This window comes from Dasypus novemcinctus, chromosome X (assembly GCF_030445035.2).
Source record: "Dasypus novemcinctus isolate mDasNov1 chromosome X, mDasNov1.1.hap2, whole genome shotgun sequence".
Taxonomy (NCBI): Eukaryota; Metazoa; Chordata; class Mammalia; order Cingulata; family Dasypodidae; genus Dasypus; species Dasypus novemcinctus.
The window spans coordinates 89,312,190-89,384,278 of record NC_080704.1 but is presented as its reverse complement, the minus strand read 5'-3'; the positions used below and the strand labels follow the sequence as shown (position 1 = coordinate 89,384,278).

The 72,089-nt window shown below is 37.9% G+C and overlaps 1 long non-coding RNA gene and 2 pseudogenes across 2 annotated transcripts; all 3 read right to left on the bottom strand.

The window, feature by feature from the left end:
• Positions 1-21,741: 21,741 nt before the first annotated feature.
• LOC131277227 (uncharacterized) lies at positions 21,742-27,755 on the bottom strand. 2 transcript variants are annotated; one of them, XR_009184414.1, is made up of 3 exons: positions 27,717-27,755; positions 25,030-25,106; positions 21,742-21,807 (listed from the first exon to the last, which is right to left on the bottom strand). It is a non-coding gene; the product is annotated as an uncharacterized lncRNA (long non-coding RNA). The 2 variants fall into 2 exon arrangements; XR_009184413.1 differs by lacking the exon at positions 27,717-27,755 and adding an exon at positions 27,282-27,356.
• Positions 27,756-53,662: 25,907 nt separating this feature from the next.
• LOC101430277 (M-phase phosphoprotein 9-like) lies at positions 53,663-59,140 on the bottom strand (annotated as a pseudogene).
• Positions 59,141-64,525: 5,385 nt separating this feature from the next.
• On the bottom strand, positions 64,526-68,895 carry LOC101430704 (protein phosphatase Slingshot homolog 1 pseudogene; annotated as a pseudogene).
• Between the last annotated feature and the right edge of the window lie 3,194 nt (positions 68,896-72,089).

Below are 72,089 nucleotides of genomic sequence, written 5' to 3'. Positions count from 1 at the left end.
GCAGGGAACAGTCTGGTGAGGGAGCACCATATGCCGGGCAGGCCAGGAAAGTGTAGTTTTGGGAAGCCAATAAAAAATCTTTGTGATCTCTTTCCTTAGCCTCACCCCAGGGTCCTCAGGAACTGACCTGTGTCCCCGTTGAGTGTCCCTGGCCCTATTTTGGCTAGAAAATACTGAATTAGGAAAGTCCCCTCCAGGGTGACCTCCTGACAGAATTTGCCCTCCAGGCAAAAGAAGCTAAAGGTAATGCAAGGAGAATTAAAAACAAACAAACATAGAGGCAAAACAAAAACAAACAGAACAGACCAAGATGCCCATAGATGGAACCAAAGAAAGGAGGCCTTCTGGGAGTGAAACAAATTGCACAGTGCAAAAGTAAAAAGTGTACCACGTAACAAGGGCAAGGATCAAATTAAGAGATGAGAAAATCTAAGCAGTTAAAACACGAGCTATTCTAAAGTTGTAGAATAAGTTGGGCAAATCATCCAAGAAGCCTTAACACAAGGCCAATCAATAATAAAACCCTAAGCAATACAGAGAAACTGACCTTCAGAGTAAACTCATCTAGATAATGAGATGCCTAGACAGCAGCAAAAAAATCAAACCATAATAAAAAAAGAGGAAGACATGGCCCAGTCAAAGGAACAAATTAAAAATTGTAAAGTAAAGAAATATAATAGAACTTATAGGAATGCAAGGCACAATGGAGAGAATAAAAATATACTTAGAGGCATTAAAAAGCAGTGTGGCAGTTTGAATCTTTTGTCAACTCTAAAAGATCGTGTTCTTAGAGCTAATCCATTCCTGTGCATGTAAATCTATTGTAGGTGGGAACTTTTGATTAAATTACTTCAGTTAAGGGGCTTTGATTAGATAGCATGACCCAGGGTAGGTCTTAATCATTTCACCAGAGTCTTCAAACATGATTGAATAAAAATCCACACACATAGAATCCAGAAGTTGGGAGAGAAGACCCTGGGAAACAGAAGCTGAAAGGAAGCCCCTTTAGCCAGAATCTGAGAGCAATGGGGCCCAGAGGAGAAGGGAGAGGCAGGCAGATGCTGCCATGTGCCTGAGCATTTACTGCTATGTGCCTGATTATATACGGCTACAACTCAAGGGGAAAAGATCTCATAATGCCTGGATTTGGAAAGTTTCAGAGCCTTGAATCTGTAGGCTTTTAACCTAATAAATTCCCAATGTAAATCAACCCATTTCTTGTTAATTGCTCCCCAGTAACTTTTAGGAAACTAATAAAGCAGATTTGGAAAGAAGAAAGAATCAGGAAACTTGAACATAGTGCATTTGAAATCTTACAGAGAGAAGAACAGATAGAGAAAAGAGTGAAAATTTGAGTGGGGTCTCAGGGAATTGAATGACAGAATAAAGGGCACAAACATACATGTGATGGTTGTCCCAGAACAAGAAGAGCAGGGTAAAGGGGCAGAAAGAATATCTGAGGAAATAATGACTGCCAGAAACTGAGAGAGTTCATCAACAAGAGACTTGCCCTACAAGAAATACATTCAATACCATTAGATATTAAAGGATTAAACTCTCCAGTCAAAAGACACAGATTGGCAGAATGGATAAAAAAGTATAATCCACCTATATGTTATCTACAAGAGACTCACCTTAGAGCTAAAGTCACAAATAGTTTGGAAGTAAAAGGCTGGAAAAAATATTCCTTGCAAAGAGTGACCCCAAAAAAATATGCTGGGGTAGCTGTACTAATAGCAGACAAAATAGACTTTAAATTTAAAACTGTTATAAGGGTCAAAGAGGGACAGTATATATTAATAAATGGGGCAATTCATCAAGAAGAAGTAACAACCATTAAGTATTTTTCACCTAACCAAAGTGCCCCAAAATATATGAGGCAAACACTGGCAAAATTGAAGGGAGAAATAGATGTGTCTACAATAACAGCTGGAGAACTAAGTATAACACTTTCACTGTTAAACAGATCATCTAGACAGAGGATCAATAAGTTAAAAGAGAACTTGAATAATATGAGAAATGAACTAGACCTAACAGATAGATACAGAACAATGTAATCCCAAACAGCAGATATATATTCTTCTCAAATGCTGAGAAATCCTTTTCAGAATAGACTAGATGCTGGGTCACAAAACAAGTCTCAACAAAATTAAAAAGACTAAAATTATATAATACACTTTCTGTGGTCATAATGGAATGAAGCTGGAAATCAGTAACAAGTGGAAAACTGGAAAATTCACAAATAAATGGACATTAAATGACTCAATCTTAAGTTTTAAACAATTAGTGAGTAGAAGACATCGCAAGAAAAATCAGTAAATATCTTGAGAAGAATGAAAATTAGAACAAAACATACTAAAACAGGGAAGCGTACTTGGCCCAGTGGTTAGGGTGTCTGTCTACCACATGGGAGGTCTGTGGTTCAAACCGCGGGCCTCCTTCACCCGTGTGGAGCTGGCCCATGTGCAGTGCTATGTACACAAGGACTGCTATACCATGCAGGGGTATCCCCCGCATAGGGGAGCCCCACGCACAAGGAGTGCACCCCATAAGGAGAGCCGCCCAGTGCAGCCTGCCCAAGAACAGCGTCACACACACGGAGAGCTGACACAAGATGATGCAACAAAAAGAAACACAGATTCCCATGCTGCTGACAACAGAAGCGGACAAAGAAGAACACGCAGCAAATAGACACAGAGAACAGACAACTGGGGCAGGGTGGGGGGGAGGGAGAGAAATAAATAAATAAATAAATGTTTAAAAAAAGAAAAACCAACCAAAACTTACGGGAGGCAGTGAAAGCAGTGTTGAGAAACAGATTTATAGCTCTAAATGTCTACTTAAAAAAATACAAAAGATTTAAAATCAGTGACCTAACTTCAAACTCGGAGGAACTAGAAAAAGAGCAGCAAACTAAACCCAAAGCACGCAGAAGGAATTCCATTTTACTATTAATGGAATCTGACAATATATTAAGCTTCATGTTTGAAGAGGTTTTGGACCAGAGAAAGGTTCAAATATGGCAGGGGAGGAACACTCGTGTGGGGTGTTATTGATAAGGGGCACATGGTTGGGAGGGAGTTCTCCAGTGCAGGTATATAGGGTACATAAAAATGTTTGGATATTTTCATACTTACAGTTAAAAATGACAACTAAAGGAGTGCTGAGTTTCTAGCCAGGGGAGCTCTATCACATTCTCCAGCAGAACAGCAATAATCCCCCAAGTGCAAGGGCAAAGACCAATGAAGCACGATGGTCCAACAATGACCCCTCGATACCGATGACCATGCTTATGAGCCTGTGCACTTGAAATATGAACTAGACCTAGAGCTGCAGGGTGCCTAAGAGTTACCTCCTGAGAGTCTCAATTTTGCTCAAATTTGGCCACTCTCTAAGCCAAACTCAGCATGAAAATGCATTACCTTACCCCCAGAGTGGGACATGACTCCCGGGCATGAGTCTCCCTGGTGCTGAGGGATTACTGCCAAGCACCAGTTGATGATGTAACTAGAAAAAGACCTTGAATAAAAGGGTCAAGTCAGACCAGCAGAATATCACAGGCTACATGTAATATCAAGTATTAAAAAATTGCTTTTTGACTTTGAACAAAAGTGGGAAATGGAAAGGAAAAATGAGTTTATACAGCTAGGAGTCTCCAAAAAAGAATCAGAAAGTTATCAGAGGGGTTGCACTTACAGAAGCCTCAGCAGGGTCCCGGAGACAGTCAAAGTAGATACAACCCCAGGTACTGGTGTTCCTGAGGGCTACAGAGACCTACAGGTTTTATGGTCCTGGCAGATGGCTCTGGATTCAGTTCCATGTCAGTTGGCCCTACATTGGAGTTTGTGTTCCTGAGTGTGATGGAGTTGGACTAAAATGTGACATTTCTATGCATGCCTCTTCTGTTACTTTTACCAGACCTGTAATTGGCACTGGGGTTGGTGTATACTCAGGAGACCTGAAGCTCTGGACTGTCCATGTGACAGCCAGGCCCTGAGCTCAGCAGACTTGCAACTCCTACCCTCTGGTTTATTGGACTTACCCCGGCCAGCGAACAGGGAGGGGAAGAAGGTCAACCTCCACATCAGGGAGCCAAGAGTGGCTATAACTGCAAGCAGTAGAATTGCATCTATCATCCATGTGGAATCTAAGCCCCCTCTCGATAGAGAGGTGGAGTGCACATAATCATCTCAGGGTCCACAGGATGGAGGAACAGTGTATGGATTAGAGTTGACTTACTGATATTCTTCTTGGAACTATTGTGATTAGTAATGGAAGAAATTGTAGTATTGATGTGGAGAAAGTGGCCATGGTAGCTGCTGAGGTTAGAGAGAGGGAATAAGAGATATGATGTGGGGGAATTTTCAGGACTTGGGTTTTTCCTGGATAGTACTGGAGAGACAGATGCTGTACATTTAATGTTCTGCCATGGCTGACTCGGTGGACTGGGGGAAAGTGTAAACTACAGTGTAAAACATTATCCATGTAGGGCAGCAGTGCTCCAAAATATATTCACCAAATGCAATGAATGTCCCGTGATGATGAAAGAGGTTGTTGATGTGGGAGGAGTGGCGTGAGGGTGGTGGGGGATATATGGGGACCTCATATATTTTGAAAAAAAAAAATAAAGAGAGAAAAAAATTTAAAAACTCAAAAAAAAAAGAAAGGACAAAAAAGTAAGAGCAGAAATAAATGAAATTGAAACAGAGAACAATAGAGAGAATTAACAACCCAAAAGTTGGTTATTTGAGAGAATCAATAAAATTGTGAAGAACTTAGCTTAATCTTTATTGTAAAGAGAAAGAAGATTCAAATAATTAAATGAGAAATCAGAGAGGGGCATTATTACTGACTCTACAAAAATAAAAGTGATCATAAAAGGATACTATGAACAACTGTATGAAAGCAAATTAGACAACTTAGATGAAATGGAAAAATTACTAGAAAAACGCATACAACCTACCCAGATTCTAGAAGAAACTGAAGACCTCAACAGACCAATTACAAGTCAAAATTTTGAATCAGTCACCAAAAATCTCCTAACAAATAAAGACCTGGACTAGATAGCTTCACGGGTGAATTCTATGAATCATTGCAAGAAGAATTAATACCAATTTTACTCAAAACTCTTCCAAAAAGTCGAAGAAGAGCAAACATTGTCTCACTCATTCTACAAAGCCAACATCACACTAATTTCAAAGCCTGAAAAGATACAAGCAGGAAAATTACAGACCAATTTCTCTAATGAATATAGATGCAAAAATCCCCAACAAAATGCTTGAACCCAACAGCACAATAAAAGAATTTATACACCACGACTAAGTTAGGTTTATCCAAGGTTTTCAAGAGTGTTTCAACATAAGAAAATTAAAATAAAACAAGACATCAGCAAATTGAAGGGGAAAATGCCTGATCATCTCAATTGAAACAGAAAAGGCATTTGCCAAATCCAGCATCCTTTCTTGATAAAATATTTGAAAATAGCAAAAGAAGGCACCTTCCTAAATATAAGGGGCATATATGAAAATCTTACAGCTGACACTGTATTATATGGTGAAAGACTCAAAGTTTTCCCTCTTACATCTGGTACAAGACAAGGATGCCCACTGTCACCGATGTTGTTCAACATTGTGCTAGAAGTTTTAGGTATGGCATTTAGGCAAGAAAATGAAATAAAAGGCTTCCAAATTGAAAAAGAAGAAATAAAAGTTACACGAATTGCAGGTGGCATGATCCTATATATACTGAAAGCCCCCAAAATCTACAACAAATCTCCTAGAGCTAATAAATGAGTTCAGCAAAGTGGTGGGAACAAAAATCTACAACAAATCTACTAGGGCTAATAAATGAGTTCAGCAAAGTGGTGGGAACAAGAAAAACTTGCAAAATTCACTAGGTTTTTTTTTACACTAGTACTTATCAACCTTAGTAGCAAATCAAGAAAAAATTAAATTTCCAATGGAAACTAAAAGAATCAAATGCATAGTAACAAATTTAACCATGGAAGTAAAGGACCCGTATACTGAAAATGAAACAAAACATACAAACAAAAAACATTGTTCAAAGAAGTCAAAGAAGACCTAAATAATGGAAAGACATCCTATGTCCGTGGATTGGGATACAAAATATTGCCAAGATGTCATTTCTCACCAAATTAGTTTCCAGATTCAGCATAATCCTAATTAAATATCTAACAATCTACTTTGCAACAATGGAAAAGCCAATTAATGAATTTATTTGGAAGGGTAAGGTGCTCCAAATAGCCAAAACATCTTGAAAAAGGAGAACAAAGTTGGAGGACATTAATTCCTGAAACTTCCTGATTTTGGTATATTAAAATCTACAATATTCAAAAGAGTTATCGTCCAACAGTTACCAATGTAACTTACTGACAACAGTTAACAGTAATATTGCAATACATTTGCAGCAATGGCAAACAAGATATTATATCAAGTTTAAAAGACAACCATAGAGGGATATATGGGGGTATGGGATTTTCCCTTTTGGAGTAATGTTCTAAAATTGACTGAGATGATAAAGCAACATTCTGTTACGAAAATGAGTGCCACTGAGTGTACACTTTGAATGGATTGTACAAAGCCTAGGACCATATAACAGGGAATCCAGTGATGAAAGATGGACTATAGCTAAAAGAACCAATATGAGGGAAGTGGCCTTAACCCAACAGATAGGACATTCGCCTACCACATGGGAGGTCCGCGGTTCAAACCGCGGGCCTCCTTGACCCATGTGGGGTTGGCTCATGCGCAGTGCTGATGTTGCATGAGGAGAGCCATGCCACACAGGGGTGTCCTCCACGTAGGGGAGACCCATGCACAAGGAGTGCACCCTGTAAGGAGCCGCCCAGCGCAAAACAAAGTTCAGCCTGCCCAGGAGTGGTGGCCGCACACATGGAGAGCTGATGCAGCAAGATGATGCAACAAGAATAGACATAGATTCCTGGTGCCGCTGACAATACAACAATGGAAGCGGACATGGAAGAACACGGAGAGAAGAGACACAGAAAGCAGACAACTGGGCCAGGGGTTGGGGGGAAGGGAGAGAAATAAATAAAAAATAAATCTTAAAAAAAAAAAAGAACCAAATGAGAATGTTCTCTCATGAACTATAGCAAATATGCAATACTAATACAGGGTGTTAAAATTGGGTGAGTTGGGGGAAAAATACACCAAAGGTAATATTATAGACCATAGTTAACAGTAATATTTTGACAGTGCTCCTTCATAGTTTGTAAAAACTGTTTCACAACAATGCAAAGTGTTGATGGTTGGGTAATGTCTGGGAGCTTTGATGACATGCATGCTTGTTTTGTAAGTTCACAACTTCTACTTTACATTTATTGTTTATTTATGAATGATATACATCAATAACATTTTATTTAAAAATACAGCATGGTACTGACATAAATATAGGTACTTTTCTGTAACCTACAGCTTCTCAGATAATAGTGAAAAAAATTAGACATTGTGGGAACATACAGAAGAAATTGTTAATATACTTAAAGAGATCTTACAGTGATGAAAGGCACAATGCAAAACATTTTTAAAAGATTTTGTTGCTTATTTTTTATTTTATTATTATTTTTGTTGGCTGTTTTGGGGGAGGTTTTGGGTTGCAGAGGGGTTGAAGCTATGGTAGGGGATGATCACTGGTCCACGATGTTGGTGGTGGTAGGATATGTGTGTGGGGTTGCACCTGAGTCATGATTCTCTGGAGTGTTTCTGTGTTCATGTGGTCATAAGGTGTTGTCTCAGTGGGTAAGGACCCACAGAATAACCAATGGACTATTGAATTCCCATCCTGATGAGTCCTGCTACATTCTCTCATAGAGTGAGGAGAATCTCTGCAGTACATGGGCAGTGCCTAAGAAGAGAGGGCTGACAAATGCACCAGGCCCTTGATATTGATGCTTTTACTTTTGAACCTTGTTCTTATGATATCAAAACCTGGTCTGGTAATATATATTGCCTAAGTGTTACCTTCTTCTGAGGGCCTCCTTGTTGCTCAAATGTGGCCTCTCTCTAAGCCAAGCTTAACATGAAAATTCACTGCCAGACTCCCTGGCATTGAGGGATTAATACCAAGTGCCAACTAATGATGCATTTGGAGAAATACTTAGACCAAAGGGGTAAATATTAAATGAAAATGAGTTTTTATGGGTAAGAGATTTCAAAGTGAGTTGGGAGGTCATTCCAGAGGTTATACTTATGCACATCTCAGGAGGAACTCACTGTCTGCCATAGTAAACAGTGCCTCAAATAGGGGTACCCTTGGGGGCTCTAGAGACATCCAGACACTATAGATATGGCAGACAACACCAGGAAATTGGTACCCCATCAGTGGGACTTACCTTGGAATATATGATAACTCATTTTTCCCAGTGTATCAGAATTGCCCAGTTGAAATGAACTGAGAGTTCAGAAATAGTCCCTCACATCTATGGACAACTGCTATTTTACAAGGCTGCCAAGTCCACTCAACTAAAGCAGAATAGTCTCTTCAATAAATGGTCCTGGGAGAACTGGATATCTATATGCAAAAGAGTGAAAGAAGACTTTATACAAATGTTCACTCAGAATGGATCAAATAACTCAATATAAGAACCAGGATCATGAAACTCCTAGAAGAAAATATAGGGAAGCATCTTCAAGACCATCTGGTAGGCAATGATTTTGTAGACTTTACATTCAAAGCACATGCGCCAGAGAAGCAGATGTGGCTCAAGCAATTGGGTTCCTTTCTATCATATAGGAGGTCCAAGGTTTGATACCCAGGGCCTCCTGGTGAAGGCACACTGGCCCGTGTTGAGCTGGCCTATGTGGAGTGCTGGCCTTTGTGGAGTGCTGCCCCTCGCAGGAGTCCTGGCCCATGCGGAGAGCAGGCGCATCAAGATGACGCAACAAAAAGAGACACAGGATAGAGAATAAGAGATGGGTGTATGGCATATGACTATATATCAGTAAAACTGCTTTAAAACAGAAGCGTTGACTGAGACAGCTTTGCCAAAATATTTATTACCATTCTAACAGTGTCAGTAGCTGGTGTTTAAGGGGAAAAAAAGTAGTTAATAGAAGGAATGGGTTCCTGTGTTCTATGACTGTTGGTATAAGGCAATGATCCCCAAGACTTTTAAGTATGAGAACCCCTTTTTTCATATAATAAACTGTATTTTTTAAAGAGGTTTTAGATTACAGAAAAACAGAAAAGTTACATTAAAAGTATAAGGGATTCCAGGAAGACCCAATATCGCGACAAAATAGGAAGCTATAATAATCTGCTTGTCCCACAGGGCAACTAATAATCAGCCAGAATCTGTCCAGATCAACTGTTTTGGTGACTCTAGAGATCAGAAGAACATAGTGCACCATCCAGGGAAGAACAGGCATAGGAGACTGACGATTCCTGAGTAGAGTCCTCCAAGTTGCAGAGGTGGTTGCTCAACCCCCCTGGCAAGGCTGGCCACCTTAGGACACACTCCCTGGTTGAAAGAAGATGCTCGCTCTCCAAAATCAGGGAGGGTAAGTGGTCTGGCACCAACTACAACTGTTAATTGGTTAAATTAAACTACCTGGATTTCAATCCTGAGCACAGCTGAGGTTTAATCCTGCCCAAGCCACCAAGAAGCCAACAACACTGGTGCTGTCTCTACTCCCAGCAGGAGAGGAAGCAGGGATGACTGAAAAACATACTGGTCCCCTGGGACAGTAGGGTTCAGATACAGCAGGCCCAGTTTGGAAAGTCACTGTCAGGCCTTCACACCCGGCAGGAGTGGAATTTGGGTGCAGTTTGAACACTTTCTTGGGGAAGAGAAGGCAGATACACACTAGGCTCAAAGTCTCCTAGACTGAGGGGAAGTATGCACTCTCTCACAGGCAGTATGAGCAGATTCACCGAGCCCTATCTGAAAGGCTGCTGCACATTGGGCCCCAAGGTAACCCTGGACAGAAAGGAAGCATACACTCTCTCATGAGTAGGGCAGGCAGATTCAGCCCATCTACCTTAAAAGGGCCACTGTACACTAGGATCCAATGCCCACTGGAAGAAGGGGAAGTTCACACTTTCTCTGCAGGCAATGCTGGCAAATTCACCTTGCCCATCTTGAATAGCTGCTGCACTCTCATCCCCAAGATGCCCCAGGAAGTAGTGGAACCAAGAGCCATCTGATCACTCTCTCTCAAGTCAGTACAGGCAGAATCACCTCACCCACTGGGGGTGAGGAGTGAGCAGCACAGGGGGTGTTAGCTGATCAGAGAATTCAGATCTCAGGGGCTGGGAGCTGTGTAACAGTTTCATCATGGGTAGGCTGTCAACCTCAGCCTCAGCCAATGCCCCCACCAGGAGCTAAGTCAGCTGAGAAAGGCACAGAAATTCCTTAGGGCGGCAGGGAACAACTAGATAAAGAGTGCTAACTTCTGGGTACTTTAGGAAAGCCTAGATTGGGGGAGACATCAAATAGAAGATTGAAGACCTTTAGGGTCTCTTCTCAAGAGCACACTGGAATTGATCTACACTCCCTTCATGGGATCCTTGAGCTTGTTATATCTGGGAAACAAGAGCTGGGAAGGTTGCCTCCAGGGGGGCACTTCTACTAAAATTAGCCCTCTAGGAACTAGCAGTGAGAGAAGAGAAAAGAAGTATTAAAACTAGATAGAGGCAAATAAAAAACAGCATACTAACATTTAAGGAGGAGGAACAGATGGAGCTTCAGCAAAAAGCCAACCAATAAGAAAGCCATAGGCTAAAGAGAGAAACTAAACACAGAATAAACACACGAAAAAGGAGATGCCAAGAAACCAATAAAAGATTACAAGCCAGGAAAGAAACAGGAAGATATGGCTCAGCTAAAGGAAAAAATTACACCTTCAGACGAAGCCCAGAATGTGAGACAAGTAATCACAGATATCCAAACAAATCTCCTTAATAAATTCAATGAGATGGCTAAAGGCATTAAGGATATTAAGAAGATACTGGTTGAACACGAAGAAAAATTTTAAATTTTGCAAAGAAAAGTAACAGATCTTATGGGAACAAAAGGCACACTGGAAAAGAATAAAGATATATGGGCTGAAATGTTTGCTTTATTACTATGTACATATAAAATTGATTTGTTTAGAAAATACATGGGAGGCATGTAACAGCCAATTTGAACTGGCTGAGGACAGAATACATGAGTTGGAAGACAGAACATCTGAATTTTAAAAGACAGGAGAACAGAAAAAGAGAAAAGAATGGAAAAAATGATACAGAGTGTCAGGGAATTGAATGATAACATGACATGCACAAATATACCATTATAGGTGTCCCAGAAGGAGAAAAGAATGGAAAAGGGGCAGAAAAACATATTTGAGGGAATAATGATTGAGAATTTCCCAACTTTTATGAAAGACATAAATATCAATATCCAAGGTCAACCTACCCCAAACAGAATAAATCTGAATGGATCTACTCTGAGACACCTAGTATTCAGAATACTGAATGCCAGAGATAAAGAAAATTCTGAGAACAGCAAGAGAAAAACAATTCATTGCAGACAAGGAACACTCAATAAGACTAAGTACCAATTTTTCATCAGAAATCATGGAGGTGAAAAGGCATTGGAATAATAAAGGCCCTGAAAGAGAAAAACTGCCAGCCAAAATTCTTTACATAGAAAACCATATTTCAAAACTCATGGTGAGTTTAAAGTCTTTAAAGATAAACAAAACCTAAGAGAGTATATCACCAAGAGGCCATATTTATAAGAGCTACCAAACAGTGTGCTGAAATCTGAAAGGAAAAGACAGGGCAGAGAGGCCTGGAGAAGAGTGGAGAAATGAGAATTATTAGCAAGGGTAACAAAAATGGTAAAAATACAGATAACAATAAGATAGGTTAATGGAAAGTCAAAAGATATAATGTAGGATGTAAGACATGCCTTTACAATAATAATATTAAATGCTAATGGATTGAATTCACAATCAAAATACACAGAATGGCAGGATGGAAAAAAAAATCAGCCATCTATAATGCTATCTACAAGAGACTCACCTTATATGCAAGGACACTAATAGACTGAAAGTAAAATGTGGGAAAAATATATTCCATGCAAACAGTAATTTTAAAAAGAGCTGGGGTAGCAATATTAACATAAGACAAAATAGACTTTAAGTACAAAACTCCTATAAGAGAAGAAGAAGGACATTATATAGTAATAAAAGGAGCAATTCACCAAGAAGATATAACAAAATAAATACTGATGTACCTAACCAGGGTGCCCCAAAGTAAATAAGGCACACCCTTCCAAAACTGAAGAGATAAAGTGATATCTCTAAAATAATATTTGTAGCCTTCGACACAACACTTTCATCTTTGGAAAGAACAAGTGGATAAAGGAACAATAAGGAATCAGAGAACTTGAAAAATATGATGAAATAACTAGACCTCACAGAAATATATAGAACATTGCACCCCAAAAGAGCTCATGAATCTTTCTCCAGGGTAGACCATAAGTTAGTTCACAAAACAAGTCTCAATAAATTGAAAAGACTGAAGTTATACAAAGTATTATCTCTGATCATAGTGGAATGAAGTTGGAAATCAACAACAGGTGGAGAAAACTCACAAATATATGGAGGTTAAACAACACACTCAATCAGTGGGTCAAAGAAGAAATTGCAAGAGAAATCAGTAAATATCTCGAGATGAATGGAACTGAGAACACAACATATCAAACCTATGGAAGGCAGTGAAGGCTGTGCTCAGAGGGAAATGTGTAGCCCAATTCCTGGCACTTCTTTTATGATTCCATAAAATGTTAAGTTATGAAGTATAGTGTATAATTTCTTGCTCAAATCAAAATGTATATACCAGTATCTAAATTTTATACTCCCAAATTTCCATGAAAATGGCTGAAAGACTATGAAAAGAATCCTGTGCAATCATTAGAAAATCAAGAATGTGATAACTATGTATCAGAAAGAAATTTTGAGGAATTTCTGCTGGATATAAAATACTTGAGGCTGGACTGCAGGAAACATTAAGGAATTCCTTTGAGCTTCCCTTTTTGATAAAGAAAAGCCATATAAGTAAGTAGAGAAGGCAATTAAAACATCAGCAGTAAAAGACTTGAAGAGACATCTCTTCAATGAAGATATTCAAAGGACCAGAGAGCAATGAAAAGATGCTCAATATCATCTGCCATTAGGGAAATACAAATCAAAACCACAAGGAGATACAATTTCACACCCATTAGAATGGCTGCTATTAAAAAAAATGGAAAATAACAACTGTGGGACAGGTTGTGGAGAAATAGATCACAATGTAAAATGGGACAGCTGCTGTGGAAGGCAGATTGGCAGTTTCTCAGAAAGCCAAAGTACAGAACTACCATATGACCCGACAATCCCACTACTACCTATACACCCATAAGAACTGAAAGCAGGGACTCAAACAGATAATTGCAAATTGATGTTCGCAGTAGCATTATTCACAATTGTCAAAAGATGGAAGCAACCCTAGTGTCCATTAACCCATGAATGGATAAATAAAATGTGGCATGTACATATAATGGAATATTATTCAGCTATCTATAAAAATGAATGAAGTCTTGATATATACAACATGGATTAAACTTGAAGACATCTTGCTCACTGAAATAAGCCAAATACAAAAGGACAAATATTGCATGATCTCACTGATTTGAAATAATTAGAAATGAGAGCTCAAAGAGTCAGATCTATATTATAGATTCCCAGGGGACAGGGTGGGGATAGGGAATGGGAAGTTAGGGCTTAAAATATACAGGATTCCTATTTGAAATGTGCGAAGTGTTTTGGTAATAGATGGTGGTGTGAGGGTATCACAACACTGTGAACTCAACAGCACTGAAATATATGTGTGTGTATATGTGTTTGTGTGCATATGTGTGTATGAATGTATCTAAAAGGGGAAATGCTAGATTGTATATATGTTACCAGAGTAAAAGTTAGGGAAAAAATCCATGGAACTACACTACACAGTGAACCCTAAGTTAAACCATGGACTCTAGTTAATAGTACAATGATAATCAATTGGAAGAAATGTTCCACACCAATGCAAGATATTAATAATAGGGTAGTATATGGGAGTCTTATATTTTATGTATGATTGTTCTGTAAACCCTCAAATTATCTAACAAAGAAAAAATTTTAGTAGCTTATAGAAATAAAAGGCTAGGAAAAAAAGAAGTGGAAGAGACCTTGCCAAGGACTGGATTTCCCATCTTGAAAAAATAAAATTTCTCTTGGAGATAAAATAACAATATATTTATATTTTCAAACAGATACTCTGTAATGTTATATAAAAGGAGATGAAAGTAATAGATTATTACCTATTTTGGAATTGAGGGACAGGGGAGATTGGATAGATGAGGTACAGAAATGGGAGAAAAACTTCAATTTAAAAAAAATGCATTAGATTACATGAATTTTGCATAAAATTATAAGGGATTCCCATATGCTCCACATCCTCCCCCTCCTATGCTTTCCCAAATTAACACCATCTTTCATTAATGTGGTGCATTTGTTACAATTGATGAACACATATTGGAGCACTGCTACTAACTGTGGACTAGAGTTTACATTATAGTTTATCCTCTGCCCTGTATAATTTTATAGGTCATGACAAAGTGTATAAATGTCCTGTATCCATCATTGCAACGTCATGCAAAACATTCCAATGTCCTGAAAATGCCCCCATGTTACACCTATTCTTCCCTCTCCCTCCCCTCAGAGCTTCTGGTAGCCACTGTCTTTATATCAATGACAGAAGTTCTTCCATTGATAGAATAATAACGCCTATAACCAAATAATATTAAGTCTACTTTAGTCCATTGTTCATTCCCCAATCTTGAGAATTTTGGGATGGTGATTCTCACTCTGGAACTATTTTTTTGGGGAAACTTTTCATTTTATATACACACACACACACCGATTTAAATACCACCTATATACAGATTACTCCCAAGTTTAGATCTCCAGGATAAACCTCTCCTTTGAACTCCTCTGCCTGCTTTACATTTGCAACTGATATCTCTCAGGAATGTCAAAATTAACAGTTCTATAACTGAACTAATGATTTCCTCTAATACACATACTCACACACACACACGACATAAACGTTCCCCCCTTCTTCATTACAATTGAGCAAATGGCATCAACATTTTTTAAACCAGAAGGCAGGATTTAATTCTTATCCATCACCACACTGTTCTCTTCTTTTTCAATGTCCCAAACCTATCTCAGGGATATACCAAAGTGTAAAGCACCTCCCAGGTCTCCCCTCTCTGGGCATGATGCAAATTCCAGACCTTTCCTTTTTCCTTTCTGTATCTAAACTTACCTGTGCTCCATCTCCTTTGGACTTTGAAGCTTTTAGTCTCTGATAAATTAATTCATGCTGAGCAGTTGCTGGATGTAATGGGTTATCCCATTTAGGGGGTTTTAGGGGGTATTAAAACAGGATAACCTAAGAATCCATTGTATTGGAAGTTCTGGTGTATGGAAGAACAGTAATATTTACTGGAATTAGCATATTTTTGACAAACTTCAAATTATACTGTATCTCATCTAAGTAATATAATATAATAAAAAGAGAGAGACTAGATTGAAAGGATTGATATCTAGATTCTAATATTGACTCTAATACTGTGTGAAACTTTTGAAAATTACTTCACTACTTTGAGCCTTAGTCTACTTCTGCACAAGATGAAAGGGTTGGACTAGCTCTCTAAGATCCTTCTGCATCTCTAACTTTCTATGTCTGGTTCTACATAGAAATAAGTTCAGTTATACTGAGGACACTACACAAAATGAACTGGATTGATTTGGAACTATTTTAACATTTATCTTAAACACAGTGTTCTGTTTTGTTTTAATATGTAGAGTTATCAGTGAAGAGTCCCCTTGATTCTTACAATATACGCGTCTTTATCACAAATATCCAGAAAAACAGTGCTACTTTTCTGTAGCTTCTCTAATGCAAACTATCAAATAGCATTCATCATTCTTTTTCCATATCAGCAGCAGCCAACAATTTACCTTCTAATAACTTATTCAGACCAAGAAGTTGATTTGAGCTCTATTCTGTAATTCAAGAAAAAAAAGAATCATTATAACTTACTGAAAAATATTTTCTAATTCTCGTTAAGAACACTCTCAAAATTAATTTTGTTTAAATGAAAATTCTACTGTAAATCAGTTAACCAGTTTGAACTGGAACCATCACCATCAATTTTCTAAAATGAATGATTCAAATTATCACAGTATTCTCTGAACCAAATGTGAACCAAAATGACATTTCCTTGGGCTCAAATGCTCAAATCAGTTTCTATTTACTCTTCTATTAGAGCTGTACAATAGTTGATCTCTCATCCACTAAAATAGCATTAAATTTTATTTAGAAGAATAAATTAAAAAGAGCACATCTTTTAATACCAACAACCTAAATCATATTTGCAATTATAAATTCAGTCATTATTTGTTTGTACATTGATTTCTTCAGCAATAATGAGGTCCTTATTGTGGCATCATTGCTTCTGTCATATTACTTGGAAAGGTAAATAAAAACGGTGGCATAATTATAGTTAGCACAGGGTAATCTATAATGATTTGCATTTATTTACGTCTAAAATTATGTAATAAATACTTAAATGTCCACTGATAAATCACTACTGATTTCTCAATATCACTCATCAGGCTCTCAAATCCATACAGCTCTTACAGCTCTGAGCCATTGCCTTCTTAAATGTGCCCCTGCTACTTAGGATAGAGTCAACTAATGGGATGTTACTAAAATATCCTTGGAATGCTTATTTGATTAGTACATGAATACATTTTTAGTCCATGAATACATGCCATGGAGTAAACAATAAATACATTATTTAGCGATATAAAATTGTTTTCCAGTTAGCATTTAAAGTAGAGTTCCTGATTTAACAAACAGGTATATCTCTGGAGTAGAAATAATTATTAACGGTTATTTCTGTGTCTTTGATCTTTTCTATCCAGCTATCTAGGATTATTTTCCCTTTCTCTTGGCCTATCAAATCTTTTAAGTCTAAAACAGGGTTCTTAACCTATTTTGTTCCATGCACTCCTTCGCCAGTCAGGTAAAAACATGGACCCCTTCTCCGAATATATTGGCAGACAGTCTTATGACACTCAACTAGCGTCAGGTCTAACAACCACCATGATTTTGAGGTGTGGATGAACATAAGTGATTTTTGAGATATGAAACTACTGTAATGTGATATGAAATGAATAGTACTGCAATTTATTGCATACATTCATAAGTGATGGAAATGCTAGATTTCAGTTAGAGGTCAGAGGAAATAAAGATAATAAGTTGATTTTTTTTCATTCCAAGCTCACAGACTCCCTGAAATATTTCCACGAGCCCCTTGGGTGTCAGTAGACCCCTGGTTAAGAACCCTTGCTCTAAAATATTTTAAGTTAATGAATCCTTGAGTGTTCTAGTCAATACTGATCTCTTCTATTTAGAACAAGTGCTGCAAAGTTAACAATGTTCTTTAATTACTTAATATGCTCTGATTTGATTTCTACAACTGAGTTGTAAGTTGAGGACAGGATTTATGCCTTACATTTCTTTTGTATCCAGAGTTGTAAGAAAATAGAAGATAGCCAAAAAATGTACACTAATTGATCTATTTTATTCAACAAAGGTATCCCTTGACTATAAGGTCAGTAGTACAAGGACATTATAGGGAGAACTCTTCTCCAAAGAAAATTTCCTAAAGAGTAATAAAACCAAAGTTCTGCTTCATGCAGGAGAAACTACTACTTGAAATAAAATTTTGCATTTTCTGTGCAGTTTTTGATCTCAATTTTCCCATTAGTACATGCTTCAAAATAGTTCCTTCTCTATTCCATTTTAGAGAAGGCTAATATTTTTTAAGTTCCTACTACATTTCTTTCAATTACTGAAATGCTTCATATATAATTAAAAAAAATTAGAATGGAATTTATTTATTCATAATATTTAACTACGTGGTATTGTAAAGTTGTCTCTTTTAGCTGTTCGCAATGAAAATCTTTCTTTTGTTGGGGGTGGGTGGGTAGCAGTCTGACATTATTTATGCATTCCAAAAAGAAAGACTATGTTTGTAAACTGGTCTCTTCCTCTGAACATAATCCCCTTTGATTTTATTAGATTCAGCTGAGATGACTTTGATTAAATTATGTTAAGATTAGGGCTTGATTCTACCATGTCAGTAGGGTATAACTCAGGTTAAGTTCCCACCTGCTTGGTGGGCTATATAAACGGACACTCACTCAAAAAGATAAACAGAAGATACATAAGAAAAGAGAAGGAGCTCCACAGATGACAAAGCAGAGCAATTTGTCATGACATAGAAGAGGAGTGAACTTGGTCATTTTGGTCCTGCCATGGAACAGAAAAGAGAAGGCTCAAACTGCTAAAGCCCGGGGAAGAGAGATGAGCCCTATGCCACCCTGTAGCTGAGAGAGAGGAAAGCTGAACCCTGACAGAGATCAGCAACCGTCTTGCCTCAACATGATGCAACTGACTTTGGTGTGAAAAGAACCTTGAGTTGGACTCTTTAGGGTCTTGTTACTAAGCTTTTACCCCAAATCAGTACCCTTTATAAAAGCCAACAGGTTTTTGGTACTTAACATCAGCACTCCTTTTGGCTGACTAATACAGAATTTGGTACCAGGAGAGTGAGGTTGATACCCCAGTGCTCTGAGAGCTATGTTTGCAATAGGTCAGGGAGAATGAGGTCGACATCCCACTACTCTGAGATGGTTTAGCCTGTCCCCTATAGATTAGGGAAGGCAAGATCTCCAACTCACTGTTCTGAGAGGGTTTGGCTGTATGCTAGAGATTAGGGAGAATGTTGCTGCCACCTCACTGTACTAAGGGGGTTGAGACTCTACCCCAGAGATTGGGGAACGAGTGGCCATCACCCTAATGTTTTGGAGAGAGAGGTCTGGAGCTGTCCCCACCCAGATGCTTGATGATGGTGGAACCAAGAAAACAGTCACTGGGCAAGCCTATAGAAAGGGGGGGCCCCATGAGGCCCCAGGAGAAGAAACCATCATCTTAAGAATGACTTTCAGACTTTGAAATCTAATGGAGTATGTTCTGCAGGTTTTCCGAATGGTTGGGGATCAGTGACTCATGTTTCCCTCCCAAATTCTCCTTATGGTAATGAAAATGTTTATCCTATGCCTGTCCCTTTGTACACTGGAAGCAGATAAATTGTTTTGTATGTTTCACCAGTCTACAGTCACAGGGGACTTTGCCCCAAGAAAAACTGTATTTCTATAATTGATTCATTGTGATGTGATTTTTGTACTTAGCATTGTTACTGATTTAAGGTTTTTTTTTTACTACTGTAATGTCTTTTTGGAATTCAGAGGGTGTGTAGCAGTTTGATATTATTTATGAATTCTGGTTCTTTGCATCAGCACCCCTTTTGACTGACTAATAGAGGGGGATACATTTCTCTTAAAAATATTCTAACAAATAGAATGAGAGTAGAGAATGGAAAGCTGAGAGTTAATCTGTGCAGAATTGGTAAGAAGGTTATTTGTAAATCTTTGAAAATGAAAAGAAGCGGTGAAATCACATCATAGTGTTTGAAACTAGCAATGCTATTACATGGGTATGAGGGTGGTTGAAAAGCAAAATCTAAGGACATGTATATTACTAGAAGGAAAGCTGAAAATGTAACACGGAGCTGATAAAGTGAAATCTCATGTGAAATATGAATATGGGTAATATTACATATATTAAGGGTGTTTTTACAAAATATAAAAGCAAATTAATTAGAGAGATGGAAACAGAATAGCAGCTATGTGTGGCATGGGAAGAGAGAGAGAGATAGGTGATGAGTTTGTTTTTGTTTATGATTATTATTATTGGAATAATGAAAATGCTCTAATAATGACTGAAGTAATGAATGCACAATTATGTGACTATGTAAAATTCTACTGTCCATATATACTTTGGATGCATTTACGCTTTATTAATATGTATAAAAATGGATGTTAAAAAAGTGAAAAAAATTATTATAACAAGAAAAGGAAATCCAAATAATATATGGCATTTAATAACCATGCAAATGTAGTATCATTAAGAAACTAATTTGCAATTATACCATTCATAAAAATTAATTAGAGTTATAAAATCAGGAACAATTTTTCTGGTACAAAATTTGATTACTCTTTATCATTATCAGCCCAAAGAAACCTAAGGCTCATAAAATACTGCTTGCCATTACTAATCTTTTTGGGATGATTCATGCTATACTCAATTACTGACTAGTATTAAAAGCATCTTATATGTTTAAGTATAAAGACAGCTGTTTAAATTAAGGAGACAGTTTTCAACTTTACATATATTCACTTAAGGACAAAGATTGTTTTAACCAACTGATTTTGGTTGTTGAAAATAATCTAAGAGTTTCTCTTCTCTTCTAAGAGATAAATCTGGTTTAAATCTCTCCATATTTCTCCCAGTCACTGAAATATAAATGGATATAAAGACAAATCTTTGAATAATAGGAAGAGCTCTAATCTAAAATTTTATAATAAAGCCTAATCAGTGTTACATATGTACTAAGTTTCAACTATATTCAAGGAATTCCATATGCCTAAATATAGAGGTAGATAATAAGTTAAATCTTACCAGGGGCCAGGTTGGGGATAAGGGTAAGAGTCTATTATTACTTCATGGGTGCAGTGTTTCTGTTTGAGTTGATGAAAAATTGGACCAATGGATGCTGGTGATGGTAGAACAATACTGTCAATGTAAATAATACACCACTGAATTGTATATTTGAAACTGGCTGACATAGGAAACTTTGGTTTGTATATATGTTACTACAGTAAAAAAGATTTTTTTAAAGTCATATGAATAACTAGATTAACTCCTCCTAAAGAAGCTTATAAACGAATTAAAGAAATTATTTTAATTATTATTAAAAGGTAATAATTTATATGGTAATCAAAATTTTACCATAGGATGCCAAAGTGTACCACTCTCTTTGATACCAAATGTTTAGATGGAACCTTGTAAGAAGTTGATATGCTCGTAGTAAGTGTCAACATGTGGTATGAGAATATTATTGCACTCATGAACTTGGGATGGGCCCTCTTTGCATAACATGACTATTAAAATTTCATCTTCTTATACTATACCCTACAAATTCCAATATACCTTACACTGGGTCTTAAGTATAGAAAATAGGTTGATCTTGAGTTTCCTTTGTCAAGCATCTTAAAAATATCTAAGAGTTGAACTGTGGATGAATATGGGAATTAGTAATAAAGAAAATTAGAGAAAAACTATTAAGAAAAAAAGAAAAGAGAAAGGAATGATAATGGAAAAATACTACTGGTTTAAATAAAAGGAGAAAACAAGAGAAATAGTTAATGGATAATGTGCTTGTCAAATATATATTCATAATCTTTTTCTCTCCAAAGTTGAACCATTTATTAAAACTATGAGTTATTTTTAATGCAATTGTCAAAGGAAATTTTCAAAATGATCCTTCTACCCTGTTCATAAATACATCATAAATAATTGGCCATTTGAAGGTTGAAATGAAGAATGAAGGGCTTCAAGTCACACCCATACTTAAGATGTATGGTCTTAAGTAAAATACCCCTTTTTTCCTCCAATTTATAAATTTGTTTCTCTCTGAACTTTGCAACTTACCTTCAGTTAGTGAAGCTTTAGTTAGATAGACATGAAATATTAATTTATTTTCCCCAAGAATTAAATCTGAAAAAAGAGGAAATGGAAAGTTATTAATTTTGGGTAATCAGGATCATGGCCTAGTACTGATTAAACTTTACTTAAGAAGTGACTTAGAATTTGGTCAGTTGGATTCAGGTACCACAGAAACACTGTTTTGTTTCTAGGTTACTGAGAGATAAAACGTCTGGAATAGTTTGTGAAATACAATTTTCAACCATTTTTGGGGATGAATGTGAAATCTGAGATGTTATGGTCAAAGTTATTAACTCAATGAAAAGTTCTATGAAGCACTAAAAATTATATGAATAAGTTACTATCATCTAGGGTCAAGACTGCCTATGGGATGTGCTTCTCACTGTTCTTTTTTTTCAGTTTTTTTCTCTTTCCAGTCTTGTAACAATCTGACTAAATGAATATCCTTTCATTCTAGCTTTTTGGTGAGCCAAACAATATATACGTGTATTTTCCTCTGTATCTTCACACACCTTACCCAATGCCCACTTTGGAAAATAATTATATGTGTGCAAATATCTACTTTCAGTATACCTCAGCTACAACAGACCAACAATTGTCTTTAAAATTGCAAGATTCAGAGGAGAGGAAGGCATATAGCACAGACCAGTTCTGTCCAAATCAAATGGACAATTAATATGATATTCATTGCAGACTTTTATTTGATACACTGATCTTATCCTGTACATAGTCTTTCATTACGACTGAATAAAAGCATAACAAAAGCCATTCTGGATTAGACCAGTAGGCTATTCAGCTCAGTATTCTGTTCCTGATAAAGTCAGTTATACAGTATTGAGTACCCAGTAGGCAACTAATTAATGTTTCCTTGAACTGCTCTTGAAAGAGGCAGGCATACCTGATTTCTAAGTAAGGAATTAATCCCGCCAAAAGCTGGCGCTTCTTTAAAAGTAAACTATAATCCATATGGTGTAACAGTGCTCCAAAATACATTCACCAAATGCAATGTATGCCACAATGATGAAGAGGTTGTTGATGTGGGAGAAGTGGGGGGATGAGGTGTGGGGTATACGGGAAGCTCTTATATTTTTTAATGTAACATTTTTTGTGATGCGTGTATCTTTTCAAAAAAGACAAAAAATTAAAAATTTAAAAAGACCATGTAAATTTACATGTAAATTCAATTACTTTTGCAAATCTTTGTTTTCAGTATAAAAAATATGTAACATATAAAATAGTATTTCTTTTATCTTAAAATATCTATTTCTACACTATGTGTACTTTTACTTGTAGAACATACCTTAGAAAACTCTTACAAATGTACACAGTGAAATACAAGGCTGTTTATTGGAGCATTGCTAGTAACTGAAAAAAAAAGGGAAGCAAACTAAATGTCCATCAAGAGGGGAATGGATAAATAAAAGGTGTCATAATTATATGACAGATTATTGCATATATAAATGTAGATTTACCCACATGTGTAGAATTAAAAAATAATGGTTGAGTAAAAAGTATAGAACACAGACATACACTAAGTATAATATTCATGTGAAATTAAAAGCACGTGGAACACTTTCATATTGTTCATGAATGCATATTCATACATAAAAAATGATGCATAGAAAACTCATAAAAGTAGTTATCTCCAGGAAGAAGAGAAAATGAGACTAGTAAGGGAGGTCAAAGGAGACTTCAATTTCATCTATATTACTTTATATATTTTATTTTTAAAACGATCTCAATGAAACTTGACAAATATGACAAAAACTGTTGTAAATTCTCAGAGGAAGTGAAAATATAAATGTTCAATACATTATTACTTATATTTTCTGTGTTTTAATAATTTTGGGTGAAGAGTGTTTTATTAAAAGCACAGCAATTCATGCAATATTGTGAGAATATGCTGTTAAAACTGTTAAAAATTACATATTTCAAATATTGAGTAAGCTGAGGCATTCACAGAAAGATCACTCTTAGTTGCTCACATTCCTAAGAACAAATCCATATTAATTCTACCCATACACTTCAAAATTTTATACATTTTGATTCACTCTTTTACTTTTCTAGACACAAAAACATTTAATAGTTTATTCTGATCAAAGCCCTACTGGCACTTGTTTCAGCTGTCTTTATCCAGTCCCTTTCTAGCCATTCTATCTTTCCTGAGGAATAGTGAACAGAAATGTTAAAATTTTTCCAGATATTAAGGTAGTATTTTGTTAGTACGATTTTTCCCTTTTGTTTCAAATATAATTCCTGATGAGTTTTACCTCTTTGTTGGATTTTTTTTTTTTTTGCTACAGAGGCCATTACTTTAGCCACAAATTCTAAATTTCTGAAAGCCTCTATTCTAAGCATTCTAGGATTACATGCTCAATCTCATTTAATACTCATAATAAACCTGTGAAATGATGAAATTAAAACCCAGAAAAGTTAAATAACTAGTCCTAAGTGATCAGATATTAAGTACAGGAGCCAGATATTCAAACCTAAATGTGAATGACTCCAAATGCCCTGTTCTTGCCTCCAAAGTGAGACATTATGTAATAATTTTAAAAATTCCTTTCCTGGATGCTAATTTTACAATTAGGTAAAGTCGTTCAAAACCTAGGGACTTTATTGTTGCATTTTTGTTGCTATGGTTATTCCTAAAAAAGTGAAGTCTGAGAGATGTTTTTGATGTTGTTGTTTTTTGTTTGTTTAAAATAAAGCCAGTGTTAGATGACTCTCGGTCTAGAGCAGTTCTTAACTGATGGCCATTCTTTCCTTCACTGGACAGATGGCAAAGTCTGGAGACATTTTAGTTGGATGGGGTGCTAATTCTATCAGGCAGATAGAAGTCAGAGATGCTTCTAAACATCCTACAAAGGCATAGGCCAGTTGCCCACAACAAAGAACTGTCCAGCCCAAAATGTCTATAGTGCCGTTTGAGGAACCTTCATATAGACATAAGAAATATGGTCCCTGCTATATACAATTTTGAAAAAAATAATATTCAAAAATAGAATGTATATACTAATATAGAGAGAACTTGAGAAATTTACTATGTACACTAAACTCTGTTCTTGATAATTAGCAGATAATATAACAAGAACCATGTGAATGACTTTGACAGAAATATTACTTGAGACTCCATAATCAATCAAGGATGAAAAATGGTTAAGAAAATTTTTAAAAAGTAGTATCTGGAACTAAATGTGTATGTTCCTAGGCCAGTAATATGAGATATGAGCTGCAAAATAACAATCTTTTAAGAATGTTATTTTTTTTTACCTTGCCTCACCTGCCCTTTTGACAAAAGTCTTTTATTTTTGCTTCTTCTTCCCTTAACAGTTTTCTTCAAACAGCTCCTGGAGAGTAGGATAATTGAGATAAGGAAAAGGTTTGTTATAAATGAGTTTATCTATGAATACCAATGCCTACAATAAAAAAATCCCTGAATCACTGCAAAGTGAATAATTATCTCTAATAATAGCAAACCCTTTCTTCTTTCTCACCATAATTCTCTTTAAGAATCAATCAACTCAGATAATGAAAAAATATTTCACTTCGATAATTCAAGTTTTGAAAAGTTTTCCCAGGGAAGGGAAATTTAAAATCTTGAGAGCTCTGTTAAAATAAAAGGTTTTTAGAGAAATGCTCTGATAACTATATATTATAATCCCCAAATTTCACTTTTCTTATTTAAATGATGAAATCTTAGAAATTATCACTTGTACAAACAAAACGTATGTGGATGCATTTTCCCCAACTATTCAAGATATTTTTTCACTTTTTCTATTCTTTTGATTCCTTGTTTCAGTCTCTCATCTTGTCTCTTTATGTTCATTTTGCACTAGCTAATTATAAATAGGATAATTATTTAGGTCACCTCTGGTAACCACTCAATCAATTCCTCTTGTCTTTAAATAAACTTCTTTTACTCAGTCCATTTTCTCTTTGCATCTGCTAATAAAGAGTTTTACCTCTTCTGTAGCTCTACTCTCTTTTACATGTCACTTAGAAAAGACTGAGCTAGGCTACTTTGCAAATCAAATATAAAACAGAATAATGAAAACAGCAAGGTGTTCTTTGCCTGTCTATGGAAAGAAGTTTTCCCATTAAGAGCAGGAAAGACCCACATTTTATACAACTCTCATATTTCTAGGAAACAAACTTTTTCTTCACATAAAAACCAAAAGATGGCCAAACAGCTCGAATAATTCCTCATCTTGCTCTTAGGCTAACTGGGCACCTGAGCTATAAAAGCAATATGCAGAATTGTGTTTGTAGTTCTTATTTGTTATCAGGAAGGGGTATAAAAGGGACTGTAAAGGAAATGCTCAAATTCTTCTTCTCAAATTGGGTGGAGATAGGTCAGACATGTTTGCTGTATTGGTTTTCTTTATTTTTTACCCATATTTTATAAATATTTTGTAGGTATTCAATAATTAATAAAATAATTACATTAAGTCATTCCTTTCAATGTTTTCTCTGTAATAAAACAAGTTTATGGTTTTTACCAGATTTCAATATCTTGCTTTCAACATCAATTATAAATGCATATACATATAAATAGTTCTACTAATATGACTATTAATATTTCTAAATCCATTTTGAAATAGGAGAGCCAAGAAAAAATATGAAGGCATTTTCTGAAAAGTAGTTCAGAGCTCATAAAAATGAAAACAACTTCTTAATCTTCCGAGTGGTTAGTAAACCAAAGGTTTAAGCTATGTATTTGATTTTTACTTAAGATGGACATCAAGAGCAAACTCCCTAGCTGACAAGCTATCTTCAGACCTTAATTTGACTAAACAAATGATCCTCTCCTAAGGATTTCTCTAGTAAGAATTTCTGCAATATGCAAAAAACACTTTAAACCATATTTTAAAAGTTATTTTTATAAATTACCTATATATAATTCTCAGAAACTCTATGTAAAATTTGGAAATCTTTAGTTTTAGTGGATTGCTCTGGTCTATATGGGGATTTATTTAACGAGCTGTGTTAGGAAATACTAAGCATCTAATTAAGAGTTATTTCTGAGATCTTTACAAAAATAATTTTATCTTTTGAGCAAGAAAAAGTTAAAAAAGAGTGAAATACAATTACTTATCTAATATGAAAAGTAATGAAACAATGGGTATCTGGAGAAAATCTGCCAACCATGTCCTACTCTATCAAACATGTATAGTGAGATAAAACAAAAAAACCAAAAACCTGTTTACAGTTTTAGCTTTTAGAAGTGGTTTCCTGATTGTACTTTTCCAGATTCTTGTATTCATAAAATTTATCCAACATTAATGGCTTGTAGATAGGTAACAATCTGAAACCCAACAATCAAAACAATAGTAAAAGGATAGCTTTTTGAATCATTTGTGCTTCAATTGAAAATAATCCTAATGATAAAAATCAAATTATCCAATTATATACTCTCTAACATTGAAATTTTTAAAATGAGGAAAAATTTTAAGCCAAATGTCTTGAATTACTCAGCAAGAGAATAAAACTATTATACTAGTTACATTATTCCAAAGTAATACCTCTGAACTCTTCGTTGGAATATCCAGGAGTGTTGAATTGAAATGCTGCTACACCAACGCCAAAGATCCCCTTCCTTCCCTTAAATCTAGAGACAGCGTCTAATAAATTAACTTTGAACATTTTAATAAGTGACAACACACCAACCATTAGATAAACCTCCGCTCTCCGGACGATTACAGAGAGGTTTCATAGTAATTTTCAAATCTTACACCATCTGTTGTAAAAAAAAAAATTAGTACGTATATTCTACAGCAACTTTACCTCTGAAGTACAGCCTTACTTTTATTACCCTTCCTTTCTAGCCTAAAACTTGAAGGATCATGATCCTTTTTAAAACCTCAAGCGAACCTCCCAATTCAAAATTACCAACCCCGCTAGCCCCTTAGGCCCGTATAAGACTGTAATTTTTAGAAAGTACTTTAAAAACCCTATACCTTTCTCCTTCATTCGTCAGATTTAAGCTCTGAGAAAAAGAGGTGAAGGGCCAGGGAGAGCGTGAAATCTGAAGGAAGAGGTAGAACGGAAGGTTAAGAAAAGCTCAAAGTACCACAAAAGAAAGAACTAGAAGCTTGGCTGAAGGAGGAAAACCGTTAGGCGCTAGGGTTAGTCTAAGGTGCACGAGTACACGAGGGGGAGGGGCGTAATCTCTAGCCCTGGAGCTCCCCAACGCCCCGAAGCTACTTGAACCCACCCTAATCACCTCGCCTCTGGGCAGCCATTTTGACCCCTCCCCAGTACCGCCCCTCAGGAGCCAGACTGGGATCCACCCACCCACTGGTGAGGGTAGAGAAACAGGAAGTGAAATTCCAAACTGCCGCTCAAGGTAAGTGCGGGAGTTTGAGCGCCCTCGCTTCAAACCAGACCCACTGCCAGGGGCTGTAGAGTCTGGAAAAGTCGTGGGACTATGTCGAATATGGAGAGTATCCTTTCCAGGCTCAGAAACTAAGGGTTTAGGAAAGGGGAGGGGCGGAGACCGGAGAACTTGGGGTGCCTTGTGATGACCTTTTTGCTCCAATTGTGGAGGGGTCGGGGCACTGGTACTGAGGTGGATTGGTAGGCTCTGGCAGTTTGTGTGTGTGTATGTGTTTTCCTGGTAGCCACCGCCATTCTAAAATCAGGTGAGGTGGCAGTGCATTGGGATGGGTCAGGGGAATCCTCAGACTGGTTTGAGATGTCTTAAGAGCGAACCACGCCTTGTTGAGGGTTGCTGTCATCTGTCTTTTTCAGAAATTGATCCTCCTCTCTGAAATCGAGGGGAAATGGTGTGGGAAGAGACGCAATAGGAGTTTGCTAAGGTTTGGGGGCAGACTTGAAGTTTTTAAAAAAAATGTAATACAAGGGCAAATAGATTTGTTGAACTACATTTCTTCCTTTTTCTGCATGGAGGTGACCGGTAATGAGGTAAAGTGCATAATACCCATCTCTCAAAACTAAGATGAGTGCTTATTTGTTAATACTCTGATTTAACACATGAGGAAACTCATGTAGTTCCCTAGAGCTATAAAATTCATCGTTTGCCCCTTCAATCAGAAATGAAGTCAGGATGTGAAGCACTGAATTGGGGAAGGATGAAATTATTTTTCATAACTGAAATACTGTCACATAATCTCCATGTCGCAGTAATTCCTCCGTCTGCCAGGAGTTGGCATGTTAAGAGTAGCTTTGTATTCTGCCACTGAATGAAATTTGGCAAAATGACAAAATGTGGGTAATAGTAATTGTTTCATAGCTCCTGTTAAAGCTTTTTGGCTTCATTAGTTTGTAAGCCTGAAATACAGAAAGACATTTGGTGAGAGGATTAAATTATATAAACCATGCTGAGGAAATTGACATTATATCATATGCTGGACTGCCCAAAATAAGCTAAGAACAAAATGTGAACTCTTGAGGAGTTGCAGAGAGAGGTCATTCATGAACAGAGTGACTTAACAGCCCATTATCACTGCAGTTCAAAGGGTAACATAAGGAAGTATAATAGTGTTGTTTTTTTTTTAATTTTAAGCAGCATCACAAGGCAAGCACTGGATTATAAAACGATCAAGCTCTTAAGTAACTTAAATTTACAATTTAGGGCAAAAGCCATATAGCTTCTATTATGCAAAGTTTACTTATCTGTAGAACAAATGGAGTGACCAGCTAACTTTACAAAGCTATTGTGAAGATGTTTATTGAAATTTAACAGCATACGTTTTGAGCAAACTGTTAAGTATAAGAAAATAGAGTACAAATTGCTATCTCCTTTTCCAGAACATTTGGATGGAATACTTTTTTCCCCCAATCTATTAATACAAGTTATTTTTATTCTACCTAAGCCCACCCTGTGTGATTTCTCACAAAACATAATTAGTTATTAGTTTTCTTTCACTGAAATGTATGCCTGACTATAATTAGAGTTAATTACATCAATTATCAATAATTTATACATAAAATTCAACTATTGCCTTCAACCTATCAAAGGAATTAGGGAGGTTTAATTTGATACATACAATCTGGCAGCGATTACTCTCTGGTTCATTTATGTAGAATCCAGACCTATTCTTTGGAGTATAGAAGAGGAAAATGACATGCATTCAGAGCTATCTTTCATAAATAAATATCTTGAACAGGAACTTGAATAAAACTTATTTGTCACCTTTCTAAAATGCAAAAATCTCATTGTAATAGTATATTAGAAGACTAAATGTGCTAATAAAATTCAGTTATCATGGTAATTTTGACTTTTGTCTTTTCCTTTTTTTCTTTCCTCTATTATTTCTTTTATTAGAGAAGTTTTGGGTTTTGCAGAACAATCACGCATAAAACACAGGATTTCCATATACCACCCTGTTATTAACACCTTCCATTGGTGTGGTACATGTGTTACAATTGATGAAAGCATATTTTTATATTTTTACTATTAACTATAATCCATGGCTCTACTTAGGGTCCACTATATAGTGTAATTTCATGGATTTAAAGAAAATTCTATTATCGTATATATAACCTAACATTTCCCCTTTTAGCCTCATTCAGATCCATATTTCTATGCTGTTAATTACAGACACAATGTTGTCCTACTGTCAACAACATCTATTACCAAAACATTTACATCATTCCAAGGAACCTGTACATTTTAAAACATAACTCCCTATTCCCTATCCTTATCCCATCTCCTGGTAACCAGTATTCTAGATTCTTACTAGGAGTTTTCTTATTTTAATTGTTTCAGATCAGTGAGATTGTACAAAACTTTTTGTGCCTGGCTTATTTCACTCAACATGAAGTTTTCAAAGTTCATTCATATTGCATGTATCAGAATTTCATTTCTTCTTTATGGCTGCATAATAGTCCATTGTACTTATATACCACATTTTGTTTATCATTCATTGTTGGTTGATGGACACTTGGGTTGTGCCCATCATTTGGTACTGGTGAATAATGCCACTATGAACATCAGTGTGCAAGTATCTGTTCAAGTCTTTTGGGTGTATACCTGGAAGTAGGATTGCCTGGTCAGGAGGTAATTCTGTACTTAAGTATCTGAGGAAACGCCAAACAGTAGCTGTACCGTTTAACATTGCCACCAGCAATAAATGAGTGTTCCTATTTCTTAGCATTTTTTCCAGCACTTCTGATTTTCTATTTTTTTTAAATTGTAGCCATTCTACTGGTGGTGAAATGGTAACTAGAAGCTTTGATTTGCATTTCCCTGATGGCTAATGATGTTGAACATCTTTTCATATACTATCTGTATATCCTTTTTGGAGAGATGTCTATTTATGTCTTTGTCCTATTTTTGTTTTAGTTGGGTGGTTTGGCTTTTTATTGTTAAGTTGAAGAATTTCCTTGTATATTCTGCATAGTAAACCTTTATCACATATGTAGTTTCCAAGTATTTTCTCCCATTGTCATTTTACTTTCATGATAAAGTACTTTGAAGTGCAAAAGTTTTTCAATTTTGATAAAATCTCATTTAGCTATTTTTCTTTTGAGTTTGCCCTTTGCAAGTAGTTTAAGAAATCCTTGCCTAAAACAAGGGCCTGGAGTTGCTGCACTACATATTTTTCCAAGAGTGTGATAGTTCTGGCTCTTGTATTTAGGACTTTTTTGGAGGAATGAGCAATCTTTTCTTTCCTCAAAGTCATTTGGATTATACATAGTAATATATTTTTATTTCTTTTTTTTATTTGAGAAGTTGTGAGTTAACAAAACTATCATGCATACCATACAAGATGCCCATATTTCACCCCACCACCACCATCTTGCATTCTTACAACACATTTGTTACCAGTGATGAAAGAACATAATCACCATATTACTGCTATGTATAGTCCATAACTTATTTTTGTTGTATTCTCCCACAAACCATTCTATTATTAACACCATGTATTAGTATGTATATTTGTTATAGTTAATGAGAGAATGTTCTCATAATTCTGTTTACCACAGTCCATCATTCATCATAGGGTTCACTGTGTTATACAGTCCCCTGACTTTTGTACACTCAGTGCCTCTCAGTTTCATTAGAGTTGTATGGTCATCAGCTCAGTCCATTTCAGGACGTTTTCATTATTCTAAAAGGAGAAAAAATTCCATACCCCCTTATACTCCCTCCCATTACTGGCCCTAAGCATTGATATAGTACTTTCTTTGCCATGGATCTAAAAATATTACAATATTACTGTTAAGTTTAGTCTGTACATCAGATATATTTTCCCATTTATCTCCATGATCTAAACAACTTGTAATAGACAAACATTCTTGTATTTGTACTATTAACCACAGTCATCATTCACCACCAAAATCACCATTATCAAGTCCCTAGATTGGCCTCTCGCTTTCTTTAAACTGACATTAACTTCCATAGATGACCCCTTTCAGCCACAATCACTTTTTTAAACAAATCAGTTTTATTGATATATATGAATAAAGCATATAATTCATCCAAAGTGTACAATCAGTGAAATTTGGTATAATCACATAGTTGTGCATTCATCACTTCATTATTAGAGCATTTTCCTTATTTCAATAATAATAATAAATGAAAAAAGGACAAATGAGAAAAGTCTTCATCTCTCAGTCTCTCTACAGCTTTCCTGCTGTACATACCTGCTGTTTCTGCCTATTCTTGCACAATTATTTACTTATTTAGCAGTTTTATTGAGATACATTCACTTATCATACAATTTATCCAAAGTGTGTAATCAACGGCTTTTAGTATAATCACAATGTTGTGCGCTTATCATGATGAAATATTTTAGAATAATTTCATTGTTCCAAACAGAAAAACTCCACACTCCTTAGCAGTCCTTCCCCAGCCCTACATAACCACGGATCTAATTTCATCTTTACAGATTGATTTATATTTACATTTCTGTTTTAGTTGTTAAAAAGTCCTTTATTGTAAAATTGTAAAATAAATAGAAGGACAGATGAAAAGAAATGATAAATTTTAGCCGGCGGACTTGGCCCAGTGGTTAGGGTGTCCGTCTACCACATGGGAGGTCTGCGGTTCAAACCCCGGGCCTCCTTGACCCGTGTGGGGCTGGCCCACGCACAGCGCTGATGCGCGCAAGAAGTGCTGTGCCACATGGGTGTACCTCGCGTAGGGGAGCCCCACGCGCAAGGAGTGTGCACCGTAAGGAGAGCCACCCAGCGGGAAAGAAAATTCCTGCCCAGGAATGGCACCGCCCACACGGAGAGCTGACACAAGATGATGCCACAAAAAGAAACACAGAGTCCCATGCCACTGACAACAGAAGCAGACAAAGAAGATACAGCAAATAGACACAGAACAGACAACCAGATGGGGGGAAGGGAGAGAAATAAATAAATAAATCTTTAAAAATAAAAAAATAATAAAAAAATAAAGATTTATTAAAAAAAAAGAAATGATAAATTTTAAAAGAGAAAGCAAGACCAGGTTATATTTCATATAATCAGTTATAAAAAATAGCATGGCAACAAACCTATATAAATGTAAATAATCAAGTATAATAGAAATATAATTCTAAATTTTATATTACAGCTGTAACTGTTGGACATAATAATCTCTAAGAATGAAATAAATTATTGGTTTAGATACTTTCTATTTAGGCCATAATTCTTTCTAGATAATCAAATTCATATTTGGGAACTCTTCACATCTTATTGGAATGAATTACAGCAGATATCAGATTGCCAACTCATTATTTTATGAGGCAGAAAAATTCAGAATCTTGTTCAACACTAGTCATGCTAAATCATTGATCCTGACAGATAATTTTAATTAAAAGGTATGAATAAGAAAGGGTTGAAGAAAGATGAAGTATCCAAAAGTATATCTCTTCTCCAGCCCTCCTCAATTAAAAGCATGTGTTTACTTTGTATGAAAAAAATTACAGAATACTGATCACAGGAACAATTTTCTAGTTGCACTGAGTATTTTTCATATGCTGTAATGTTATTTTACATTTATCTGGTCTACTCCAGCTCTTTTTTGGTTACTATTCGCATGGCATACCTTTTTCCAACATTTCACTTTAAACCTGGTTGTGTCCTTACATCTAAAGTGGGTCTTTTGTAGAAAACATATAGATGGCTCATATTTTTTATTCATTCTATCAGTCTATGTCTTTTGATTGGAGAGTTCAATCTAGTAACACTTAGGTTTATTAATGTAAAGGAGTGGCTTTCTTCATCCATTTTGTCCTTTGGCTCTCTTTTGTCATATCGTTCTATTGTCTGTCTTCTTATCCTTTAGTTAACCCTTCTCAATAATTCATTTCTAAATGTTTCTACAAATTTCTTGCCTTTGTTTTTTTTTTCCTTTCAGGCTGCAGCACCACCTTTAGTATCTGTTCCAAATCTGGTCTTGTGATAACATATTCTATCAGTTCTTGTTTGTTTGTGAAGACTTTGAACTCCTCTTCATTTTTGAAGGACAGCTTTGCCAGATACAGAATTCTGGGCTGGCAGTTTCTTTTTTCAGTACCTTAAATACATCATACCACTTTCTTCTCTCCTCCATGGTTTCTGGTGCAAGGTCAATACTTAATCTTATCAAGTTTCTCTTGTGTGTGATGCTTTGTTTCTCTCTTGCTGCTTTCAGAATCTTCTCTTTATCTCTGATAGTTATCAATCTGTATAATAGGTGTCTTGGGATAGGTCTATTTGGATTTATTCTGTTTGGGGTGTGTTGTCTTTGGATATTGATATTTATACCTTTCATAAGTGTTGGGAAGTTTTCAGTCGTTATTTCCTCAAATATTCTTTCTATCCCTTTTCTATTCTCTTCTCCTTCTGAGATACCAAGAATTCGAATGTTTGTATGTTTCGCATGGTCATTCAATTCCCTGAGACTATGTTCCATTTTTTCCATTCTCTTCTCTTTCTTTTGTCCTGTCTTTTCCAGTTTAGATGTTCTGTCTTTGAAATCACTAATTCTGTCTTCAAGCAATTCAAATGTACTTGTATGTACCTCTAGTGTATTTTTAATCTCATCCATTGTGTCCTTCATTCCAATCATGTCTGTTACTTTACTTTGCAGGCTTTCAAATTGTTCTTTGTGCTCTCCTAGGTTTCTTCTTAATACCCTTTATTTCTTTAGTCATATTTTCTTTAAATTCTTTGAACTGATTTAGGAGAGCTGTGTGATTATCACTGATTGTCTTAAATCCCTTATCTCTTCAGGATATTTGGTTTGTTCTTTTGGCTGGGCCATCTCTTCCTGTTTCCTAGTATGGCTTGTAATTTTTTGCTGCTGTCTAGGCATCTGGATATGTTGGTGAATTTACTCTGATGGATGATTTCTCTCTCTTGCCTTTTGTTTTTATTTCCACAGCTCTTCTTTGATATATTTGGTTCAACTTATTCTCAGTCTTTAAAGTTGTCCAGCTTACATTTTGAAAATTGGGCTAGGGACTGTTTAGTGGGGCGCAGATTTTCTCCCAGGTGTTGGATACAGAAAGCAGTTTTTGTTCATGCCATTTCCATATCGGCCAGCAGATGGTGCTAGTCAGCACACCTTTCCACCAAGGTGTTTCTTTCTCAGCTTTCCTGTGTTCCTGTGTTGAATCTCCAGATACGAGATTCAAAGCAGGGTCTTCTGGACAAGGTCACTGAAGTAAAGCAACCCAACTTCCCCTCCCTTTTCCCTTGAAACAGCTGACGACGGGGAAGATGTATGTTGCCCTCTTAGTCAACTGCAGTGAGCCAGGTGTTTTACCCCAATTGAATATCTTCAGGGTGGGGGAGCAGAGCTCTTACCGACCACCATGTGTGCTTGGTAACTCACATTTGTCATTTCGGCTTCTTCGTCTCTCTGTCCCTCACTCTCCTAGGGTTCGTGTATCACCATCCTGTTCTGCTGACTCTTGAAGTAGATCCCTTAGTCAGCCTTTAACTTTTTCTCCGTTGTTTTTGTCAAAGCATTCAGCTCTGCCTGTTAGTCTGTTGCCATCTTCCCACAGTACTCTCTTATACTTATGTTTTATGTAAATGGAATCATGCACAATGTAGTACTTTGTGTCAGTTTCTTTCACTTAGCATAATGGCATTTTTAAAATCTGATATTAACATCTTTTAGTATTAACGTACATTTATTCAGTTTCAAAAGAAAACAACCTTGTATATGCATTTTTACCCATATTCATATTTTGCATGTGATTTTACTATGCTGTACAATCCCTTGTTGTATTTTTCTGCTTTCTTTTTAGTAATATACATGGCCTTAGACTTTCCCTTTAAACCACTTTCATTCCCACTTAATAGTATTGCTAGTTACAAACATTATGTTGGCCTTTTACCTTTTCTATTCATTTACAAAGATTAACACACATCCCTTTTACCAGTTCTGCACAGATTACCCCTCAGCTTTCCATACTCTAACCTCATTCTATTTTCTGGTGACCCATATTCAAGTTATTAATTCCATGATATTACACAATATGTTTAGTTCATAATAGTACATTCATACAGTATTTGTCCTTTTGTTTCTGGCTTGCTTTACTCAACATAATGTCCTCGAGGTTCATTCATGTTGTCATAACCTTTATGACTTCATTTCTTCTTACTGCTGCATAATGTTCTGTTGTATGAATACACCACAGTTTGTTTATCCATTTGTCAGTTGGTGGATACCTGGGTGGTTTCCAACTTTTGGCATTTATTAATAATACTACGATGAACATCGGTGTGCAGATGTCTGTTTGTGTTACTGTTCTCAGTTCTTCTGGGTATATACTCAGTAGTGGTATTGCCAGGTCACGTGACAAAACTATATTCAGCTTCTTTAGGAACTGCCAAATAGTCCTCCTCAGTGACTGTACAATTCTACATTCCCACCAAAAGTGAATAATTATTCATATCTTTCCACATCCTCTCCAACACTTGTAGTCCTCAGTCTTTTAACAGTGGCCATTCTAAAAGGTGTGAAATTATATCTCATTTTAGCTTTGATTTGCATTTCCTTAATCGCTAGTGATTTTAAACATTTTTTCATGTTTGTTTTTGCTATTTTTATTTCTTCTTTGGACAAATATCTATTCAAGTGTTTTGCCCATTTTTAATTGGGTCTTTTGTCTTTTTCTTGCTAAGTTGGAGCATCTATTTATAAATCATGGATATTAAACTCTATATGGTATGTGATTTCCTAAATTTTCTCTCATTGAGTCGGCTGCCTTTTCACCCTTTTTATAGTCCTTTGAGGTGCAAAAGTGTTTAATTTTGAGGAAGTCACATTTGTCTATTTTTTATTTTGTTGTTCCTGTTTTGGGTGTAAGGTCCAAGAAACCACCACCTACCATGAGGTCTGTAAGATGTTTCCCTATATTTTCTTCTAGTAGTGTTATTGTTCTGACTTTTATATTTAGGTCTTTTATCCAGTTGAGTTGCTTCTTGAATAGACCATGAGATAGGGGCCCTCTTTCATTCTTTTAGTTATGGGTATCCAGTTCTCCCAGCACCATTTGATGAAGAGATCCCTTAGCATGCCTTTGGTAGGTTTGTTGAATACCAAATCACCATAGAGGTGAGTGTTTATTTCTGTACTCTCAATTCTATTCCACTGATTGATATGTCTGTCTTTATGCCTTTATCATGCTGTTTTGACCACTGTAGCTTTGTAATATGTTTCAAGGTGAGGCAGTGAAATTCCTCCCAGAGTCCCTTCCAATGGTCAAATTCACCACAAAGAAACCACTCTCTACCCTCCCAGACCCTTCTTCCTCCCCGGTGTTCCACCTTCATACCCCATTTGAGCTGAGAGCTGGGAGCTAGCAGTTCCACCTATGCTATTTGCCCTGAGGACAGGGTATATGTGGCACTTGCAGCCACAGGGGCGAGCAACTCACGATTTTCCTTTGGTTTCTTTATCTTTCCAGTACCCTCCTAGATAACTTAGAACACCTTCCCATTCTATATATATCCAAAAGCAGCTGACACAGAGGAAGATGTCTGCTCTCTTGTCAGTTAGATGTAATGTGCCAGAAGTTTTACCCTCGCTTTATATTTTGGGGTGGGGCATATTTATATAAACTAGGAGGTTTAATAAGTCACGATTAGTTTTTTTCGCTTCTTCATCTCTGTGTCTCTCACTCTCCTGGGAGTTGTGAAGCCGTGCCCTGGTCTCCTGTACCCCAAAGCAGGTCTGCAAGGCAGCGCTTGGCTCTTTCTCCATTGTTTTAGGGAGAGCTGAGTCTTATCTGCTACTCCGATGGCCATGTTCCCACAATTCCTGCACCATTTTTAAATGCCCACCAATAGTGAAGGAGTATTCCCATGTATTCACCTCCTATCCAACCTTATAGTTTTCCACCTTTTTAATAATGGTTATTTTTTAAGGCATGAAATGATATCTCATTGTACTTTTTTTTTCTTTTTTATCCACCTCCCCCCCTTTATGGCTTTTTGCATGCTGTCTCCTCTCTGTGTCCATCTGCTATACGTTCTTCCATGTCAGTATTTTTATTCCACCCCCCCCCCGCTTGCGGCTTGCTTGCTGTCTGCTCTCTGTGTCCATTTGCTGCGCGCTCTTCTGTGTTTTTTGCTTGTCTCCCTTTTTGTTGCATCACCTTGCTGAGTCGGCTCTCCACGCTCTCCATGGTGCTTACAGGCAGGGCTGGCACTCCGCAACACTTGCAAGCCTAGCCGCCCCCGGACCAGCAGCTCTCTGAAGCATGCAGGAGAACCTGGCTGCACAAGGAGGCCCCGGAACACAAACCCAGGGCCTCCCATATGGTAGATGGGAGCCCAACTGATTGAGCCATAGATGCTTCCCTCATTGTACTTTTGATTTCCACTTCCTTAATAGCTAGTGATGTTGAGCATCTTTTCATGTGCTAATTGGCCAGTCATATTTTTTCGTTAGAAATTATCTGTTCAAGTCCTTTGCCCATTTTTTAATTAGGTTGTTTTTCTTTCATCAAGTTGTATGATCTTTTTATGTAACCTGGAAATAAAACCCTTATCAGATATGTGGTTTCTGAAAACTTTCTTCTAATGAGTAGGCTTCATTTTCACCTTTTTAAAAGTCAGCTGAAGCAAAAAAAGTGTTTAATTTTGAGGAGGTCCCATTTGTCTATTTTTTTCTCTTGTTGTTCATGATTTAGGTGTATTTAGAACTTTGATCCATTTTGAGTTGATTTATACGTAAGGTGTGAGGTTGAGCTCCCCATTCTTTTGCAAATTGTGTTCCAGCTTTTGCATTACTACTTAATGAAGACACTGTTCTTTTCCAATCGAGTAATCTTTGCCCCTTTGTCAAAATCAGTTGTTCATAAGTGTGAGGGCTGATCTCTGAGCTCTCGATTCTATTTCTTTGGTCTGTATGTCTGTCCTTGTTCTGGTACCTTGTTTTGATTATTGTGCCTTTGCAATAGATTTGTTTGGGAGGTGAGTCTTCCAACTTCATTCTTTATTTTCAACATGGCTTTAGCTATTCAAGGTTCCTTATACTCCCAAATAAATTTCATGATTAGCTTTTTAATTTCTGCAAAAGAATGTTGTTGGAGTCCTGATTAGGATTGTGTAGAATCTATAAATCACTTTGGGTAGAATTGACATGGTAACAATATTTAGTTTTCCAGTTCTTGAATACAGTATGTCCTTCCTTTTATTTAAGTCTTCTGTGCTTTCTTTTAGCAATATTTTGTAGTTGTATTAGTCAGACAAATCAGTGCTGATGCCAAGTACCAGAAATCTGTTGGCTTTTTATAAATGGTGTTTATTTGGGGTAGAAACTTACAGTTCCAAGGCCCTAAAGAGCCCATCTCAAGGTAACATAAGAGGTTCTTTCTCACCAAATGTCTGTTGTCAACTTTCGATGCAAGATAGCTGCTGATATCTGCAAGTGTTCAGCCTTCCTCTTTCCTCTTAAGGTTCCATGGACCCAACTTCTGATCTCAGCTGTAAAGTTTCATAAGGCTTGTCTCTCAGTGCTTCTCAGTTGTTCTGTGTCCTTCACTAGGTCAACTGTAAATAATCTGGCGAATGGCTCATCTTTCCCTGGGGCTGCAGCCTCAAAACCAAGGTCTCTCCTCTGTCATGTCTTTTTCTGTGTATCTCCTTCTGTGTTCTAGATTGACTGTCCCTTTATAGAGCCACCAAAGGGACTGGAACTCAACCCTGCATTGTAATGACATAGTTGAATCAAAGCTCTAATCTTGATTTAATAAAGTGAAACCTCTGAATTGAATAAAATCAAAGGGGTGTTATGCCCAGAGGAACAGATCAGTTCACAAGCATAATCAATATTTCTTTTTGGAATTCATAAATATCAAACTACCACAGACATTTTCTGTATACACATACTTTACATTCTTCATTAAATGTACTGCTAGATATTTCATTCTTTTATTTCCTGTTATGAGTAGAATTCTGTTCTTGATTTCTTCTTCCAAATGGTCATGACTTGTGTATGAAAACACTACTGGTCTTGGGGTTGTCATCTTGTACTGCTACCACTTTACTGTATTGGTTATTAGTTCTGAGAGTTTTGTTTTGGATTTTTCAGGATTTTCTTCATATAGAATGATATTATATGCAAATATGGAAATTTTTACTTCTTTTCCAAATTGAATGTCTTTTCTTTCTTTCTTTTTGCCTAATTGCTCTTGCAAGCATTTCTAGTACAATGATAACAGTGGCAACAGTGGGCATCCATGTGTTGTTAGAGACCTTAGTGGGAGAGCTTTCAGTCTTTCACCATTATGTGGGATGTTAGCTATGGGGTTTTCATGCATGCCCTTTATCATGTTGAGGAGTTCTCCTTCTATCCCTTGTCCTCTATGTGTGTTTATCAAGAACAGATGCTAGATTTGTCAAATACCTTTTCTATATCAATTAGATGATCATGTGATTTTTTTCCCTTCACTCTGTTGATCTGGTAAATTACATTAATTGATTTTCTTATATTGAAACAATCTTGCATACCACTGATAAATCCCACTTGATCATGGTATATAATTCTTTCAGTGTGCTATTGAATTCCATTTGCTAGTATTTTTTGGAGGATTTTTGTATCTATGTGCATAAAACTTATTAGTCTCTAATTTTCTTTTCTTGAGTTATCTGGCTTTGGTATGAGATTGATATTGATGCCAGGGAGGCTCATCCCCAGAAGTCATGTCGCACTCTGGGCGGAAGATGATGCATTTATATGCTGAGTTTGGATTAGAGAGAGGCCACAGTTGAGCAACATGGAGGTGCTCAGAAGGTAACTCTTAGGCAAATCACAGCACTAAGCTAAGTTGCAATTTCAAGAACAAGGGCTTATAAGAATATCATCAATATCAAGGGCCAATTAATGGACCAGCCTTCTTCACTAGTCATTGCCCCTACACTTGGGGGATTGTTACTGTTCCATTAGAGAATGTGTTGTGAATCTCCATCCGCTGTGACAATAACCCCATAAACATTTGAACTCTTCTTCAAAAATGAAGCCAATAATATCACTAAATGCAATTAATAGGAAAATGAAGTAATAATGATTGGTTTAAACATAAATACATATTAATTTAGAAAAACTAAGCTAAAATAAAATTTAAAAATAAGGATATTTTAAAAAATGAAAATATTTTTTAAAAAGTTTTTTTTGACATTTTGCCTTTCATCACTGTATGTACAGTGACATTTACTTCCTGCTTCCCCAGTATCTTACTTTTTTTCATTTTGTCTTTAAAGAAGTTTTAAGTCAAAGTAAAGTCTCATAAGAACACAGGGGACTCCCATATAACCAACATCTTCCCCCTTTTCTCCCTTCCAGTATCAATAACTTTTTTATATGTGGATGGTACACTTGTTACAACTGATGTACAAATATTGAAACATAGCCACTAACCATGGTTAATGGTTTACATTATAATCTAATTTCTAGACCATATACTTTTATAAATTTTTGACACAATTCAACATGGCCTGTATCCTTCATTGCAAGATCATGCAGAATACTTCCATTGCTTCCTAACTACTCCCTCTTCCATCTACTCTATTCATCCCTCCCCCTCCCCTTGGGGCCCAAGGCTACCACAAGGCTTTACTCCTTGAAGGAGGAGATTCATAGTTACTTGTGACAACACAGAGGCCTTGACATACTGGTCTTTCCCCTGCATGCTCTTGAGAGACACCCACCCCTCTGTGTGAGAACATACCTGTCTCCCCAGGATAGGAGTTCAACCCCTTCCTGCTTATTATATGGGTCTCCACCCACTGATACAACACACTGTGACAAAATTATCACTTGCACATTCTCTAGAAGACTGCCCCAGGTGTGCCCTATTCCAAATGACCCCCCATCCAACACCCTAAACCAGTAACCTTGTTATATTGCCAAAAGAGCTTTTCCAACATTGTGGTTTTAAACACATACCCACCAATTCCTAGTGTTCACCTGCTCCCCCCCCCAACCCGACCCCTTACTTCCATGGACCATCCAACCCACTCTCCCCACCCTCCCCCCATCACCCTTGCACTGTCCAACTCATTAGTATCACTACACCCTAATCACATCACTTCATTGCACAACTATTCACTTCTACCTTAACATAGATTTCTTCTATAAAGGCATTGACTCACAACCTTCTCTCTATTTCCTGTAAACCTCTCTTACAGACTCTAGCTCTCTGAGTTGGCTCAATTTACATATCTTTGAGGTCATGTAATATTTGTTCTTCAATGTATGGCTTGCTTCACTCAACATATGGTTTTCAAGATTCATCCATGTATCCCATGTCTTACTACTGTATTCCTTCTTACAGCTGAGTAATATTCTATTGTATGTGTATATTACATTTTGTTGATCAGTTCATCTGTTGATGTGCATTTGGACTGATTCCAACTTTTGTCAATAGTGAATAATGCCACTATGAACATTGGTGTGCGTATATCTGTTTGTGTCCTTTGTTTCAATTCTTCTGGATATATACCCAGGAGTGGAATTGCTGGGTATATATCATATGGCCGATTTATAATTAATTTTTTGAGGAACCACCAAAATGTCCTTGACAATGGCTGGGCCATTCTACATTCCCACCAGCAGTGGATGAGGGTTACCATTCCTCCACATCCTTTCCAACGCTTGTAGTCCTGTTTTTTTTTTAATGGCCATCAGTCAAGTGGGGGTAAGTTGGTATCTCACTGTAGTTTTGATTTGCATTTCCCTAATATCTTGTGATGTTGAACACCTTTTAATGATGTTTTAGCCATTTGCATTTCTTCTTTGAAGAAATATCTATTGAAATCACTTGCTTATTTTTTAAATTTTTTTTAAAATTTTCAAAATATAGGATTTCTTTATATATGCTGGATATTAGGCTCCTGTCAGACATATGGTTCCCAAATATTGTCTCCCATTGTGTAGGCTCTTTTAACTTTCTTGAGAAACCTCTTTCAGGTGCAAAAGTTTTTTTTTAAATTTTTAATTTTTATTATTTTATTAAATTATTTTTTAAAGAAACATGGATCACAAAAAATGTTATGTAAAGAAAATTAAGAGTTTCCCACATACCCACACCCCACACCACCACTCCTCCCACATCAACAACCTCTTTCATCATTGTGGCACATTCACTGCATTTGTCGAATACCTTTTGGAGCACTGCTGCACCACATGGATTGTATTATAGTTTACACTCTCCCCAAGTACATTCTGTCATTTATGGCAAGATATATAATGTCCAGCATCTGTCCCTGCAGTATCATTTAGGACATCTCCAAGTCCCAAAAATGCCCCCACATTTCATCTCTTCTTCTCTCTCCCTGCCCTCAGCAACTATTGTGGCCATTTTCTCCAGATCAATGCTAGAATATCTTCCATTACTACTCATAATAGTTCTATAGTAGAATACCAGTAACTTCACTCTAATCCATATTTAATTCCTCTTTCCTGTGAATCCTGGTTTACTGATGTCCACTCCACCTTTATATTGAGAAGAAGCATAGATCCCACATGGTGATGGATGCAGTTCTCCTGCTTGCTGTTGTAGGCACTCTCAGTTTACTGGTGTGGTGTTTGACCATCTTCACCTCCCTGTTAGCTGACCTGTGCAAATCCAGCAAACCGGAGAGTTTGAGCTGCAACACTGCTGAGGCTCAGGGACTAGCTGGCACATGACCAGTCCAGAGATTGAAGTCTCCTAGGTATACACCAGTCCCAGCACCCACCACAGGTTCAGTAAAAGAGACAAAAGAGGCATGTGTAGAAAATTCACATCTGAGTCCAACTCTGTCACATTCAGAAACACAAATTCCAAAGTAGGGCCCACTGACAATGCACTGAACTCCAGAGCCAACTGCTCTGATTGGAGAACCTTTGTGTCTCTGTAGTCCTCAGGAGCACCAGTACCTGGAGTTGTATCTACTTTGGCTATCTCTGGGATCCTGCTGAGGTGTACGTAAGCATGACCCTTCTGATGATCTCCTGACTGTTTTTAAACATTCTTAGCCATATAACCTCATTTGTTTTTACCATTTCCCTCTTTTATTCAAGGTCATTTTCTAGTTGCATCACCAGTTAGGGACTGGTAGTAATCCTTCATTACCAGGGAGGCTCATCCCCACGAGTCAACAATGGGGGGAGGGTAATGCGTTTACATGCTGAGTTTGGCTTAGAGAGTGGCCACATTTCAGCAACATGGAGGTTCTCAGGAGGTAACTCTTATGCACCCTGCAGCTCTAGGCCTAGTTGAAATTTCAGGCACACAGGCTCATAAGCATAGTCATCAGAATCAAGGTCTCATCATTGGCGCATTCTTCTTCACTGGTCTTTGCCCTTGCACTTGGGGGATTGTTGCTGTTCCATTGGAGAAAGTGACAGAGTTCCCCTGGCTAGGAACTCAGCACTCCCTCAGTTGTCATTTGTAACTGTAACTACTATGAAAATACCCAACGTATATCCAAACATTTTTAGGTACCCTATATACATGCACTGGAGAACTCCCTCCCAACCATGTGCCCCCCATCAATAACACCCCACACCAGCGTTCCTCCTTTGCCATAGTTGAGCCCCTCAGTGGTCCAAAACTTCTTCAAAAATGAAGCCTAATAAATTCCCAAATTCAATTAATAGGAAAATGAAATTGTAGTGATAGGTTTAAGGACTAGAAATAGAATACATGCTAATTTAGAAAAACTAAACTAAAGTAAAAAGAAATTGGGGTAATAAAAAATGAAAAATACCATAAAACTTTGTTTTTGACATTTTGCCTTTCATCACTATAATAGTTGTTGCCCTGTATGTACCATGGCAAGGCAATTTCTTTCATTTCTTCCTCAGTGTCTTCTACATCCTTTTCTAATTTTTAATTTTGTCTTAAAAAAAGTTTTAGATCATGGTAAAGTCAAATATACAATATAGGGGACGCCCATATATCCAACATCAAACCCTTTTCCCCCTTCCCCAGCAATGATCTTTTTATATGTTCATGTTATATTTGCTGCAGCTGGTGTTTTTGGTTTACATTGTGGTTTATATTTTAGACTGTACATCTTTTAAAATTTTTACTTACATTATGGTTTACATTATGGTTTATATTTTAGCCCATAGACTTTGATATATTTTTGGTGTAGTTTACCTTGTCTTATATCCATCACTGCATTATTTTATGGAACACTTCCATTGCCCCCCAGTTACCCTGCTTCCATCTATTCTATTCCTCTTTCCCCCACCCCTCAGGGCCCATGGTGACAATTAATCTTCACTGCTTGCAGGAACAGATTCACAGATACTTACAACAATGCTAAGAGATTGACATACTAGACTGTCCTCCCCCATTGGGAGCCACCAATTTTCTCAAGATACACAATTCCCCCTATTTCAACACGTCAGGCCTCCCCATGATGTGGGTACACCTTCCCACCATTATATGTTTCTTCATCCAATGACAAAATACACTATGACAAGGTGAGTACTCACACACTCCCTAGAATCCTGCCCCTGTGCCAGATGCACTTGCCCAAGCACCTTAAACAGGTAATCCTTCCTTATAATAGTTTCTAGATTTTTCTCAACATTATAGTTTCAACCACATACCCGAAAATCATCATTTTGAGGAAGTCCCATTTATGTAGTTTTTCATTCACTGCTCCTGCTTTGGGTTTGAAGTTCATGAAACCATTTCCTATTGCCAAGTCTTGTAGATGCTCCCCTACATTATCTTCCAAGATCTTTATGATCTTGGCTCTTATATTTAGATCTTTGATTCATTTTGAGTTGATTTTTATGTAAGGTGTGAGATAGGTTTCCTCTCTCATTATTTTGGATATTGATATCCATTTCTCCAAGAACCATTTATTGAAGAGGCCATTCTCACCCAGTTGAGTGGGCTTGGTGGCCTTGTTTAATATGAGATGACTGAATATGTGAGGATCTATATCAGAAGTTTAAATTTGGTTCCATTCGTCGGTATGTGTATCCTTGTGTTAATATCCTGCAGTTTTGACCATTGTAGCTTTGTAGTATGTTTTAAAGTCAAGTAGTGTGATTATTCTGATTTCATTTTTTTTTCAATATGTCTTTCGTTATTCACGGCCACTTACTCTTCCATATTAATTCCATAGTTAGTTTTTCAAATTGGGTAAAATATCCTGGTTGATTTTTATTGGGATTGCATTAAATCTGTAAATCATTTTGGGTAGGATAGATATAATGATGTTTAAATTTTCCCATACATGAACAGGGAATATTCTTCCATTTATTTAAGTCTGCTGTGATTTCCTTTAACAGTATCGTGTAGTTTTCTGTGTATAACTCATTTACATATTTACTTAAATTTATTCCTCAGTGTTTCACTCTTTTAATTGCTATTTTAAATGGGATTTTTTTCTTCATTTCCTCCACAGAGTGCTCATTATTGGTGTATAGAAATGCTACTGACTTTTTTGCACTGATTTTATAACCTGCAACTATACTGAACTCATTTTTATGCTCTAGAACCTTTGTTGTAGTTTCTCTGGTCTTTCTATGTATAGGATCATGTCATCTGCAAATAGTGAAAATTTGATTTCTTCCTTTCCAATTTGGATGCCTTTTATATCTTTCTCTTGCATAATTGCTTGAGGAAGTACTTCTAACACAATGTTGAATAGGAACAGTAATAGTTGGCATCCTTTTCTTGTTCCCAATCTTAGAAGGAAAGCTTTTAGGATATCACCATTTTATATCACATTAGCTGTGGGTTTTTCATATATACCCTTTATCATGTTGAGGAAGTTTCCTTCTATCCCTGTCTTTTTTAGTGTTTTTATCGGGAAAGAGTGCTATGTTTTGTTGAATGCTTTTTCTGCATCTTTAGAGATGATTATGTAAATATTTTTCTTTCAATCTCTTTACGTGGTGTATTACATTGATTGGTTTTCTTTTGTTGAACCATTCTTACATAATGGGAATGAAACCCACTTGGTCATGGTGTATAATTTGTTTGATGTGTTTTTGAATACGATTAGCAAGTATTTTGTTGAGAATTTTAGCATCTATGTTCATTAGATAGATTGTTGTATAATTTTCCTTTCTTGTTGCATCTTGGTTTGGCTTTGGTATTAGGGTAATGTTTGGTATTAGGGTCATCATAGAATGAGTTAGGCAATGTTCCTTCTACTACTATTTTATGAAAGAGTTTAAGCAGGATTGGTGTGAGTTCTTTCAGAATGTTTGGTAGAATTCACTTGTGAAGCCATCTGGTCCTGGGGTCTTCTTACTTCAGAGGATTTTTATGACTGATTAATTCCTGTTACTTCTGATTTGTCTTTTGAGGCCATCATTTTCTTCTTTTTTCAGTGTAGTCTGCTTTTATGTTTCTAGGAATTTGTCCATTTCTCTAAATTATCCTTCCTTTTGGCATATAATTTTTCAAAGTATTCTCATGACACTCGTTATTTCTGTGGTGTCAGTGGTGATATCCCCTTCCTCATTTCTTATTTTGTGTGTTTGCAGATTCTCTCTTTTTTCTTTGTTAGTTTACATAAGGGTTTGTCAATTTTATTCATCTTGAAGAAATAGCTTTTGGTTTTGTTTATTTTTTCTAGTACTTTTAATTTTTTTCTTTTAGTTCTGCTCTAATCTTTGTTATTTTCTTCTTTATAATTCCTTTGGGGTTAGTTTGTTTTTTTTCTGATTCCTCTAGGTGTGTAGTTAGGTCATCAATTTTACCTCTTTTTTGATATATGTGTTTATATCAATATAACAAACACATATATCATGTGTTTGATATAAACATATTTCATGCACGCTTACTGCATCCCATAGGTTTTGATATGTTGGATTATCATTTTCATTCATTTCATTGTAGTTACTGATTTCTTTTGTTATTTCCTCTTTGACCCACTCTTTGTCTAAGAATTAGTGTTTAACTTCTATACCTTTGTGCCTAATTTTCTTCTCTGCCCCTTATATCAGCTTCATTCCGTTGAAGTCAGAGGAATTCCTTTTTAAAATTTCAGTCTTCTGAATTTATTAAGAGTTGTTCTGTGGTCTAGCATGTGGTCTGTCCTAGAAAATGAAATATGTGCACTCCAGAGGAATGCATGTCCTGCTCTATTTGTGTGTAATGTTCTTTATATGTCTATTAGATTCAGATCCTGTCATGTATCATTCAAGGTCTCTGTTTCTTTATTGATCCTCTGTTGAGATCTTCTGTCTAGTGGTGATAATGGTGTATTAAAGTCCCCACTATAATTGTAAAGGCATCTCTTTCTCCACTTAGTGTTTCCAGTGTTTGACTCATCTATTTTGTGGCACCACTGTTAAGTGCATAAATGTTTATAATGGTTCTTTCTTTTTGATATATAACACCTATTATTAATATATACTGTACTTTTTTGTCTCTTGCAATAGTTTTGCATTTAACTTGTTTTCCCTGATATTAATATAACCAATCTTGCCCTTTTCTGATTGTTGTTTGCATGTAAAATCGTTTTCCAGCCATTTGCTTTCAACCTACTTGCATCCCTGTGTCTAATGTGATTTTCTTCTGGATAGCATATAGATGGTTCATATTTCCTCATCTATTCTGCCAATCTGTGTCTCTTAATTGGAGAGTTTATTCTGTTAGCATTCATTGTTATTACTGTCAAGGAATTACTTATATTAGTCATATTTTCTTTAAGTTTATGTGTGCCATTTATTGTTTTTCTTTTTTTATCTTTTTAATTATTCTTTCACTGATCTCCAACTCACCGTCTCCTCTTTTTCTTTTTATCTGTGAATATTTTTTCCCTAATTTTTGAATGCCACCTTTGCTGGATAGAGAATTCTTGACTGTAATTTTTTCTTTTAGTACCTTAACTATGTCATACCATTCATTGCCTTTGTGCCTCCATGGTTTCAGATGAAAATAGAGCACTTAATCTTATGAGCTTCCCTTGTATGTGACAGATCTCTTTTCTCTTGCTGCTTTCAGTATTCTCTCTTTGTCTTGGGCATTGGACAATTTGAGAAGTATATAACTTGGGATAGTCCTTTTAGGTTTTATACTGTTTGGGTGAACTTCACTTCCTGAACATGTAAATCCATGTCCCTCATGAGAGTTGTGAAATTCTCAGCTATTATTTCCTCCAGTTTTCCTGCCCCCTTCCCCTTCTCTTCTCCCTCTGGGATGCCTATAATGCATATATTTGTGCAATCGAGTTGTCATTCAAAACAGTAAGTCCCTGCTGGATTTTTTCTGTCTTTTTATCTATCTGTTCTATTTTCTGATTTCAGCTGTACTGTCTTCTGCATCACTGATTCTATTATTCTCTGCCTGTTCAAATCTGTTGTTATGTGCTTCCAGTGTATTTTTTATTTCTTGCATTGTGACATTCATCACCATCAGGTCTGTTATCTTTTTATTTATATTTAGTTTCTTCAGTATGTCCCCTCAGTGTCTTCTTAATATCTTTTATCTCTTCCTTCACTTCATTAAGTTGATTCTTCATATTTGTTTGGACATCCTTGATTAGTTCCACATTCTGCATCTTCTTCTTTTTTTTTGTTTGTCCATTAAACTGGGCCATGTATTCCTGTTTCTTAGTATGGCTTGTGCTTTTTTGTTGGTTTCTGGGCATCTGTTTTTCTTGATATACCCATTTGGTTGGTTAGTTTCTCTTTTTTCTCTTGGGTTTTATTTTGTTGTTTCTTTGTGTGTGGTAAGGTTAATTGTAGATACTTGGTTCCTCTTATTCTATATCCTTGTAGTTTTCTGTGTTCCCTTGGGAAAAATATTAGGACCAGAGAAGATGAAAGAAATAAGAAGAGTAATAGTAATGAAGAAAAGGTTGAAGAGGGGCCATACAAGAGCTAGGAAACTAAATAATACATGTAAAAAGTCATAAAATCTACAAAAAAAAAAAGAATGAAGAGATGTGGAATAGAAAAACATAAAACAAGAAATAAAATAGAGGGGAAAAATAGAATCAACTAAGAGGCTGGAGAAATGAATAGAAAAAATAAAACAAGAAACAAACTAGAGAGAAAAAATAAAATCCATTAAAAGACTCAAGAGTTGAGTTGAGGAAAAAACAAATCAAGAAACAAAATAGTGAGAGAAAAAAAATAGAATGAATAAAAACATACAGACAGGTGAGAAGAGAATAGAAGGATAGAGAAAAAAAATGAAGAGAAAGAAAAAAAGAGAAAATGAAGACCAAACAAGAAGCGGTGGAATGGGTGTAAATGAACAGAAGTCAGAAGACAAAAATGAAGGAAAGAAAAGAAGTAAAATAGTTTGAAAAATAAAAGAAAAAAGGGAAAGAAAGAAAGGGAAAACAACAAGGAAGAAATCCAGGAAAACCAGCCTTCCTTTTTAGGCCCCTAGAGACCTTCTCAGGCTACGGTGCTCATCAGTTAATCGCCCTGCATCCTGCCTTCCTCAGATATTTTATCCAGATTTATGAAATAAAGGAAGAAAAGAAAAATAAACCCAAAAAATTTAAAACATTAGAAACTCAGTCTTTAAGTTCCCTATCATAAGGTAGTAGCTGCATGCCTTATCTCTCCCTGGGTCCTTTCTTTTAGGGGAGATATCAGGACTTGAACTAGCAACCTTTTACATACAAGGCAGGAATCTCCCTACTTCACTATAGCAGCTTGGTAAGCTAAATCAGGTTTTGAAAGCTTATTGGGATCGTCCTGCCCCCATTTCCCTACGCAAGTTGGACTTTTAGTAGTTTTCAGCTGCTGGACTAGTAAGTTGCCTTTCTCTGCCCCCTCCCTGTCCAAGTTCCACTCTCCCTGAGCAGCTCAGTATGACAGTGTTCCTTAGCAGATCCTCCCTGCCCTCTACTCAGGGCCACCTTAGTGCTGGCTGGTATCCTCCCTGAGATTCAAAAGAGACTCAGGTGTCCAAACTCTCGGAAAGGAAACCACTCTCCACCCTTTACCAGATACCTCTTCCTCCCAGGGTTCACTTCCTCCCTGGAAATCCTCCCTCCCACTGAGCCGGACAGTGAGAGCTAGGGGCCCCACTGAGGCTATTTGCCTTGAGAGTGGGGCTTAGCCACTGGCTTTTTCCAGCCACACGGGCAAGAAACTTAAGGTTTTCCCTTGTGCTCTTTATCTCTTTGTCTGGCTTCCTCCTGATTGATGCCATGAAGCTTCCTGCTCTGTGGATTCCCAAAACAGCTCACTCAGGTATGATTTTGCCACTTCTCTACCTTTTTTTTGCAAAAGAAACAGGCAGTGCCTACCTACATTGATGCCCTTTTCCTTAAACTCCTTCTATATATGTCCTTTAATAACCTGGAGATGCTGCCCTGCATTTTTTATAGGAGTTTCATTGGTATAATTCTTATATTTAGGTCTTTGATCCATTTTGATTTAGTTTTGGTACATGGTCTTATTCAGGGTTCTTCCTTCTTTTTGTTGTTAATCAAAATCCAGTTTTTCAGCACCATTTATTGAAGAGACTATTCTTTCCCTGTTGAGTGGTCTTTACCCCCTTGTCAAAAGTCAGTTGACCAAAAATGTAAGGGCTGATTATTAAACTTGCATTTGTAATATATTCATCTATAAGTCTGTCCTTGTGCCAATGCCATATTGTTCTTATTACTGAGGCTTTGTAATAAATTTTAAATCAGGAAGTATGAGTCTTAATGATTGGCCTTTTCTGTTTATGCAAATATAGTTGTCGAAATTTTGATTGTGATTCCACTGAATCAATAAATTGCTTTACGTAGTATTGCCATCTTAATGATATTTGGTCTTTCAATCCATGAACATGGAATATCCATTTTTCTGTGTACAAGTCATTTAAATCCTTGGTTAGATTTATTTCTAGATATTTGATTCTTTTAGTTGATATATTAGTCAGCCAAAGGGGTGCTGATGCAAAATACCAGAAAACTGATGGCTTTTATGAAGGTTATTTGTTTGGGGTAGATGCTTACAGATATCAGGCCATAAAATGTAAGTTATTTCTCTCACCAAAGTCTATTGCTACGTGTTAGAGCAAGATGGCTGCTGATGTAAGAGAGGGTTAAGACTTCCTGGGTTCTTAAGGGTTCATGGCCCCAGCTTCTTCCAATATCAGCTGTAGGATGGGATAAGTCTCGTCTCTCTTCTGGGGCTTGAAACTCTCCAGGCTGAGCTACTTCGCTCTCTCCAAAAGGCCAGCTGTAGACAATCAGGTTCTATCTCTTCCTGGGGCCTCTGCCATGCCTATAAAGTCATCTCTACTCCTATGTTCTTCTCCTGCATGTTTATTTCCCGGGGCTCCAATTCAACAGCTCCAGCTGTCTCTTCTGCCATGTCATTTTCTCTGTGTGTCCCTGCCCCCCAAGGGGGCTGGTACCTCTTGTCCTACTGATCTGGCCAAATCAAAGCTTTAATCATAATTTAATCAATTAAGAGTGAAACCTCTTAATCCAGTACAATCTAATGTGCCCAGAGGAACAGACCAATTTATAAACATAATCCAATATCTATTTTTGGAATTCATAAATAATTCCAAACTGCTATAGTTGGTATTGTGAATGGAATGTTTTTATTGATTACGTCTTCTGATTGTTTATTGCTTGTGTATAGAAACTCTACTGATTTTTCAGTATTGCTCATGTCCCCCTTCACTTTCTGAATTCATTTATTAGCATTAGGAAGTTGTGGACTTTTAACAGTTTTCTGTATTTAATATTATAACAGGTGCGGACTTGGCCCAGTGGTTAAGGCGTCCGTCTATCACATGGGAGGTCCACGGTTCAAACCCCGGGCCTCCTTGACCCATGTGGAGCTGGCCCATGCGCAGCGCTGATGCGTGCAAGGAGTGCCGTGCCACGGAGGGGTGTCCCCCGCATAGGGGAGCCCCACACACAAGGAGTGCGCCCCATAAGGAGAGCCGCCCGGCGCAAAAGAAAGTGCAGCCTGCCCAGGAATGGTGCTGCCCACACAGAGAACTGATGCAACAAGATGACGCAACAAAAATAAACACACATTCCCTTGCCACTGACAACAACAGAAGTGGACAAAGAAGAAGCAGCAAATAGACACAGAGGTGGTGGGACGGGGGAAAGGGGAGAGAAATAAATAAGTAAATAAATCTTTTTAAAAAAGATTATATCATTTACAAATAGGGAAAGTTTTTCTTCTTCCTCTGTGAAGCCATCTTGTCATGGGAAAAATATAATTGATGTAACTTATGGACTATAGTTAATAACAATGTTGTAATACTTTAGCATCTTTGCCAAAGATATACTGTGTTAATAATAGAGAGGTATGGAAAAATATGCCAAATGTATGCTATGGATAATAGTGGTAATTCTCTGATGATATTATCTCATAATCTCTAACAAATATTCCACAATGGTGTGATGTATTGGTGAAGGGATGCTGTAAGGGAATTCCACATATGTGCATGATTGTTTTGCAAGTTCACAAATTCTATAATAAAAATATGTTTTAAAGATTTTGATGGCTACAAATCTCAAAGATTTTCAGAGGTGCACAAAACTTGAAACTTCTTTATGAACCCAGTTCCTGATTAATCTTTTTGCAATAATCTTCCAAGACTTCCTGATTCAATCTTGTCTGCAAAGTGATTCATCCTCTACTGGAAGGTATTCTGCTAAGTGCTGCCTCAATCTGGTCTTTTCCTTTGGTAAGTTCATCAAAAAACGGTTACAGGCGGTGCACTTGGCCCAGTGGTTAGGGCGTCCGTCTGCCACATGGGAGGTCCGCAGTTCAAACCCTGGGCCTCCTTGACCCGTGTGGAGCTGGCCCATGCGCATTGCTGATGCACGCGCAAGGAGTGCTGAGCCACATGGGGGTATCCCCGCGTAGGGGAGCCCCACGCGCAAGGAATGCGCCCCGTAGGGAGAGTCGCCCAGCACAAAAGAAAGTGCAGCCTGCCCAGGAATGGCACTGCCCACACGGAGAGCTGACACAACCAGATGACGCAACAAAAGAAACACAGATTCCCGTGCCGCTGACAACAACAGAAGTGGACAAAGAAGAAAATGCAAATAGACAACAGAGAACAAACAACTGGTGTGGGGGTGGGGGTAAAGGGAGAGAAATAAATTAAAAAAATAAAATAAATCTTTAAAAAAGAAACAAACGGTTCCATTTCAACTAGGGTTCTAATTTTTGCTGTTTATTCAAAATTGTTACTATGTAATTTTCCTGAAATTGGCTTCCATTGTTCATAGCTAACTGATGTAGTTCTTTCCCAGGCATATCTCACAGATACATTCTTTGGAAATGTTTTGGGGCAAGAAATATGATTTTTCAGTATTTTTTCCTCAATATTTGCTTTTTTCTGTGTCATCTAGAGGAAGAAACTGGAGTTGTTTTCTTGTATTGGTATGTTGTAATGTAGACACAAGAAGAGTATCTAAATCATCTGAAAGTATATCGAATCAAAATGGAGTGCTTTCATTTTTACTATGTAGATGACTAAATCCTGAGGACAAATTTCCTTTAGGAGATTGCTTTGGAATGTAAACTACAGCCAATGGTATATATATAATCTCTCTTTTGTTGCAGTATTGGATTTATTTGAAGATGGTAAAGATGATCTCTGTGACGCAGAATTACATCTCTTTTGCCTCTGTTGAGCATATTTCTCTGGGGACTGACTTGCATTGACTAAAGTTTCAGTTTGTCAGGGAATCACTAATGTATTTGAGGAATCTTCTTTCTCTTTCTGTGTGCCCCAAATTTTAAATACATTTTCCTCATCAAGTTCTTGTGAAAGACTCATGATCGGTGTGCTTGAAGTTGTTCTGTGTTTTTGTTCTGTTTTTTTGGTCTATAAACTTGGCAAATCTCCAGGCAAAGAATCTTTCCAGAGGAGAATGGTACCTGGGAACACAGGATTCCTCCAGCTAGTTATTGACTTTACTAAACTGGATGTCGATGTCCAAAGGCTGGCCAGTAAAGATAGAATACTCTTCTCTAGGTATCAACTACTTTTGCCTCCTGACATCTGAATTTGCTAATGTGTTGGCATGTGAGGGGCTCATGAGAGTTTTATTTTACTCTATTTTTTGCTTCTTTTTTTAAAAGATACGTAGATCACAAAAAATGTTACATTAAAAAATGTAAGAGCTTCCCATATTCCCCATATCCCACACCCCACTCCCCACACATCATAAACCACTTTAATCACTGTGGCATTTTCATTGCATTTGTTGAATACATTTTGGAGCACTGCTGGGACACATGGATTATAGTTTACACTGTAGTTTACACTCTCCTCCAGTCCACTCAGTGGGTTATGGCAGGATATATAATGTCCAGCATCTATCCCTGCAATATCATTTAGGACAACTCCAAGTCCTAAAAATGCCCCCACATCTTTTCTTCCCTCTCTCTGCCCTCAGAAACTCTCATGGCCACTCTCTCTACATCAGTGATACAATTTCTTCTCTCATGAGAGTTTTAGAAGGATAATGAAGACATAACATTTTCATTCTCTCCTTGCTTGACCTCATCTTCCAGTTTTGAAACTGTTCTTATCAAATCAGAAATCTGAGTGCATGCATCAAGCAATTTGTTCTGAGATTTATTTAATGTTTCCTTTACTCTTTCATGTTCTTTTTGAAGGGAGCAGTACTCTCCTAAAAGATCTTGAAACATTTCTTTTTTCTTGTTTTAGTCTAGCTTCTTTATATCTGAGAATTTGTAAGCTTTCTCAAATGCTTCTTTGAAATCCTGCAGTCTAGATTTCATTCTAATGATGGTATTGTCTTTTTCTTATTTGTTCTCATTTCCTCAATTCATTCTTGCCAAATTTTGGAGGCATTGCGTGCTGCACTAAAACGTTCTCTTAAAGTACTCAGTTTCCAGTAAATTATTCTTATTTAAAAGTGTTCTTATCCCTCTCATGCACTGCCCAAACACCCCCTTCCAACTTATCATAGATTTTGCCCATCTTGAGCACCAACTCACCATTGTCTATTCCCTTTCTGTCTCTTAATAACCTATCTTCCAGATTCTAGCTCTGTGAGTCTGCTCAATTTGCTTGAGTCATATCAGTGAGGTCATATGATATTTGTCTTTCAGAGACCATCTTACTTCACTCAACATTTATCCGTGTTGTCCCATGTATTAATATCGCATTCAAAGCACCACCTAATTGGCCACATCTATCTACATGTATTGGATATTTTTTTTCCAATCTTCAACTGTAGAAAAATTTTTTTGCCTCCAGCTTGTTTCATACTATTTCTGATTCATAATATGCTCAAAGATCTGCTACATGTTAAGCATGCTTTTCCAAGGAAGTCAATGAAAGGCATTCTGGGACACTATTGTCTATACCTGGTAGCTGGGACTGCCTGTCTGAGGCAGAAGTTTCTATGACAGTGTTTTCTTCATCTGTAGTGTTGACCAAGATATCATTACTTATAATAATATACTATAGGAAGTGTAGAACTAGTTCTACTTTTATTTTGGAATGCATGATTTTTCCAAGAGTCTACTGGTAAAGCTTTTGGGTTTGAAGGATATTGTGGGAATTCAGGTAACTAAATATTACTTGTTCGTGAAAATGAATCTATGTCAGAGTGACTAGACATACTAGGTTCTAGGACAGAGTCTCTTGAAAAGGAAGTTATGTCTTCCAGTATATTCAAAAAGCCATATGGTAGAATCCCTGAAATCTGGTTTTGCTTAATATGTAATGTTGGATCTAGAGTCAGTAGCTCTACTGGATGATTTGGGTTGGAAGCAGAAGTGAGATTCCACTTAGGTAACTGCTTGTTTTCACTTTTTAATGATAAATATCCTTCAGTGATGGTACTTTATTGCATTACTAGTATTAGACTGGTTTGGTGACATATCTGCAGAGGAGGATGGTACAGACATCTTTTCTTAAGTCTCAATCAAAGAGTGATAACATGCCCTTCTCCTCCAGTTTCCAATAAGTCAGTCCAGTTGCTGAATCAGATATCCATGAATTTGGACTTTCATCTGGTTTTCTGAGATAAAGAGCATAAGTATGTGGAGCAGCAGTGAAATAAGATTTCTCATTTGGTGATTTCTTTGTCTGCTCACTTCCTTGCAGAGGTTGTGAATGCCCCTCTTCTATGTGTGCTCTCCTTAGTTGGTTCTGTCTCAGCTTTTGTGCCCATGATGTTATAAATTTACTATTTGTTTTTCCTCTGTATACTTCTGGAATCTTATTTTCACCAAGAAAATGATGTTCAAATTCACCAGGAAAAATATAAATATCTTCTTTTAAAGATGTATTAAAATCTTCCGTAGTCTGCCAAAGGGGTGCTGATGCAAAGTACAAGAACTCTGCTTTTGTAAAGGGTATTTATTTGGTGTCAAGGCTTACAGTCATAAGGCCCTAAAGAGTCCTATTCAAGCTACCATAACAGGTACATTCTAACCCAGCGTCTGTTACCACGTGTTGACGCAAGATAGCGGGCTATGTCTGCAAGGATCCAGTATTCCTCTTCCTCCCAGGGCTCTGCAGTCCCAGCTTCTTCCAATCTCAGTCGCAGACTGGAACAAGTCTTGTCTCTCTCCCGGGGCTAGTTTCTCTCCATGCTCAGCTACTGTTCTCTCTCCACAAGGCCACCTGTAAACTGTCAAGTGAATGGCTCGTTTCTCTTCCCAGAGCCTCTGCTGTGTCCAATGGAGCCTTCTCTCTTTCCTCACATATCTGCTTCTCTGCGTGCTTACTTCCCAGGGCTCCAGGATCAAAAACTTCAACTGTCTCCTTGGCCTTGTCATTTACCTGGTGGGCGGGGACACACTGTCCTACTGACGTGGCCCAATCAAAGTCCTAATCATTATTTAATCAAGTAAAAATGAAACCTCTGAATCCCATCCAATCTAATGTGCCCAGAGAAACAGACCAGTTCACAAACATAGTCAGTATTTCTTTTGGAATTCATGAATAATATCAAACTGCCACATTTGTATATAAAAGTTATTTTTTATACCATCTACAAGTGAATCCATCTGCACCATAGGTGCTACGTACTGTCCTTTAGAAACCTTTTCATGCTCTGTAAACTTTTTTTTTAAAGATTTATTTATTTAATTAATTCCCATCCCCCCACCCCCCAGTTGTCTGTTCTGTGTGTCTATTTGCTGTGTCTTGTTTCTTTGTCCGCTTCTGCTGTCGTCAGCAGCACGGGAAGTGTGGGCGGCGCCATTCCTGGGCAAGCTGCACTTTCTTTCCCGCTGGACGGCTCTCCTTACGGGTGCACTCCTTGCGCGTGGGGCTCCCCTACGCGGGGGACACCCCTGCGTGGGGCGGCACTCCTTGTGCGCATCAGCACTGCGCATGGGCCTGCGCCACACGGGTCAAGGAGGCCCGGGGTTTGAACCGCGGACCTCCCATGTGGTAGACGGATGCCCTAACCACTGGGCCAAGTCCGTTTTCCATGTAAACTTTTTAGGGTCTTTAGATTTGTAGGTTTTTAATTCTCAGATGCATACCTACTCCTCACTGAACTACTATCCATGTTGTAGTCTGATTGTGGTGTGGTTGTTTCTTGCTGCATTTAAGGTTCTTTAGACTTAGGGTAACTGAGAACAGATTCATTTTTGTCAATGTTTTCAGAATAAAAAGTAAAAAACAAAGTATTTGCTTGCTTGCTTGAAGAACTCTTATAGGGAGCCCAAGAGGCACTACTGTTTTGTAACTTTACTAAATTATTTATCTCCTCCTGTGTACGTTGAATTTGGTTTTGGAACTGAGCCTGCTGGGCAACTATTTATTCTTGGCATTGTTTTTCCACCAAATTGAATAGTTTTAACCACCTGGTTTCACCGTTGTTCCAGTGTCCCATCTTTCCACTGCTTTGTAGCTCTTGCATTCAAAAGGTTAGGACTTCAATTGTACCTTGAGTTTCAGATGGTTTGGCCATCCCTATTAGTACTTAAATTCAGTGCAAGAGAATGGGGGAGGTTTTTGACATCAGATTCTATAGAAGATAAAGTTTTTTGTAAGGTTTTCACCATGTCAAAATCTTCCATTGCGTACAAAAATTGTTAGACAGTTTTGTTAGAAAATACAGGTTCTTTCACTGTTTGAAGAAATTAAATCTGAGTCATCTTCAGATCCTTCATCTTCTAGAGGCATTTTCAGTTGCTAACACTCAGAACTGTAAAATATCCTAAGCTTCCAAGGGTCTGGTTGCAGTTCCCACTGCTAATGTCAGGGTTGGGCAAGCAGCTTCTTGCAATCAGTATACTCCAGGGAGCATACCTAACCTTTCATTTTAGCTTCATAATGAAGCCCCTTAATGCACAATGGTTTTTACTTTTCATGAAGTACCATTTATCAATTTTTTCTTTAGTTTCTCAAACTTTTAGTGTAAAGTCTAAGAAACCATTGCTTAACACAATGTCCTGAAGATGCTTTCCTACATTTTCTTTGTTCCTTTATTTTGGTCTTTGATTCATCTTGAAATAATTTTTTCATACAGTGTGAGGTAGAAGTCAACCTTCCTTCTTTTTATATGAATATCCAGTTATCCCAGCACAATTTGTTGAAAAGACTATTCTTTCCTTATTGAGTGGGCGTGGCACCCTTGTCAAAACTCAATTTGCCATTGATGTGCAAGTTTATTTCTGAACTCTCAATTGGTCCACATGCCTGTCCTTTTGCCAGTACCACACTTGTTTTGATTGTTGTAGCTCTGCAATAACTTTTATTTATTGTTTTTTTGAGGTACCGTGGGCCAAGGATTGAACCTGGGACCTAATATGTGGGAAGCTGCTGTTCAACCACTGAACCACAGTGGCTTCCCTGAGTTGATTTTCTCATTTGTTTTGCTTTTTTCTTTTTCAGAATACACTGGAATCCAAACCTGGGACCTCCCATGTCAGAGGTGGGCACTCAACTGCTTTAGCCACATCCGTTCCCAACCTTTACAATGGGAAATGTGAGTCCTCCAAATTTGGTCTATTTTATCAAATAGTTTTGACTGTTCACTACCCTATACCCTTCCATATAAATTTGATGTTTGACTTTTCCATTTATCCAAAGAACTTTACTGGGATTATGATTGATATTGTAATAAATGTATAAATTGTTTTGGGTAGAAATGACAACTTAACTATATTTAGTGTGTAGTCCATGAACCTGGAATGTCCTTCTATTTATTTGTCTTCTTTAGTGTATTTCAACAATATTTTGTAGATTTCCATTTAAAAGTCCTTTTGATACTTGGTTAAATTTCTCCCTAGATGTATGATTCTTTTTAGTTGCTATTATAATACATTTTTCTTGATTTCCTCTTTAAATTTTTCATTACTAATGTGGTGTTTATCTGGTTTTGGTATTAGAGTGATAACGTCCTTATGGAATGAGTTAGAAAATATTCATTTCTCTTCAATTTTTTTTGAAATAGTTTGAAAATGTTTGTGTTAATTCTTTGAAAATTTTGTGAAATTTAACAGTTAAGCCATCTGGTCCTGGGCTTTTCCTTGGTGTGAGTTTTTTTTTATTATTATTGCTGAATCAATCTCTTTACTTGTTAATGATATTTTTTTCAGGCATTTATGAAGAAAAAGTTTATTTTCATCAACAGAGGCACACAGACTATATATAATGCACATGAACAGAAGTAAAAAAAAAAGTACATTTTGCATCTCTACTGAAAATTCACAGTACAAAAAGATACCGCCTTTTAAATATTTTTAAAAAGCAAGAAAAACAGTATAATTTTAAAAAATCATTGATTTCGTAACACAATACACTGGAACCTACTGCTAGCTTCTGGAAACCAAAGGGCAACTTGTTTGTGGTGCTCCAGATGTGACAGGAGGTAGGCAGGGGTCTGTACCTACATTTTGTTGCAAAAGAGCTCAGGACACGAACTAAGAGACAAAATAGTGTGGGCTAGGTGATAAAAATCTCTATTAAATAAGAAGGTGACAATGTGATTGGTGTATGGGTGATGTGCTGGCTGTTGTTCAGAGGCCATCTGCATTCAATACCCCTCAGTCAGCCAGCAAACAAAATGACATTCTTTCATGGGCAACCATGAGATACTGCACTACCCATGGTGCCTTCCTCACCTGCAGGAACTACCAGCGCTGTTTCTAGCCACTTGCGTTGGATACTTAGGGACACACATCATAGGATTTCACAGCAGAATCAACATAAATACGGAGTAGGATACCCACCCAAGTCCTAATAGTTAACCACTTCTGTCAAGACCAGGTATCCAATCAGAGAAGATGATAGATTAACAATTTTGCATAAATACATAATATTTATGTACATCAGGAGAGATTACTTAGGATCTTGACTATATGATGGAGAATTTGTTCCCACTGGGAAGAACAAACTTTCTGGGATCAGTCCTGTGTGGAGAAACAAGAGTACAGAAATACAGGGTTGTCCTGAAGGTGTTAATTCTCTTGCAAATTCATCTCCATTCTGCAACTTCCTCTGGATTTTTCCAGGTTTGGAAGCATGCGTTAACTGGATAGGGCAGGTGGAGCAGGGCAGTCTTGGACAGCACAGCTACCCATAGGTACCTTATGAGTAATTGGCGTGCTTGGGCAACAGGGTGCCATGGAGAGGGCCTTGCCACACAGCATTGAGCTGTATGAGAGCCAAGAGGGTGCAAGGTCCTCTGCCATGAGAACAAGGAAGTTGGAAATTTAAAGAGAAAGAAACCTCATTCTTAAGAAAGTCATGCAAACAGAGACATTTCTAGAAGACTCTCAAGTAGCTATGAGACAAAGAAATAGAATTTGGCATTGTCAAATTATGATCACAGGGCTGCATGCTTTTTCCTTTCTCAGTGATCATTTTCCCCTTTAAGGCTAAAACTCAGCATACACAGCTACTTCACTCTGCAACAAGAGGCAAATTGAGGGTGGGCTTTATAAATGAAAGATGAAGATCTAGGAAAGTCCAGCCTGGCTTTTGGCATGTGTATTAGTCATCCAAAGGGGTGCTGGTACAAAGTACCAGAAATACGTTGGCTTTTATAAAGGATATTTATTTATGGTAGAAGCTTACAGTTACAAGGCCCTAAAGAGTCCAACTCAAGGCACCATAAGAGGTACTTTCTTACCAAATGTTGCCACATGTTGAAGGAAGATGGCTGCTGGTCTCTATGAAGGTTCAGTCTTCTTTCCTCTTAAGGCACCATGGTCCCTGTTTCTTATGATCTCAACTGTAGACTGGCAGAAGGCTTATCTCTCAGGGCTTCTCCGCTGCTCTGGTTTCTTCATAAGGTCACCTCTAAACTATCTGGTGAATGGCTCATCTCTCCCTGGGACTCCAGGTCCAAAGCTCTTTCCTCTGCCGTGCCAATGGAGCTCTCTGTATTCCTCTGTGTATCTTCTCTGTGTTTTCCTTGAGTGAGTGTTCATTTATATAGCCCACCAATGAGGTGGGGACTCAACCCTGCATGCCCTAATGATGTGCTCAAATCAAATCCCTAATCTTAACATAATGAAGTAAATGTAAAACCACTTTGAAGTTAGTGCAAATCAAAGGGCATCACACCTAGAGGAACAGACCAGTTTACAAATCAATATCTCTTTTAGGAATTCATAAATAATATCAAACTGCCACAGCATACCATAGAAATCAAAGTGAAAGTGAGGGAAAAGAGAGGTGAAAGATGAAATGTGGCTGAATGTGCAAGATGTCAAACTGGTTTAGATTATTTTCCTTTTCTCCTAATTCAACAGAGGCATTTAATGAAAATGGTAGTCACCCAAATTAATGACTTTCCCTCATGAATCTCTGACACCTCTCCAAATACTTGCACTACTTTTATTCTGGGATTTTTTCCCATCAGCTAAATTTGCATACAAAGTATCTGTCAAGATCTGATACATCTTATGGAGCAGAGTTTTCAGAGACCAATGTGATCTTCTTTGCCAAAGGGCCCCCAAGCCTGGTGGAATGCTTTTGTCTTATTAGGGTAACATTTTATTTATTTATTTATTTATTTTCTGTTAAGAATTATGATTGGCATATATTTAGGACTTTACAAATGTCCTTCAAATTAGATAGTTTGCTGATGCTTTTATCTTGTAATTGGTTCATGGCATCCAAATGTCCTCAGAAACACTGTGGCTTTCAGTTCTACATGCCTTGGCTGTTTGTGATATTTGGCTAAGACATGCATAAGAGTGAATGGCTTTCAGACTCCATTTTAAATCTCTCAGCCATAGTAGCTCCATTTTGTTTTTATCTCTTTTCTCATCCCTTTTGGTTATTTTTCCAATGTTTTTACTGGAAACTTGACAAAAACTCTCTGGTCACCCTATTAATTTATTTTCTTGTCGGGAGACTAATAGATTTGGTCTGTCATTTTGTTTCAGTTTTGCTTTTTTTCCCTTCATATTTGTTGCTTTTCTTTTTTTTTAATTGACTTTGTAATAATATTACATTAAAAATATATATATATATGAGGTCCCATTCAACCCCACCACCCCCTCCCCACCTCTCCCCCCCCAGCAACACTCATTCCCATCATCATGACACATCCATTGCATTTGGTAAGTACATCTTTGGGCACCTCTGCACCTCATGGGTAACATTTTAAATAGCAATTTGTAGTATGTTCACAAGCAACTGATTTGGGTGTAGGAGAAAATCTTTATCCTTTTCTCCATGCCAGACTGTTAGATGTCAAATCAGGAAGGATTCTTATGCTCTGAAGCAGGGAGCTGGGCACTCGCCTGTTTAGATGTTGACATCTAATGCATCACCCAGCTGTAACAACAAAACCAGGACTGAGAATCTCAAATGCAATGCTGACTGCTATGCAGCACAGTTAGTTCAGCAGTGTCCAATGACTTTGCCCGGCTTTACCTTAGTAGGACTTGCTGCAGTCAAGTTAGTCTTAACACTTTTGGAGGCCCTAACTGAAAAAAAACTTGTTTATGTTTGGTATTTTGGGAGGAAAAACCCTGATACAGTATTATTCCTTGGAATATTCCTTGGTCATTATTGTATTTTAAAAATAAAAAGCACAGCAAGAACAGAGGTAGGACCTATGTTTCATCCAAGTTTTCTCAAGAGTCAGATGAGCCACAGTAGTGGTATCATAACTACAACTCTTATTTTGCATTTTGCAAATGTAAGATTTTTGATGTGTGTGTATATCCATACATGTACTTCCTCAACCATGATTCATCTTGGAAAAATATGACTTGAGGTTTAGAGTTCCATGCTACTGTCCAACAGTTCCTGGCTGTCCTAGGCCACCCAAGTAAAATCTTCCTCTTCAATTCTTGTGCTGCATGTTAGTTTTTTTTTGCTGTTGTTGCTTTTTCTCTTCTTTATCATGGGGATAAGGGGAGTTAGGATAGCTTCAGTTGTTCAAGAGAAGTCATGGTGTAAGGGGCTGACCAAAATCCACAGTGAACCTAAGGTAGGGATCATAGGGCTAATAGATGTCCAAACAGGGCCAAAAGCAGATCAGATTGGCTCATCCACAAGGAGCTTTTCAAGTTTCCTGGGGTTGGTTTCCCTGACAATTTTGAGTTTGCAACTGGGTTCCCTGGTGTTTTCAGGGCTCATGCAAGAAGGAAGATTTGCTCAGCTTGGCATCCTACGAGTCAGCAATGGTGGAGAGGTCAGCCTCATTGGACAGGTCTTCTATCAATAAGTTGAGATGTCCGACCTTGGCAAGAGAGTGAGTGCTTCAGCGAGGAGGAGACAGTGAGGCCTGCCAGCCAGAGACAAGCCTTAATCAACTGCGTCTGCTGTTTCACCTGGCTGGTTTCCCCCAGATGCTGTGGGATGCTGTCACTGCTAGAGCTCTGGGTCACGTTGGAACTCATAGACTACGAGGTAGGGATGTAGCAGATGGTCTTCAGAAAATCCTTTGAGAAGTGACTGGTGTAATCCAGGAGGCAAAGAAGGGACTGGGGTTCTTAAGAGGCTCCTTACAATGGAGCAGGGGCAACCTCAGATTTCTCATCACTCCCGGCTTGGCTTAACAAGTTGGGGGCCCACATTGATGGAGAGGGTCCAGATCCTGGTTTTCTTCATGTATGCTGGCCCCCAGCCTGCTGATGGTGCCTTCTCTGTAGGGTGTCACTGAATCTGCTGGTCTGCTCTTCAGTTGTTCCAGCTCTTTGGTATGCTTGCAAGCCAAGCCTACCTTTTACAGCTGAACGTTGGATTCCTGGTGATGCATCTAGTTGTTGGTTGTAGGTTTCTCGGATTCTGTACTGAACAGAAGCTGCAAGTCCTTAGCTGGCTTCAGGTCTGTCTTGGCAAGCACTTCTTTCACTGGAAGCAGTGAAAGCTCTTATCACAGTAAGAATTCTTCAAAAGGAGGGACTTTGGCAGGACTTTTTGGGTCTCTCCGGAAGGTTCAAAAGGTGAGCTTGTGCCTCTGGGGCAGTCCCTGACCTAGAGCCTCTGGTGTTTGGCTTCCTGGAGCCTGCTTGTTGTAGAGACTGGGGAGTTTTGGTTGGGCCAGAGGACAGCTTCTCCAGTACTCAAGTACCTGATGGCTATGTGGGCCATGGGGAAGGTTGTGAGGTTGGGCAGGAAGCCTGGCTATGTGCAGGTATACCCTAGGTCACACACTGCTCCTGAAGGCCTCAGGAGCCCCACGGTTGTAGGGTATATGCAGTCAGCACAGAATTTGTAGGAAGGCTTTGTTAAGGATCCCAAAAGTAGCATCATGCTCAAGGTCTTCAGGACAGCAACTCTGGCTGTTATTATTTAGGATTCCCAGTTGATCAGATTTTTATCAAGCTGAGTTGGGGCTGTCCCCATCTTCTTGCTCCCAGACTCTCCTCCCTTTCCATCTCTTCCCTTTCCATCTCCTCCATCTGGGGCAAGGAGCCTCTGTAGGCTTTTAAGATCCCAAACTCTAATCTTCCTCACTTCCTTCCTGCAGAGTCCAGAACCTTCCTTAGGATGTGTGGCTGGCTTGTGAGCTTCTGCGGGCTGACTGGCTCCCTCCAAAAGAGCATCCCTTTCAAGATCCTCCAGCTTGACCAAGCTGCCAGTTTCATCATCTGGGAAGGCAGGTGAGGGTCTGAGAGTCACCTAAAGCAGCAGTGGAGGGTGGGGCCTTCCAGGGTCCTGCTGTCTAAAATCACAGGATGAGCAGCATAGTCCAGGCCAGGCAGCTGGGCTTCCAGGGTGCCATCCAGCATCTCTGGCAATAAGTCCCCAGACCTCTCAGGGTCATCCACAGGCTGCCGGAGGCTGCTTTCTCTCTTTTGACACCACAACTTGTGCCATTGTTTATTTGCATCCAGGATGCCTTCATACTCAGACAGCTCCCTCATGAACCCTGCATTGTGGTGCATAGTGCTGTGCTTTTGCTTCACATAGTCATATGCTTTTTCCAGATGCAAGCTAAATTCCTTCATCACATAAGCTATTTTGGTGTACACAGATCAACAGACACCGATTTTGCAATGTACCAGGCACTCGGAATGGTTCCTCCTTGCTTTTGTTTTTAAAATGATACACTTCCATCTGGTGGGCAAGGAGGTCTGTAGTCTCTTCATCTAGACTCTGGTATTATGATATGCAAATAAGCCAGGAAAAATTATCTATTTCTCTGGTTACATTTAAATGTAGTCAACACCTGAATCCTGCAGTTCCTCCAGATTGGATGCATTCCATTCAGAGTCAAGATAAAGATGATCAAGATAAGGAGCATCTTGTTTGAATTCCTTGAATTCATTCAGGGTACAATTCATCTGTTTCTCTAATTCATTACGTGTTTCTTTGTAGGTCACTTTTTCCAGATTCTTGCTCATTTCGATACTTTTGAGTTTGGCTTAAATGAGGCGCTCAGTCCTTTTACCTTCAGTGGGCCTGTTGACAAGCAGGGCAGGGGAGGCGGTCTGTGTGGACTCCAGGTCCTGCATGGCATTCCACTCATTGATACAGCTCTGCTCAAAGCTGATGCAGCTGTCATAGTAGGTGGCCCAGATGAGAGCTATGCCCTCGGGGAAGTAGTTGTGGCTTCAGGCCAATTCTAAGGCCTTTTGAAGGATCTGCAGGGCAACCACATGGCCTGGACAGATATAGTCTTTAAGATGTGCATCCTTTTTGCTGTTCTCATGCTAAATCCACCATCTCAATTAAGGGGGATTTTCAGGTTGCTCTTCAGTCTCAGGACCATCCCAATGAGACAGGTCTTTCCTTACTGGAAAAGTCGACTCCCAACAAGATATCCTCTTCCATGTCCTGGTGCCCTCTGCTGAATACCACCATGTACCAGACTCGGTCTCTCCAGGCATTTTCCAAGCACACGGCCAGCTTGATTCTATCTTCACAACATAGAAGGTTGATCATCACTTGAAGATGTTAGAGCAAGCTCCCTGCGTGCTTGTGTGTATGCTGGAGACGCTGCTGACCTTGACAGCTGCTTCCCTCTTGTAAGAAGAGAACTGCTCCTTTCACCATGAAAAAGCTCTTACTTAAGCTGAAGTTTAACTTTCAGTCTTCATTGCTGCCACCCTCCAACTCTCTGTTGTTACTGGCTGAGGAGGGGGCATTGTGCTTGGGCAAATGCTGCAGTGTCACTAAGGCCACGGCTGCAGCATGCCGGTGCTACTGTCTTGGCTAGCCCTGGGTACTTCCCGGAGCTACGTGGGTGGCCGGACCTAGCCAAGCTGGGCATTAGTTACTGATATTTTGAGATCTATGTTAAATCGACTCAATGTAGGTAGTTTGTGTGTGTGTAGGAAATTATCCATTTCATCTAGGTTATCTAAGTTTTCGGCATACAGTTGTTCACACTCTTAAAATTCTGTTTTTATTTCTGTGGGTTCAGAACTAATGACTGCCCTTTCTTTTCTAATTTTTTAAATTTGCTTTCACTGTCTTTTCTGTTCTTTGCCAGTCTAACTAAAAGTTTGTTGCTTTTATTGATCTTTTCAAAGAACCAATCTTTGCTTTCATTAATTACAATTTATTGTTTTTTTCTTGTTCTCTATTTCATTTATCTCTGCTATAATATTTATTTCCTTTCTTCTGCTTACTTTGGGTTTAGTTTTCTCTTTTTGTAGGTCCTGCAATTGTGAGGATTGGTCTCTGATGTGAGATCTTTCTTTTTATTAATTTTTATTTTTGTAGAAGCTTTAGATTACATAAATATTATATAAAAAATATAGAGGATTCACATGTGCCCCATACCCTCTCTCCCACACCTTCCTACATTAACAATATCATTGTTGTGGTACATTTGTTAAAACTGATGAACACATATTATGTATTACTGCCAACTGTGGACTATAGTTTACATTATATTTTATACTCTGCCCTACATAATTTTATAAGTTATGACAAAATTTATAATGACTAGTATCTGTCATTGCAGTTTCATACAGGACAATTCCAATGTCCAGAAAATGCTCCCATGTTACACCTATTCCCTCTCCCTCCCCTCAGAACCTCTGGTGGCCAATTCCTCTTATCAATGATAAAAAGTTAGCACCCTGTCAGTGGGACTTACATTAGAATTTGTGCTCCCCAGTGTAACAGACTTAGACTCATTTATAGTTTCCCTTCACATGGCTTTTCTGCCCATTTATCTGAACCTATAATTAGCAGTATATTTATTAAATATATGTCCCAGAGGTTTAAATCTTCGGTCTGTTCTTGTGCCACTTGAGCTCTCAATCTCAATTGAATTGCAACACCTACTTTCCTGTTTATCGGACTCATCCAGGACAACTACCAAGGAGGTGATTATGGGCAATAACAATCCCAAGCAACAGAGAATGTCTGCAGCTGCAAGCAAGATAGTTGCATCCATCTGCCCCATGGGATCTAAGCCCCCTCTCAATTAGAGGCAAAGTGGATATTCCTCAAGATTGAGGAATGAACAGTGGACTAAAGTAGACTTACTATTACTCTTTTTTTTTTTAAGATTCATTTATTTATTTCTCTCCCCTTCCCCACCCCCCCCACCCTGGTTGTCTGTTCTCTGTGTCTCTTTGCTGTGTCGTCTTTGTCCGCTTCTGTTGTTGTCAGCGGCACGGGAATCTGTGTTTCTTTTTTTGTTTGTTTTTTGTTTTGTCTTTATTTTTTAATGTTACATTAAAAAAATATGAGGTCCTTTGGATCTCTGTGTTTCTTTTTGTTGAGTCATCTTGTTGTTTCAGTTCTCTGTGTGTGCAGCACCATTCCTGGGCAGGCTGCACTTTCTTTCACGCTGGGCGGCTCTCCTTACGGGGCACACTCTTTGCGTGTGGGGCTCTCCTACATGGGGGACACCCCTGCGTGGCATGGTACTCCTTGTGCGCATCAGCACTGTGCGTGGGTCAGCTCCACATGGGTCAAGGAGGCCCGGGGTTTAAACCACAGACCTCCCATGTGGTAGATGGACGCCCTAACCACTGGGCCAAGTCCGCCACCTACTATTACTCTTTTTTCTTTTTTAAGGTAATTATTTTGAGTTACAAAGTTCCATCTCAGCACTGCCTTTTCTGCATCCCATGAGTTTTGTTATTTTGTGTTTTCAATTTCAATCCCCTAAATATATTTCCTAATTTCACTTGCGATTTCTTCTTTGTCCCGTGGTGTTTAAAGATATGTTATTTAATTCCTGCCTACTTGTGGATTTTCCAGGTTTCTCTTTGTTAATTGATTTTAGCATCATCCCATTGTCATTGGAAGATATAAGTTGTATCTTTTCAATATTTTTTATTTTGAGATTTTTTTTTATTTTTATTTTTATTTATTTATTTTTTTTTAATTTTTTTATTTTTTATTGACTTTGTAATAATATTACATTAAAAATATATATGTGAGGTCCCATTCAACCCCACCCCCCCACCCCCCCTCTCCCACCCCCCAACAACACTCGTTCCCATCATCATGACACATCCATTGGATTTGGTAAGTACATCTTTGGGCACCTCTGCACCTCATATACATTGGTTCACAAAAATTACATTAAAAAAATATGAGGTCCCATTCAACCCCACCACCCCCACCCCCAACTCCCCCCACAGCAACACTCTCCCCCATCATTGCGACACATCCACCGCACCCGGCAAGCACATCTCCAAGCATCGCTGCACCCCATAGTCAATGGTCCACACCATAGCCCACACTCCCCCACGCTCCATCCAGTGGGCCCTAGGGGGACCCACAATGTCCCGCAACTGTCCATGAAACACCACCCAGGACAACTCCACGTCCCGAAAATGCCTCCACATCTCATCTCCTCCCCCCACTCCCCAAACCCAGCAGCCACCATGGCTACCCCTCCCACACCCATTCCACATTTTCTCTGTGGACATTGGATTGGTTGTGTCCATTGCACATCTATGTCAAGTGGGGGCTTAGATTCCACATGGATACTGGATGCACTCCTCCTGCTTTCAGTTGTAGACACTCTAGGCTCCATGGTGTGGTGGTTGACCTTCTTCAACTCCATGTTAGCTGAGTGGGGCAAGTCCAATAAGTCAAAGTGTAGGAGCTGAAGTCTGTTGAGGCTCTGGGCCTGGGTGTCTTATTATCAGTCCAGAGATTCAAATCCCCTAAATATATCTTAAACCCCAGCACCAACTACAATTCCAATAAAGTAGCATGCAAGTCTTGTGAAAAGAGATCCCCTCTGAGTCCAATTCCATCACGCAGAAACACCAGCTCCAAAGAAGGGCCATCTGCCATGGCAGTGAACCCCATCTGCCATGACCATAGAACACGTGGGTCTCTTTATCCCTCAAAAGAACCAATACCTGGGGTTGTATCTACTTTATCTGTCTCTTAGACTCTGCTCAGTTGTGCATAATGGCATTCCTTCTGACAACCTCCAGACTCTTTTTTAGAGACTCATAGCCTTATAATCTCATTTCTCCTTTCCATTTCCCCCTTCCATTAGGTCAAACAGCATTTTGAAGTCATGTTATTATATGTAGACAGGAATATTCTGCTGATCCATATTGAACCTTTAATTCAAGGTCATTTTCTAGTTGCATCTTCAGCTGGTATGTGGTAGTGATCCCTCAGTGCCAGGGAGGCTCATCCCCGGGTGTCATGTCCCACGCTGGGGGGAATGCACTGCACCTACATGCTGAGTTTGGCTGTGAGAGTAGCCACATTTGAGTAACATGAAGGCTGTCAGGAGGAAACTCCAAGGCACAGTGCTACTCTAGGCCTTATTCTTATTGCGGGTGTATAAGCTCAAAAGCATAGCCATTAGTATCAGGAGCCCACTGTTGGGCCCTCCTAACTTCCTGGTTCTTGCCGTTGCACCTGGGGGACTGCCGCTGCTCCCCCAGGGTCCATGATAGTGACCTCCCGGCCAGGAGCCCAGTACCCCCCCAGCTGTTGTTTTTAATTGTTTCCACTATGAGTAGATCTAGACATTACTATATACCCTGGGCATATGCTCTGTATAACTCCCTGTCAACCATATATATCCTGTCAATAACATCCTATATCAGTATTCCTCCGCTGCCATTGTTGAACCACTCTTTGATCCAAAACTTCCTATAAAGTGAATCCCAACATAATGTCAGCTTCCCAAGAGTCTTAGATAACCTAAATTCATATATACAATATACAGTACTTCCCCAGATCCACCATAAAACCTTTTCCCTTCCACAGCGATAATCTTTTAACTTATTGATATCATATTTCCTGGAACTGATATACAGATTCCGAAACAATAGCTTTCAAACAAGGTGACATCTGTGCTTACTATGTGGTCCATACTTTAGGTTGTACAGTTTTCTAAATTTTTTAGTTATCCTATGTTTTGCCTTATGGTTTACATTATTAGTCTGTCGTCCCCTATATGTTTTTGGTGTATTATTACATGTTTTATATTCATCCTCGTGTACTCTCACAAACCTCCTCTCTTGCCCCCATATTTACCTTAGTTCCATCCATTCCACATCCATTTTCCCCTCCCCTTGGGGCCCACAACGCCAGCCACTCTCCATTTCCCAAGAAGCCATATCCAGAGATACTTGGAGCAGTATTCAGGGCCTGACTTTCTCAACT